The sequence below is a fragment of the Ischnura elegans genome (assembly GCF_921293095.1).
Source record: "Ischnura elegans chromosome 13 unlocalized genomic scaffold, ioIscEleg1.1 SUPER_13_unloc_1, whole genome shotgun sequence".
In the NCBI taxonomy this organism is placed as follows: domain Eukaryota; kingdom Metazoa; phylum Arthropoda; class Insecta; order Odonata; family Coenagrionidae; genus Ischnura; species Ischnura elegans.
The window spans coordinates 1,030,425-1,102,513 of NW_025791657.1; the positions used below are offsets into that span (position 1 = coordinate 1,030,425).

Here is a 72,089-nt window from a genome sequence, read left to right on the forward strand (position 1 = left end):
CACTTACACCGATGACATTCCAAAAATTGAAATTCAACACTCAGTATGAACACAGGTAATAATATATCGGAGACCAAGTGAAGACGAACAAATCCGAATTTAAAACTATTCCTTATTAAAAATACTCCTCCAAGCATTCCAAAACCGAAGATTTGACTCCATTACTTTCCTAGAGGGGAAATGACGAAACACTTCCACTATATGATTTCCATCCAAGAGAGAGGTATGAAATGGTCAGAGAATGGGAAAGAGGTTGCAACAAAACAAAGAAGGAAAGGAAGGGAAAACCTCTGGAGACTAACGTACCATTGCTGAAGGATAATCTGACAGAAGGGGGGACAACATCTGGAGAAATTGATCTAGCCTTAAATTATCGTGAGAAATCATGGAATCTTTTGAAAGAACTTTGCATAAGTACACTCATTTATATAATAATTCCATTTAAATTGACGTTCAATCGACACTGCACTCATTTTAGCCTCACGTATTCACTCTTCACTCATTATCTGGGGTTCCTCTCGCAATTTCCTCAGATTTCCTTATTCAATCGTTCAAATGGAATTATTGTTGAGTTGGTCAATAATTAGTAATCCACAATACTAACACAGACTTACGTAAAACCCCTTTTCAGGAATTTCTGAGGACCTAAATACCCCCCTTTTCTGTAATTTTGAGGGCCGTATCGAGTGGACTTAAAGTAAATGATATGGTTTTCTAAGCTTGTTGTCTGAAAACAGCTACATTATTAGCTAAAATTCTATTTTTCCCTTGATATTTCCGTACCAGAAGGTCTATGTGCCCCTGGCGAGTTTGCTTCCCGCATCACTTTTGCCTATTTTTAATTTATATTGTCATTCTAAGCAAGATTGTGGCATACATCATCCAATATAAGTTTGATTGCATCTTTACAACACACCGTTGACAAAAACCTTCCTTAATTTAATAATACTTAAGACTGCCGATTTTTGGCCAGCTTTTTTCGATTTTAGCCCACTGTGCGTCGTGTCCTCGGCTTTATAAAAACCAAGGGCTTTGAAATGCTTCTTCCTAAATGGAGTTTAATTAACTCATTTAATGCCTAATTTTGGCTAACTTTTAGAATCCTAGTTTCACAAAGTTCACTCCTATGATGACTTTAATCTATTTTAACAGTGATATTACGTTTAGTTAACGGTAGTTAATTGTTAATTGGAATTAATTCACCCATTTAATGCAATAACAGCTATATACTACAAAAATAACAGGCAAGAGCGAGGTTTCTAAGATAGACATATTTGGCAACAGCGCAGGAAGCCAAAAAGGTACCGCGGTGGTGGTAAATATACAAAATGGATTTCAAAATGATGATCAAATGTAAAAAATATACTCCGGACGCCATAATGATTGAATATGAAATGATGCCAAAATGTAACCTGTCTATATGGATTCAAGATGCACGTATATCTCCTGCAAATATATAATTTTCATAAAACAAAATAGTACACGAGGTAGGAAATCACTCGGTTGTTCAACATACGCGATAATATAGCAATATATATAACTATTTCTGGTGGACGCCAAAACGTTGCAGAGTGTAAGGAAGGCAAAATGATAGCGGGATGTATATATATATATATATATATATATATATATATATATATATATATATATATATACATCCCGCTATCATTTTGCCTTCCTTACACTCTGCAACGTTTTGGCGTCCACCAGAAATAGTTATATATATTGCTATATTATCGTGTATGTTGAACAACCGAGTGATTTCCTACCTCGTGTACTATTTTGTTTTACGAAAATTATATATTTGCAGGAGATAAACGTGCATCTTGAATCCATACGGACAGGTTACATTTTGGCATCATTTCATATCCAATCATTATGGCGTCCGGGGTATATTTTTTACATTTGATCATCATTTTGAAATCCATTTTGTATATTTACCACCACCGCGGTACCTTTTTGGCTTCCTGCGCTGTTGCCAAATATGTCTATCTTAGAAACCTCGCTCTTGCCTGTTATTTTTGTAGTATATAGCTGTTATTGCATCAAATGGGTGAATTAATTCCAATTAACAATTAACTACCGTTAACTAAACGTAATATCACTGTAAAAAAAGATTATAGTCATCATAGGAGTGAACTTTGTGAAACTAGGATTCTAAAAGTAAGCCAAAATTAGGCATTAAATGAGTTAATTAAACTCCATTTAGGAAGAAGCATTTCAAAGCCCTTGGTTTTTATAAAGCCGAGGACACGACGCACAGTGGGCTAAAATCGAAAAAAGCTGGCCAAAAATCGGCAGTCTTAAGTATTATTAAATTAAGGAAGGTTTTTGTCAACGGTGTGTTGTAAAGATGCAATCAAACTTATATTGGATGATGTATGCCACAATCTTGCTTAGGATGACAATATCAATTAAAAATAGGCAAAAGTGATGCGGGAAGCAAACTCGCCAGGGGCACATAGGCCGTTTTCCAATCCACGTAGTATGCACTCATTCCCTTGATCCCTTTCTCCCTTGCACCCTGTTCCCTTACTAATGCTCTACTGGCGCCATAAAGTGTGAACGGAAATAATGCGAACTATTGGCAGTAACGAAATGTGACGCACGGGGTAGTGTTAGAATATCTGGTGGTTGATTTAAGAATCAATTTCGCCTTTATACTTATATTTTTGCATGCGAAGAGCAAGAATTCACAATGCCGATATAATATAACGTAGAAGAGCTCACATAATAAACACAAAATTACTTAAAATTCCAGTTCAAGATTTCTGAGTTTTCCATTGCCGCCATTTTGACGTCCACTTCCTACGAGGGGAAGGGAGCGAGGGAGCATCCGCGTTCCATAGTTCACTTACCCTTCGTTCCCTTGCGCCCTCAACCGATTGGATCCACCCTTGCTGTCGTCACATCCGTAAGTTGACGATCGAAAAGTGCACGAAGGGTGAAGAATTGCGAATTGGAAAACGGCCATAGACCTTCTGGTACGGAAATATCAAGGGAAAAATAGAATTTTAGCTAATAATGTAGCTGTTTTCAGACAACAAGCTGAGAAAACCGTATCATTTACTTTAAGTCCACTCGATACGGCCCTCAAAATTACAGAAAAGGGGGGTAATTAGGTCCTCAGAAATTCCTGAAAAGGGATTTTACGTAAGTCTGTGTTAGTATTGTGGATTACTAATTATTGACCAACTCAACAATAATTCCATTTGAACGATTGAATAAGGAAATCTGAGGAAATTGCGAGAGGAACCCCAGATAATGAGTGAAGAGTGAATACGTGAGGCTAAAATGAGTGCAGTGTCGATTGAACGTCAATTTAAATGGAATTATTATATAAATGAGTGTACTTATGCAAAGTTCTTTCAAAAGATTCCATGATTTCTCACGATAATTTAAGGCTAGATCAATTTCTCCAGATGTTGTCCCCCCTTCTGTCAGATTATCCTTCAGCAATGCTACGTTAGTCTCCAGAGGTTTTCCCTTCCTTTCCTTCTTTGTTTTGTTGCAACCTCTTTCCCATTCTCTGACCATTTCATACCTCTCTCTTGGATGGAAATTATATAGTAAGGTAGTAAAGGTAGGTATTAAAGGTAGTGGAAGTGTTTCGTCATTTCCCCTCTAGGAAAGTAATGGAGTCAAATCTTCGGTTTTGGAATGCTTGGAGGAGTATTTTTAATAAGGAATAGTTTTAAATTCGGATTTGTTCGTTTTCACTTGGTCTCCGATATATTATTACATGTGTTCATACTGAGTGTTGAATATCAATTTTTGGAAAGTCATCGGTGTAAGTGGAAGCTATTACGAAAGAAAATTTTGATAGCATCCTTCTGACAGGTCGTACGATTATACCCCGAGAAAAATAATGGCTTCACCATCTTGAACGATACGTATTCGCTAGCATAGAGGCTAGAAAAAACTCCATCTCCCATTTACAAGGTTCAAGTGTATATCAAAAAAGGTATGTTGCGGCTCGTTGATGTCCCGTTCTTATATTAATCCATTGGAGTCGCGAGGAAGTACCTCCTATAAAACGGCCTTAAATATCATATTACATTTAAATGAAAGCAAATTTCACAAATCGCTCATTTTGCTGGCTGATTCCAATAATTTCATGTGCACGGATAGCTATTCCAATGGGTACGTTCGTTGGCATATCAGCGTCGACGGCATTTTACCACGTTTGCTCCTTTCGTAAAGATGGACTTTATCGTATCCTGGGCGTTGGGAAATATCCCAGACGTATCCAAAGAACGTTTTTGTGGCGACAATATTTAAAGCGATTCTATTCACGTGTAAATGATGATTCTGATTCTGTCTTATGAAAGTGCTTTCGTATTTTAGCGTGGTGCCTTTGATTTTCTTTTGCGATATTGCCTTCATGGTTATCCATTCAGTAGGACGAGTTAAAATAATTCTTTTATATGAAAAAACAACTTTTTATTTATATTCCGCTATAGATAGAGTGAATTAACGCCTTTCATAAGCTGTATTTTACTCATTTTATTTACTTTTTACTGGCTCCAGCTGTAATTTGCTACTCCTATAGGGGTCTTGCTAGTAATTATTTAATACTTTCGACAGTATCCAGCGCTTTTTAAAATTACTCTTTTATTACATTAAACGACTTTTTGACTTTACTACGTATTTTCCTAAAAATTAATTTGCCACATGTATCGTTTTATATCAATGGTTATATCAGATATAACCATTTAAGAAGGCAGGAAGCAGACGGCCTCCTATGTAAGAAAAAAAGAAAGTAACGAAACGCCAAAAATGTTATGCATTGTTCAGGATATAAGGTGCTTCGGGGTAACTGGGCATGGGTTGATTATTTGCGTAATTATGGTAATTTTAAGTTTATCAGGTTGGCTCACCTACTTGTTCTTTTGATCCTTGAAAAAAATGCCTTACCTCATTTGCAGCTATTTTGTGATTTTGGGCTGCTGTGGAATTTTAGTGTGGAGATTTTTCATGGCAACAACCTGTTGTCTCTGTTAGATTTTCTGGATTTCTTTTTAATGTTGTGTGTAATTCCAAACTATTAACAACTTTAGGATAAACGTGAAGGTTGATTCTGTTCACGAATACGTTGTTCTCACCCTTATACTTTCTGTGGGTTTTGTAATAGGGGTGTTCCAGTTACCTCAAAAGTTTTTAATTGCTGGAGTAACTGGTGCTTCATGGACCAAGTTACTTCAATAGTTAATATGAATGAAAATGACATGGAGATACTTATTATATAATTTAACCTCACTAATCAATAGCTTTAATATTCCTTCGACGTAATCTTTTTGCTCAACTGTAGATAATGGCGGTAAGTACAAGGAAAACTCAGGAGGGCGCTGAACTAACCTACTCGATTGAAGGTCTTGAAAATTCTTTAAACGATGTAAAATCGGGAACAAAACTACTCGTGGGCAGCCTTGTTTTACCGAATTCCTAGGAGTACTGTACAACGACATGTCTCTGGAACCCTGGGAAATGAGACACATCTCAACGCCCAAGTAAGGGTGATGGGTTTTGACTTCCTATTTCTCTGCTGCTGAGGAAAAGGAATTTGTCAATGCAATAAACGTTATGGAAAAAATGGCTTTGGACGTCATTAGCAAAAATATTGAACAAATCGCGTTCACCTAATATATTGGCGAAAATCGTTGAGAAAGGAGGGGGAAAAGGGGTACAGATCATCAACTGCTTGTAAGAGCATTTCTTTCGGTAAGGAAGTGGCTGAGTGATATTTTTAAAATTTGTGCAAAACAGATTATTGTGTTGCAGTGACTTTTAAACCTTACCTGCGAAGGAAACGAACATAACCTTCATTACACCCATGCCTCGTATAGCGCAAGGGATGCGTTCCTTGGGGTCTTTGCGCTGTACGAAATTGCGTTATATGAGACCGTTTTAACAATGGGAGGATGGGGATGCGTTCCTGGTGGCATACGCGTTGGGTATTGAATTTCCTCTAAACCATATATATTCCTATTAACAGACTCAGAAAACCTTTTTCATAAAAACATTTATAATTTAAAATAGCTTTTAAGATAGTAGGCATGCATTCAAAGACTTTTGTTCGGGTAAAAAAAATCCGTACGAGCTTTAGAAATTCCCTCCTGTTGTTCGGGTGGGCTAACCTCTGCTATCTCATGGGTTCATAACACATTGCCGGCAGTTGACAAATTTTCAAACCAACCTAGACACAATTAATGCCTCATCAAGGCCCCTTTTTCGCTCATCCAAATACCAGGCTATTGCTAAGTTGAATACCATTTCATTGCTCGCGGAGTTTGTGAATGTAAAATCAGAGCTGGCTTTAATTTGAAGTCCCATTAGGCATTAGCAGCAACGTGAAATTGTCTTTAAATGCCTTGAAATCTGACCCAGTTGTCCTTCCCTGAAAATGAATGAACGAGATTGCATTTTTTTCCGAAACAATATCGTCTCGTCAGCACTAAAAACTAATTGAGGAAGAAAGAAGCCACTTTCAATCACAGCTTGGAGTTAATCAGAAAATGTTGCGGCGACTCCGCAATCAACACTCGCAGATTCACGTGATATCGCCGCACTGAAAATACCTACTTGCCGCGTAAAACACTGAAACCAGCCGGAGTTTTCACTAAATGTCTCGGAGCGATTACCAACCTTGCCTTTTCGTACTAATTCAAAATGAACTTTCCATATGTACTGAGCGCTTGGTTAAAGTGGGTGGGGCTGAGGTCACTGATGTTTTAACTTCGTCTTTTTTCAGAATAAGGCATCGGGAGTTTAACCTTCCGCGCAATATCGCTTTGACGCTCTCCATTTTCAAAGCAATTTACCTCTTTCAATTTATCTTCTAGGTTTATGGTTTTCCTTGATATCTTCTTGATTTTTCTACCCGAATTCCAATTTTTTTTGCCATTGTTCTCTTCGTTTTTACTCCATATGGCTCTATCAAAATCACCTTCTACTGCTGCACTGTATTCCTGAGACGCAGAGAGCCTACGACTGCTGGAAGGGAATGAAGCCATTGTGTTTGAGACTCACTAGCGGACCCCTCTATGTTTTGATGCTATTATTACGGAACGAGGGCACCGCTCCATTTCTCCCCCGTGAATACCGATGACCTTGAAGGCTTGAGCTTAGAACCTATACCTGGAAGTCAATCGCCCGATAACCTATGACGGAAAAAATTACGTCTCAATCCGTATTTCTTTCTAAAAACTCATTTCCACTAGCTCTTCGCTTAATTGATGATCTAAGTAAATTAACTACTGTTATTCTGCTAAGGTGACGAGATAAATTAGTTCGGTAGGCCGGCTAGGATTACAAAAGATGTATTTTAAATGCCATCGAAACTTCAATCGTAGAACCTGGTCAATAAGAATTTTTGAAACTGGAACTATTAGCAGGATTAAAGTGACAATTTTACCCTATTTTCCCCCAGTTCAACCTATTGTTTAACTTATCCCTTTATCTTATTTTGTATGAATATTTCAACAATGATTGTAATTAAAATCACGAGGTGTAAAAAATACATTATTTTTAAGTTTGGTGATAATACCTGATGGTGAATAGTGAGGTCTACTTGATATTATTTGCGTATGCTTCTTATGAATGTTGCAACTGACATTCTGCGGGAAAATGAAATAAATTAATCAAATTTGCCGTACGTGCGTAATAAAATTATTCTTTCCGAATTTTTCAGGCCCATGTAGAATTATACCTTTGGAATCTTAAACCAATTAAAAACTAATTTAAGTTCCATCTTCGAGAGTACTTTCATTATTACGAGTGAAATGTTGCTAATTTGCTCTTTTTATACACGACAAATTCATTAAATTCGCCAATAAAATGAATCCGCTATAAGTGAGATTAATAGTACCTTTGGGGTACCATGTTCTAGAAAAAACCAGCTTGATTTTCCAAATAATCCATTTTCTAATAATAAAATAAGATGCATCATCAAATGCGGATGAGATCCTCAGGGAATGAGGCTCTTATTTTTCAATATATATTTCTATTTCCAGCTGAATAAATTTCGTTCTCTTATGTATATGATGCGTTAGTCTTGGCCAAAGGGTTGCGGAGCCGTGGGAAGAAATGTTTAACTATTCCAAAGAATGAGTTAGTAAAAGGACTAAGAACCAATGCCTCACGAAGAAAGCACTTCGGTTCACAGCCACCCCGGAATTACTTTGGCTTGTAGATCTACTACCATTGTAACAATGACAAAAGCGAATGTTTGTAATTCTCGCAAATTATTTTATATCGAAATACAAATGCTAACAGAGAAAATCTGACGTTAGTGACGAGATCATTATTCCTACAGAACAAGTATCCGGAGCAAAAATAACAGCGGGACAAGTTTCTATGATTAATGGATTGTAATTTCAAGTTTCGTGGGTTTTTCTACGTACGTTAAGGAACCAACAGCTCTTACAAGTGGTTACGTTGGAGCATAATTCCAGAATATTTGACAAAAATCGTCGAACACCCAAACCTGTAGAGTGGTAGATAAAACTGTAGATGCGCCATATGGAATTGCTACATAATCTGACCATGTTACTGACGCTGACATATAAATAAAATGAATCACTAATGTTTTTTAAGATCTACGTGTTAAATTTGTTCTCGTATCTCATTAATTTTTAAATTGATATTCACCCAATTTGCTTCTCACTCAAAACACATGAGTATTATGCGTAGGTACTTGTACAAAATGGACATGAATTACCCAATAAACCTCAAAACCATTGCATAAAATAAAATAAATATTTTGTACCAGTTTCGGGGAACCCCTTCCACGCACCCACATTTTCCCCTACGTCCTCCCGCTCTGCCCCCTTCCATCGAAATAAAAATAGATTTGAGATCCCGAGTCACTCCTCCTCTGCCACCTTCCCTCGCTTTTTGGCTTTATTTTTTTTCTATCGTCCTGCTTTCCTTTCGTCTGGGAAGCGCTCATATTTCACGTTCTCACGAATATAGCGTTTGTTTTTCGACGCATATGACTCACGGAAACCTCGAGCTCTCGAGTCTCTCCTCTACTGCCCCCTCCCTCTGCTCTTAGGCCTTCTTTTATTTTTCAATCGTCCTGCCTTCTCTTAGTCTGCGAACCGCTCGTATTTCACGTTCCCACGAATATAGCGTTGCTTTTTCGATGCATACGACATACGGGAACCTCAAAATCATGAGTCACTCCTCCCCTGCCCCCTTCCTTTGCTCTTTGACTTTCATTTATTTTTTCAAGCTTCCTGCCTTCCCTTCGTCTGATAATCGCTCTTATTTTGCGTTCCCAAGAATATAGCGTTAGTTCTTCGATTCATACGACATGCGATGTCCTGCAGATTGTGAGTCTCTCCTTCCCTGCCTCCTCCCTCAGCCATTAGGCCTTCTTTTTTTATTGTAATCAAGAAAATATGCGAGTGGTTATATGATTAAGAAAATAGGTATCCAATCATATTCTCAGGGTATAGTAAAATCAGTCGCGTTCGTTATTTCTCTTGATTTTCAGCGCAAAATATTAATACTGAAAAGACGGCTTTCCTCATACACTAATCTTTATTTATTTTACTTATCCCCCTAAAGAATTATTTAGGTGCCAATTAAAATACCGTGATAGCAGTAATGTTGTTATTGAAGTTACCAGAGCGCAAGTCCTTTTAACTGACTTTGGACCAAGTAAAAACTGGAGCGGTAGCGCGGGATGACGCGCACTCGGCTTACGCGCAGTCAGCCGAGGGATCAGAACTCCTCGAAGATGCTTGGGCAAGAGAAATTCATAGCAGAACCAGGCAGAGCGGTGTTGCCAAGCAGTGGACGCCACTTGCTGCTTAGACTGTACGGAGATATTCGGGGGCACGGTATTCACCGCGGTCAGCGCCGCTCGGCCCGGAATTATACCGAACTAATAATATATGAAATTTGCACATATTGCTAACAAATTGGCGTCCATACTAATTTTCGGAAATAGGGTCTACATGATGTAATTAGTCAATTCCAGCTGTTTTTCCACGTTTGTAATCCGGCGTCCGGTATACGGCCGCCAAATTACACTCGGACGCCAGATTGAATGCAACTTGCTCATTAACGGGTGCCAAAATGATAGCGGGATTTATATATATATATATATATATATATATATATATATATATATATATATATATATATAAATTCAGAGGTCAGGAAAGAAAGGGATAGGAACATGGAATAGAAAAAGGACGAGGACAACGGTGCTGTGGTAGGTGGAAAAAAGCCAGAAATCAGAGGGTAAAAATGCGGCCTGACTGGGACTCGAACCCAGAACCTCCTGGTTGCCGGCCAGGTGCTCTACCAGTTGCGCTACCAGGACGCTTAGATTTACCATGATTTCGGCGGGGGTTTATACACAGAAAACTCCCTTTGCTGTGGCCCACGAGAGTAACCAATAGATGGCACTGGGGCAGCTCACCACTCACCAAGGGAAGGAATGGACGAGGACACAAGGATGAAAGGAAAGGTACACACTCACACGATAGTAGGAAAGAGACAGGAACATGCGTTTCGGGGCACGCAGAGCCCAAGTGAAATAAGCCAATATGGCCGATACACTACTTCATTCATTCACACGGCGCCTTAAGCGCAAACATACATATAAATTCAGAGGTCAGGAAAGAAAGGGATAGGAACATGGAATAGAAAAAGGACGAGGACAACGGTGCTGTGGTAGGTGGAAAAAAGCCAGAAATCAGAGGGTAAAAATGCGGCCTGACTGGGACTCGAACCCAGAACCTCCTGGTTGCCGGCCAGGTGCTCTACCAGTTGCGCTACCAGGACGCTTAGATTTACCATGATTTCGGCGGGGGTTTATACACAGAAAACTCCCTTTGCTGTGGCCCACGAGAGTAACCAATAGATGGCACTGGGGCAGCTCACCACTCACCACCACTATATATATATATATATATATATATGAATTATCCTGTCTGAGAGCAAACATGTTGCATGCGCAAAGGTGACTTATCTGAGTGAATGTATCACAACATACACTACATGAATAGTTCCTCTAACTGTGTGTGGAAGTGGCAGTTGAGGTTATAACTAACAGAGATCTGCATAAAATCAGCATAGAAAATGTTTCGTGCACACACGTGGTAGTCAGGTAGGATTGACGGATTTGCTGCAGACTATGCATGAATAATTTTTGCTCCCATGTAAATGTTAAATTGATAAGATATCGTGTGTGTGTAGAAATGTTTCTAGGTCGCAATAATAAGTTAGAGACTTGCTGCAGACGTACCAGAAATAAGGCTCATCAAGGGTTTGTGTACTTATGTCTATACTAAGAGGCTCTTTGTCGAGAAAGAATTCCAACGTCGGCACACTAGTAAAGTTTTTTTCCACTGTGCATATGCATGTGTGTCACTAAGATGCCCTTTGTCCAGAAAGACTTCCTACACTTGTAGCACGAATAACGTTTTTCTCCACTGTGCGTACGCAAATGTGTAACTAAGATGCCCTTCGTCGAGAACGACCTTTTGCATTTCTTGCACGAATGACGTTTTTCTCCTGTGTGCGTACGCAAATGTGTAACTAAGATGCCCTTCGTCGAGAACGACCTTTTGCATTTCTTGCACGAATGACGTTTTTCTCCTGTGTGCGTACGCAAATGTGTCACTAAGATGCCCTTCGTCGAGAACGACCTTTTGCATTTCTTGCACGAATGACGTTTTTCTCCTGTGTGCGTACGCAAATGTGTCACTAAGATGCCCTTTGTCGAGAAAGACTTCCCACACTCAAAGCATGAAAAAGGCTTTTCTCCCGTGTGCTTACGTAGATGACTAACTAAGTGGCTCTTATACGAGAAAGACTTTTCACATTCGTTACATGAATGACGTTTTTCTCCTGTGTGCGTATGCATATGTGTCCCTAAGATGCCCTTTGTCGAGAAGACCTTCCACACTCGAAGCATAAAAAAGGCTTTTCTCCCGTGTGCTTACGTAGATGACTAACTAAGTGGCTCTTATACAAGAAAGTCTTTTCACACTCATTACATGAATATGGATTTTCTTTTGCATGTGTACGCAAATGTGTCACTAAGATGCCCTTTGCCTAAAACGACCTTTCACACTCGTTGCATGAATAAAGTTTTTCTCCCGCCTCTGTTCGCATGTCTGTCGAGATTACCTCTCTGAGTGAAAGACTTGCTACCACATGAATAAGTTTTAATTCCTGCGTGTGTAAGACTGTGTAAGGTGAGGTAACTTTTCTGAGTGAAGCACTTGGTACACTCACTGCATGAAAATGGTCTCTCTTTCTCCCTCGCGCCCATATGATCGTGTAGGTTTCTATTGCATGATGATTTTGAAGATGAACTTTGAGAAGTCGATTTCTCTTCAACATCGACGCTTCTCGTCACTCGTCTCATAATTTTCTCATCGCCTTTCCCCCCACTCGTTTTCCTTAGAAGCCCACTTTCCTTTTGCCTCGGCTCTAGTCTTTTTCTCACCACTCCACTTATGGCCTTGGAGGTGATAGGCTCACAAGAACTGCCATTTCCGCTTGAAAATACATCTTGGTTTGATGATTTTGCTACAGCAATAAAATTATGAGCAACAAAATGAGTTTTCCTGTGATCGATTAGCTCATTCTTTTTGTTTAATCCATCTCTGCATTTGAAGGAATGAAATGAATTTTCATTTGATCTGTAACTGTTCCCAGGATTTTTGTTTGAGCAATCAAGTACCTCTTCATTGTCTCCCATGACTGCCTCACAGCCACTCCTGTCATTTCCACAGATTCCGATACACCTAAGGCTATCCGTAGTATTTGGTGCAACAAAACCAGCTTCATCCACAGCAACAGTCATTGTGGCTCTGCCTCCGCTGCTTTTAAGTGATTCAATTTCTTTTGTATTACATAATCTATCGTCAGGAATTGAGCAACATGATATCTTATCAGTATCAAGAGCGCCAAATTTCTCCAAGTCTTTATCCCTAACGTTTCTTCCAATCCTTACTTGGGATGCTCCAGGCTTGGAATCAATTTGTGCCACCAAAGATTTGGGACCAATGCATTCATCATGGAGATACGAAGCTGATGATATTTGCGACAGCATTTCTTCAGGAGCTGGGAGCCCTGGAAAATAATTTCAAATTACAACTATCACAGTCAAACACAAAAAACACTCATAGGAAAAAAATCGGAGCTTTCGAAGTGGTTACCTTTCTTCTTAACCAAAGAAACATTCTTCTGTTAAGAAAGCTTCACATTTTTTGGTTGAGAAAGAAGGTTACCACTTTAAAAGCTCCAAGTTTTATTCTTTTTGTGACTGTTCCTTTTTGTGTGTCTATGTCTTATATTTGTGGCATGAACATTGAATATATATAGGTAACATAAAAACATCCCAGGTTGAGCACATACAAAAGAAACTATGAAGATAAAAGCATTCACAGAACTAAATTTTTGGTAGGACACATCCACCTTCCTCAGAGATAGGTAGAAGACTAGGTTAAGGATGAGAGAGCTGAGGGAGAGGGAAGGGGGAATGGAGGGTAGGTAGGGTGCAAGGGGGAAATAGTGTGCTGAGGCAATTAAAGGGATTATCTGATAATATTTAAGCCGGGAGAAAGTAATGCTTAGAAAAAGCCATATGTAAGTTAATTTGGTGGAACGAAATTTAAGTGGGTGGTCTATGGGGGAAGGGAGGCCAAAACTTAAACATTGTAACAATCATTGAATTGACATTAATGGGTGGCAGTATGTTTTGCCACATGGAGGAATACAAAGTGGGAGAGAGTGCATGATGCCCTGAGGTTGTTGATCCTTAGGTTAGGTTGAGGATTTACCTATGTGAAAGGAGGGAGCTTGTTGACATTGAATAAGATAAATTACATTTTTGGAAATACAATAGGCCGTAGGGGGATCTTGGACAAGGGGCGAGATGACTGGGGACAGAAGGAGGGGTGAAAACTGGATAGGTTCTACTTCTAGGATGACCACAAGGCGAAGGTATACCATTGGCAGTAGTGGGTGACTTTTGTAAGGCTTTTGTCGAGTGAAATAAACCAGAAAGGTTTGACAAAAACATTGGCTGTAGAAATATTATTTTTTAAGATTGGAGAATGATCCTTAAGATGACTACAAGGATTCTATTCCAGGGGAGTTAGTCCAGTAAAAGATTAAGAACAGCAGTAATTCCACTCTTTTTCATTATTTCAGATTAACCATTTTCCAAGCTATCTTCAGCAAAAATATCATTTCTTATAACTAGAGAAGTTATTCAATCAACCATGAAAACACAGATATAATAGCAGATATTTTAAATAAATTATAAAAAATCACTACTGGCCACCATCTTGTATTCCATGCCACATAATATAATTTGCACAGAGTTGATCCAGTAGATAGTTGACCATTTTAGCTATTTTGTAGAATATAACTATATTTCAGCATCAATGGCAGATTCGTGATGCATTGGGGAAAGAGCAATAACTGATTTATCGTTTTGGGGCAGCATAAAATGAGCATACATTTCTTCTGGAAATCAAAAAGGAATGAATTCACTGCTCTGCTCTTGCTGGGTAAAAATTCTTTCTCAATTTACCGACTATTTTTTATCAAACTAACGAATGTAAGCTTATTTCCACCAGCAAAGTTTTTAGCCAGGTCACAATGAACCAGTTTCACCAATAATACTCCTGTTAGCACCCACAACTGCTTCAACTAATCAAATAGCAGTATCCTCCGCTGAATTACTACTCCAGTGCGGTCCTTTGGGCCGTAAAAATATGTAAAATAAGTTCTATCAAAAGGTTAACTACCATGAAAAACTGCCACACAAACAGGACCGCTTATTCCCATTTTATCATAGAAAATGAACATGGAACGCTTCCAATTCCAATGACTATTTTGCAATTCTTCTAAGAGGACCATTTGCATGCATCGAAACTCTACAGGTGAGCAACAAACACTGTAAATACTCATGCATTGGCTGATCTAAGAGAAAAGGAATCCAGAAGAAGGATAATTTCAATATGCTGTACTAATGGGAATCATTGCTCCTGCATTGTAGGAGTGCAGCTCTTTGTTACTCACAGTGGGGAATAGGGTTGAGCTTCATTACTCGTAAAACTAGAGATTTAGGTTGCTTGCAGCCCCACACAATCCCCTACGGAGGATGCAAGAAAGCAGGGCACTTGGACAACGACATACCCATAATAGTAAGATAAATGTGTCAAACATTGTTTCCCCATCAAAGTAGAAAAACATACAAAATTTTCTGCATAGCTATGAGTGATGGTGGCAGAAAAATGTTACACAGGGGTGAGGGCCACACATGTGGCCCAGTCTTGCCCGCTTCCTTTCGTGGTCTATCTAACGCTAACCTTGGGCTATTTACTAACATACAACTATGAGAGGCTCGAGAGGACTTAATTATGCACAGCTCCTACAAATCACATGTGTAATATGCCATCATGTGATAAACAGGAATGAAACACTATCGCCCACAAATGCGGCCCACATCCCCGCTGAAGGGTTATGGGTTGGGCTGCAAAATTATGGGCAGCCACCTTAACTGCCTCCTGCCGGAAAATAGGAAAACATTTTCGTGCTATGAGTAGCATAAGAATATTTGAAACCTTTCCGTGTGGAGCTCTTTCTTGGAGGTGGAATTACCCTGTATCGTCCCTCAGATTTGGGACCCAACTTAAGTGTGGGCTCCTCCTTTATGCCAGCTACTGGACTTGACCCTCTAACTCTTTCTTAGCACGAGTCCATTGACAACTTATTGTGTTACCAGTATTTTTTTAAACCAAATGTTGCATTTGATTTTCAATAATTTACTCCTCTAAAAGAATAATGAATATTTTTAAGCATTGTAGAATATAAATCGATTTCTGCCATTGAAACAACAAGGTACAAAGACTATACCTTCAGAAATTCGTTATTTCTAACACTAAAATTTTCCTTTAAAAATTGCTTATGCATAGAGAAAAAAATGAAGCATTCATTTCAAGGCATAATACATTGTAGTATGCAACAAAATATATCATTACCAAATTCATTGACAATATAACCACTTTGCGACGGAGTACTCGGGTGGGATATATATGAGTGCGTGGGTTGGGCTTAACCCTTTCGTGCCGGGCATTGGGTGGAGGTGACGGACATTTTCATATGTAGAAGACCTGACAAAGAGGTATATCTGTGACGGATTTTTCAAGGCACACGACCGGGCGTCGGCTCTTACCGACACGAGGGAAGGGGCAGTGACAGCTGAGGCAGCAATTGTCTGATGCATTCAGGCCCAGCCAGAGACCCAGCTAAGTCAGTCCTCAGGGCTACCCCTCGCCAATTAAGCCCAACCCTCCCACTCAATTATGAGCCATCCTCACTGAAGGTATTATTTTAAAAGAATAAACTATTCAAAATCAAATACAATGTTTGGTTGAAAGAACAATGGTAATGCTATGAGTTGACTATGGATGAATTTTACGACAGGATCAGTGGCCTGGGTAAGGGACAGATGCTAGTTTAACTAGGTCCCAGATCTGAGGGACGAAAATACCTTCGCAACTCGCCCCATTATGAGAGATTAAAATATTCTCATGGTTCTCATAGAAAGAAAGCGTTTTCCAATTGTAGATGTCGGCAGGAAAGAATAAATTGCCTGAGAGTGGCCCCAAGGGCGAGAGCCAACGTCCGGTCATTTGCCTTGAAAAATCCACAACAGCTATAATCAACGTTACTTGTTCTACACATGAAAATGCCCCTCGGCTCCATGTAATGTTGGCGCGAACGGTTGAACGGTTGAATATGTACGGCACGAAAGGGAAAATATGACTGCCCCAGAATTCAGCTCCTGCGGCAATACGGATAAAACAAATAGGTAGAAACATTATCTAACTCAGAGAAATTAGCATGAGACCAACTATCATTTCTATGCAGAACTAACATACCAAACTCCTCCAATTATGGGGTGCAAATCAAGTTCGGTTGTATATTAGCCACACTGATTTCATTTCCGGGTCACTTATTTAAAATATATGTATTCACTAATTTTCTCACTAATATAAAATGGACGAAAAGCAAATATAATTTTTGCATTCATTTGAACAAGTTCCATGTTCACATTTCCTATCAACACCGAAATTTACTTATAGATACTCCATTTTCACACCAAGTGCTAAATTCTGGTGATTTGTCACTATAAGATTCACTGGATATCAGACAATTACTTATACCACTTCAGACGCAGATTATGAAGATGATGATAATTCATTGAAACCCAGGTCGTCCTCAGATAGAAAATAAGTGGTATAAGTAATTGTCTGATATCCAGGAAAACTTATAAAAGAACACCACAAAGTAAATCAAGAATTAGTGAATTCTTGACTCGTTTGAAGCCATCAATAGAGACATATGATCATAGAAAGCGGGGTACCGTGCAATCTGATGGTAGCCAAAGCTGTATATAGCCATTCGTAGCCATTGAGATCACTTCGTGTCCACTGTGGATACATGGGCCACTGTCAAATTCTCAATCATTTCTGAAGTCACATGAAAAGTTGGCTAAATTAAAGGATTAACAAATACATTGTCCATTATTATTTACATCAATTCCTCCATGTATGGAGTTATTTGTTTGCAATCCATAATAGTACTCACCAGATGCCTCTGTATTGGACTCAATGTGTAGGGAAAAAGTGGAGCTCTCAATTGGGTCCCCATCCTCACCTGAAGAAGGCTGGAAGTAATCATCAAGATACAAATCATGCATTAACAGCGGATTCAGGATATCTTTTAAATGATTGACTAAAACTAATTTATAAACCATGTAACATAAAAATTTGGTATTCCCAATAAATATTTTCTGTGCAAAATAAATGTTTATTCAACACTCAGAAAATTAAATACGTCACGCATTTCTTTCACCATGAAAGTGGTCTATAATACATGTTACGCCTGCACTGCAATATTATCTTCATAAGATACCTCTGGAATTTATGTTTTTCTATTAAAACGATGACGTAAAAGAATTAAGTTTTCTTTGATAATGAAAGAACCTAAATAACATAATTGAAACTAGGCATCTGTGCGAAAAAATGAGAAAAAATTTGATGCCGCCACATTGCAGAAAAAGATGTCCACACAGAAAACTAAATTTTTCAGCGAAAATCGCTGAGATAATGATGAACAGCTGAAATTTGTAAAGTGAAAAGTAGAAATGATTATGATTAAAGTGCTCAATGCGAAAATTGAAGCTAGGACATCCCGATAGTAGCCACGCACCATGACCATTCTCAGGCAAAAAAATCTGTACTCTAAATAAGCTAAAGCTATACTCTAACTGCACTTAATATCTGGACTGGGAATGCACTTAATTGAAACAATACAGCACAGTTGCCATAGTACAGTAAAGTACTATGTGGCCATAGCACGGTCAGAGTGCAGTGGCCACAGCACAGTCAGAGTGCAGTGGCCATAGCACGGTCAGAGTGCAGTCGCCTCAGCACAGTCAGAGTGCAGTCACCACAGTACAGTCTAAGTGATTTATTTGGGTCTTCTTCCGTTTTATCCATGGCTCTATGAAAACTCACCAACATTCCAGCTGGCTTCATCAGATCCACTGAAGTAGCGATGCAGATTTGGCCAGACTGATATTTATGTCCAACGGAATCCTCTTTGACACTTCAATGAACACAAAGAAGCTGACTGGAAGTTTGACTAAATTTCATCCAAAGCCATGGATAAACTCTGAAGATGACCCAAAAAACTAGCTGGAAAAGGGAATGATCTAAACCCTGTTTTGATATTGGATACAAATGACATGAAAGCCAATTCAGATATAAAATCATTTAATATAAAATGTAATATCTTACAATGAAATTCAATAATACATGGTGAATTCTACATGGTGTTTCATTTTACATAAATTCATGGTGTTACATTTCGCGGAGGTTTTCCGTAAAGTGGCCGAGTGGGACTTTAACGTATCATCCTCTGTTGGCTTAAGGGCCTGCAGTGTCTCTCACCTGCCTACACCGTCTTTAGCTCACCGGTGCACTGTCGTGCGTGGAGTGAGGTAGTGTCCTTCAATCTGGTACGCTATGGTGAGCAAAAACAAGTCACCAGCAACGGGGTCGGACGGGATCGATTCGCGGGTTCTGAGTAGTGAGGACGGAGGTCCACCGTAGCAAGTTCAACTCAAAAATCACTAAAATTTGAAAAATGATTTGTCGGCCTCCTAATAAACACAGAACGCTCGGAATAACACCAGGACCTTGACAATCCGATCCGGAACACAATTTTTGGGTTCTAAAGGGAGGTTATTAGGAGACACCAGTCGACAAAAACAAAGGACGATCGCCTTCACTACGAAAAACATCAAAAAATAACCCCAGATTTTCACTTTTCGAGATAAAAGGCACACAGAATAGTATAATTAGATAATATTGATATTCTACACTGGATATAAATACTTGGAAATGCACTGATAAGAAATAATAACGTATTATTGGAACACGATCGACAACTCGTCACATATGTTCAAGCGTGAAACACAAAACTTCAAAAATAACCAAAAATAAGGCATAGAATGTCACTGAAGGGGTGAAATATAAAGGAAAAGTAACTCCGAAACACTGATTAACCTCAATCAGGACGGATTTTCAATAACACAGGGAATTATAACACAAAAACCAACTCGGTATAACTGAAAACTTAAGACACTTGTAATTGAAAGAAAAATGCACGTAGGGAAACGAAACTTTCACAGGAGCAGTAGAATAAATGGAGCTAGAAGCACATAGAATCACAAGGTGGGCAAAGCCACCCCCTAAGATTGGTGGGACTTTGAAATTTCTCGGCAGCGGCTAGATTGAGGCAAACACTAAAAACGCCACAAAAAAAGCCAAAATTGGTTGGATCTTGAATATTTTCACAGTAGGCGGCAGCGGGAACATTCACAGACGTTACTGACATAATCAGCGTCAGTTAATCAATGATTTAGCCACTAAAACTGAGGTTATACGGGAGCGACACATAGACACGTGTCCTGCTGTGGACCCCCGTCCTCCATAGTAAAGATAGGAAATACTTTCTCCCGCCAATGACTAGTTTAAGTCCAGCCCTGTCAGAGTGCAGTTTGAGCCATAGTACAGTTCCTGTCCAGTTACCCAGCCCAGTAACAGTCCACTTTTAGCCACAGTACACTTCCAGTCATGTTTTCTAGCCCTGTCACAGTCCAGTTTGAGCTATAGTACAGTTCCAGTCCAGTTACCCAGCCCAGTCACAGTCCACTTTTTGCCACAGTACACTTCCAGTCATGTTTTCTAGCCCTGTCACAGTCCAGTTTGAGCTATAGTACAGTTCCAGTCATGTTACCCAGCCCAGTCACAGTGCAGTCTGAGCTCTAGCACAGTTCAAGCACAGTGATCCAGCACTGTTACAGTACAGTTCTTCTCAAATTCTAGCTGCCATAGTACAGTCTAGTACAGAAGAGTGTACTGTGACTGTGCTAAACGCATAGTTTAGTCCAGTTACAGTGCAGATTTAGTGCAGTCACAGCACAGATTTTTTTGCCTGAGTTGGGCTAGTACTCCTACTTGAAGGGAGACCATTTCTACAGGAAAAAAATAGATCTGTGAATGTTTAACTGCGTTTTTAGTTGAAACCATTGCTTATAAACCCCATATGGTGGGTGATTCGTGGACAGCCCCTGATGGACTACACCACTAAAAAGTTTGATTACAATCTGAGACCTTGTTTTCTTAAAGAGCTATGATTTATCAGTCCTAGGATGTTATATCATAAGTAAACATCTTCATGAGATATGATTTATTGGTTCCAGGATTTTCCATAGTAAAATAGTGATCGTATTGAGATGTAATTTATCAACAGCAGAATTTAACAAGCTAAAATTGAAAGCAAGTACACTGCAACAATTGCAGACAACATAAAAAGGAAAAAACGGCTTCTTTTGAGATAAGAATGCATGTTTTCAGTTCTTAGAAACTTGGAACTAAATGGGTTACACTACCTGTAAATACTCCTGCATCATCGTATTTAAGAGAAAAGGAATCTTGAAGAAAGGTCACTGTACTTTCAACGAACAGTACCTACCCCTGGGGATCCACACTCCTTCCTTGCAGGAGAACAGCCTTTTGTTACTCACTGCAGGGAAAGAGGTGAGATTCTTCACTAATATAGAGCTTTAATTCACTTGCATCCTCACCCTGCTCCCTAGCAGTGGAGGCAAGAAGGCCACTTGCCGAAGTGCCAATAAAAGTATGTTGGAATAATAACATTTATGACAGACACACCCTCTTTCTTCATACAACCTTTTTACAACTGAAGGTGGTTCAACTCACGGTTCACTGCATATGGTAATAAAACTTACCAGCATATTGTTTCAGGGCACCAGGCAGTCTTGCACAGGAATGTATATTTCATTCCCCCATTATTGTAGCTGAAAAATAAGTAGGCTCAATTTACAATTGATCGTTAATCGAAGTGCTTATATAGTTAAAATGGGATTCAACGGCATCAAGCAATTACACAATATTTTTCCTCCACTTGAGCCACCAAGCGATTAATCTATCACCATATTCAGTTAATCCTTACAAATGTAGGTATACCATAACTATTGCAGTCCGCAAAAAATCATGTCCCTACAGTTCTTTCTGCTGTCACACAACGCAAGTGTGTCACTTTACACTCACCGAAACTTATGATGTACCAGGATTCTAATAAAAATACAAAAAAAACGAAAAGTACTCACCGAGCAGTAATTTCTCGGCAAAAGTTTTCTCAGAACGGCGTTTGATTCCAAACAAGTGTTTTTGAAAACAATGAATTCCGTGAGTTTCTTCAAACACAGTGGGCGCATGGTAGTGGGCAGGCCATCTCCCACAGCAACCTGAGATAGCAAAAAAACAAGTATTCGTCAACATTATTCGAAATTATCTGGGCAAACGCGAGATGAAGTAACACCATTGTAAAAAAATTGATAAGGAATAATATGCCACTTACTTGTAAACCGACTAAATCATGCAGGGCATCCTTAACAGTTGTTTTGCATTCTACTTTCGAAGTGAATATGTTGTAATAATAACCATGATTCCTCCTGCAAAGTCTACAAAGGTCATTCCCTGAATTCCTTTCCGACGAATCCGTGAAAATTCCAGTGGTACGACTCATTTTTTCACTTCAAAATCTCATGCAATCTTTAAATCAGATCAATCTTCAAAGAAATCATCCACACAGCACTGACAAAGATCACAAAATCCCAGGAGAAAACTACTTTCACTTGGATGATACGTGAAAACAATTAGGAATGCTCAAGGAAAAGTCCATATAAGTCAACTATTAATAAATCATCTCAAATATATATATATCGATGCAACAGCATGGATAGAGAATATTATCAACAATTTTCATGATCATATGACACGGTCATTTTACCTGTGAAATAAGTATGTTATCACAAGATCGTGTATACAAGATTGGTTTAGAATCGCGGTTTTATAGTTGCTTTTTCTTCCGCTAAGAGCATACCTATATATTAGGCCAAATATCTGTGTTTGAGGACTACTTGCTTTCCATTTGATGCATCCATTGGTCATTTCATTTGTAATTCATCTATATTCCTTTTATTTACGGTAGATTATCAACTTGTTAATTACAACAATTAACAACAATTTGTTAAGATTACGTAAATATAAGACCAGAAAGGAATTTAAGCCCAATTTCAGCTCCCTTACGGTTACAGTGCAACTCCCTTTTGTCAGCAAAAGGATTCCAGAATTTCTTTATTTTAAAGTTCAAAAATGTTTTTTCGAAATAGCCATGTCAGGATTAATGCAATAAACCTCAATAATATATTAGTTTAAATTAATGCAAATGGAAGAATTCTTCATTTTTCGATGGTAGGCCTATTGTATACGTGGTCTTCTCGTGGTAAGATACGCAATTAAAGCCCTAGGTCTGAACTACTCTTTGCTTGACTGGGCTATTTTAAACTAGGGTTTCAATGAGTATTTGTATTTTATGTCTATATGTTGCAATGTGATTTTTAGGTGATATTTAAATGTGAGCTTTTTATAGTCCCTTTTTATGGTATATGTTCCCCTATTTTATATCGGACAAGGTAAGAAAATATTGGTTTAGAGTCCAGGTTTGTAGCTGCAATTCTTGCCGCTAGGGAACCTTGTAGCCATCGAAAATTGATTAATTCTTGTATTCTGAACGTAAACTGATATATATTGAATTTATTTGCATGAACTCCTAAGTGCTTTTTTTAGATAACCTTTTTTGAATTGCATGTAAAAGAAATTTGGGAATTATGTTTGTCTCTGAGGCTGCCGATATGGCGCTTTAATTCCACTTCTGACCCAAAAGTTATGCCCCGTTTTTATTTACACAACGTTTAAAATTATTTACACAACGATCGTCGCGACGTCGTTCGCGACGAACTGCACGTTTACACATGTAAAGTTACCATCGTAACTCAGTGCTGCCTCGTTGTGGAATTGTGTCAACCGACGACGATACTGCGTGAGGACATTGAAATCTTGGAAATTAAGAAGCAAAGGAATATTATGTTTTCATGTGCAATAACTAAAGGTAGACCGAATTGTTGGTAAAACTTTAAAGACTGTGGTATTCATTATGGGAATTGGTCCAAATATAAACAATATTCATGTGGTAGAGATAGTAGATATGTCGCTTTGCTACGTTCCAAATTGGAATATATTGTTAACTGGTCACTTTATTATAATATCGACTCAATCCGGCTTGAACGTGTCCAAAATAAATTACTCAAATTAAATAATTACGGTTTAGGAATCTCACTGTCTGATTAAAACACTTCATATATTCTTTCCCTAGTCAATTTGAAAACTCTTGCACGACAAAGGATCCACCAGGAAAGGCCTATTCCTCTATAAAATTATCAATTAACATTTAGATTGTTCCTATCTCCTTTATTAGTAAATTTTAAAGGACCCCGTCATAGCGTCAAATCGTCACCAGGCCTCTGAACGTTTTTGTTATAGCGCCAGGCGTCTCTGAGTGTACCACGAACGAAGCGCTCCTAGCGGTCAAAGTAGACCCAAGATCAGTTTCCTTCTGGGTGCCGCGGCGACGTGGTGTTGAGCCTAGCGACGCTATCGATGGTCGATTTCTTCCTGAGCGGGCGCTTGCAGGAACATTGTTATCCAGGAGAATAATAATTCTCTGTTTTGTGTGCTTTGTGAGATATTGTCTCATAATTAAACATTCATATTGATGCCGGACATTCTATTACTCGAGGTTAGTTTTTGTTTGTAAGAAAGTTAGTGGTTACGCTAATTGTTAACATGTTTTTGTTGGCCTTTAACGAAAGACTTCCGTTTATTTACTTATTTGCTATATAAGTTTTGAGTTGGTGCTGGATCCACTGATGCCTGTCATAATTTGAGGAAATTAAACGTAATCTTGTATTCTAATGCCGTAGCACGGAATTAGTATTGGTGTATATAATCCATATTTTTACGGTGAGTAATGAGCATTTGCTATATTGTCTTTGTGATGATAGGTCTTTTAAAATACACAATTTCATATTAGAACCTCATAGTAACATCATGCGTATAGTTTCTCTTTAACTAAGATTATTTTCTTGGTGTGAATAGCTAGTCTACATGTTTGAGTATTCTGTATACATTTCTGTGTTGTTCTCTTGATATTTTGATTATGTTTTCTAAATGTTCGCTGGTATTTAAATCATGCTACCAACCATGAATCTTTTGTGTTTTTATTGAACGTATATGCACTGAAGCTGCATGATTACTTAGTGCTCTTGAAAATCCTCTTCAAGTGTTGATAAATGCTCTCTTTCATTGCCATCATGAAGCACCTATTTCAATTTTTTCTTGAAGCTAATTTTAGCACTGAGTTTTGGGGGATTATCATGACATATCCTTCGAAGATTCTTTATTGTGTTGTTCTTCTGAATTTACTTTTTGAGTGTTGATAAAGTTGTAATTTGCATTTCTTCAGAAAGTTTTTAGTGGTGACCATTGAGGAATGTTCATATTTTTTAAATTGCCTAATGGTTTTGTGCTTGTGAAAATACTTTTCAATTGTCATATATACTATAGTTGTTCCCTTTTATGGTCACCATGAAGAGCTTATTCCCATTTGTTGATAATTTTTTGTAAGTGCTCACCATTGAGTGATGCTCATGGCATTTCCTTTGAAGCCCCCTGATTAATTTGTACTTTGAACATTTTTTTCGAGTGATGTCAGGCCCTTTTTTATATGCAATTTGCCTATATCCATCTGTTTATAATGCTTCTTCTAGTGCTGAGTATTGGTGAATGCTCTTAACATTCTGTTAAAGCTGTCTGATCAATTTGTGCCTGTGAGATTGCTTAAGCCATGCTTATTTCACTGTCTCTTGAATGGCAATCAAGTACTACCTATTTCCAATTAATAATAATGCTAAGTTCCAAAAACTGTGCTGTTCTAAAGACATTTCATTTTAGGCCCTCTGTTTGTTTTGTGCTTCTCACCATGTTTTTCTAGTGCTGATAGATGTTCTCTTTTATTGAAATCATGTACTATTTATTTCCATTACTTCATAACACTTCTTTCAACGTTGAGTTTTGGGGGATTATCGTGACAATCTCTTTGAAGCTCCCTGATTATTTTGTGCACGTGATTATCCTTATGACTTCAAATATACTCTCTCTATTTGCCCTAATGAATTGATTATATTCATTTGATCTGATTGTTACTTTTAGTGCTGTCGTTGGGGGATGTTCATGGCATATGTTTTGTCTTAAAATTGTTAAAATATCTGTCTCACTATATTCTGTAATATGGCTCCTCCGACAACAATTAAATCATCATTATAAAAAATAAACAAGCAACAACCAATGCCCTGCACACACATTTTAAATTTAGCTTCTAACACTTCCCCTTGACAAGCAATGGTTTATCATCAGTCTAAACACTTTTTTCTCTTTTTAAACATACAATATTACACTTAACATTTTTTGATTATGGCAATCCAAGGTTTTGTTTAATTCCAATGTCTTTGGTCCTGAGAGAGATTTAGTTGACATTTCTGCTACATTTCCACTTGATATCACATATTTTTAATCAATGACACCACCATTTACCTTCTATCTAATTGCACGAAACCTAACGTCTTTATGTTTAGTTTGCTAAGATAAAATTTTGTTTTTGGACACACACATTGTGCCTTGGTTGTCAACCAAAATATTGATTGGTAATGTCCCAATTTTTTCTTGATTAAGTTCCAAATAAAAATTGTTTCAACCACAACACCTCCTTAACTGCTTCATATAGTGCTCTATACTCAGCGTCAACTGTGGAACTTGCCATCACTCACTGCTTTTTGCTTTGCCCAACAATTGGTTTACCTGCAAGAAGAATCACAAAGCCACTTAGGCCTCTTCTGTCTCTTGCATCGTTCGCCCAGTCAGCATCCGAATAAACCACAAAAGGCTCCTGTTTTCTGAAATATATCGAAGTTAAATTTGCTGTTCCAACAAGATATCTAAGTACATGTTTTACATTCGTCCAATAACTTTTCAAAGGAGAAATACATTTTTGACCTAATTTACATACTGTCAATGCTAGGTCTGGTCTGGTACAATTTGATAGGTATAGTAGGCTCCCAATTGCTCTTTGATATAAATGCTTATCAAAAGCCTCATCATTTTGTATATTTTTTAGCTCACCTCCCACTAGCAATGGAGCAGAACAGCTCTTGGAATTGTCCATTGGAAACCCTTTCAAAATTTTCTCCATATAATTCATTTGACCGATTTGGACAACATTTTTCCTTTCCTTGGAAATACTCATTGATAAAATACCATTGGGATGACCTAAATCCTTAAAATGTAGCAACTTACCCAATGATTTCTTGAACCCTTTAATCTTATTTTCTTCCCCAATTACCAATAAATCCTCTACATGCATACCAATTATGAGGTTTTCAGATGAATAGCACATGGTTCAGTCATACATTCTTTCAATGACATGCCCTTTAACAATCCATCGATATATGTATTCCATTCCCTTTCTGACTGATATAGTTCATATAAGCTTTTTTTCAATTTGTACACAAAATGTTTTGAACACTTCCCCCATCCAGGAATCCCTCAGTCTGTTCGACATAAACTTCATCGCAGATGGGGTTTTTAAGGTAAGCACTATTGACGTCTGGATGATTTATATGTCATTTGTTTTCCACAGCTAATACAATTAGTATCCTTTCTGATTTCTTCTTTAAAACAGAACTAGTTATCTCATCAAAATCCACACCAGGTATCTGAGAAAAACCTTGGGCAACATTTCTGGCTTTAAATTTTACTACTTTACCATTTCCTTCGTATTTTAGCTGAATCTCTGAAGCAGGGCTAAGGTATGCCAAAATTGGTTTTAATGTTTCTATGAAGAAGTGAGATAGTCCTAGTGGGTTAACCAAGCCTCGAATAGCTATAGGTCTAATAAAATGCCCCATTGTTAGGTCAGGTACTTACGTGAAGTACCTAGGTTTTATTTTTGCTTCCATGAAGGAGATATATGCCTAGAATGTTATATTAGCCTCCATCATTAACACGTTGGGGACTGGGTATTTAATTCCAATCTCATCGGGTAGGTCCGGGCATTTAAATGAGCTTTAACCTAAATGACACTTACATGAAAACCCTCATAAAAATGTTTACTTTTCAACGTATGTTAATAAAATTTGAAGCGTTTTTCTTACCAGAGGTGTTTGTATTTACAACTAGTTTTTGTATGATATTAGGTGAAACATGCTCCTTTTGTGCAGGGGAACCTTGCAGAATCCACAGATGTACCGAGTTTCCTTCCTAAGTTTATTAGCAGAACATACTCGACATATACGCGATGGATATGTCTTCTCTCCGTGCCCCACTATCATCTCTAGAGTGTGTTTCACCATTCCCTCTGCTATCCTTGCCGGGCTATCCACGATGCGCTCGCTGAGTTGGCCTTTCTATCTCGCCCTCTTTGTCATCATCGTGGGAAGACGCACTTCTTCCCTCCTCACATTTAGCCCAGCCCTAGGCTACTTCCAAAACAACTTTTTTGAAGGTCAAACGGGTAGAAGTGCTCAATGTTTTGTAAACTACAAAAGAATTAAATAGGGCACAGTTGATCAACCACAACACCATTTTTTGTCCACTTCATAGTTTTTCTTAGTACTGAAAAGTAAGCCAAGTTCATATAAGCTTTATCAACTCCTCCCATGCGCTTATTGTACTCCAAAATACAAATCTGTTTTTTGTGTATCTGTCCCGTCCATCTGTTTTGCTTTCCTTCGCCCATATTCGAGTTTCGGAGTGTGGAAATCATCCTCACCACCCTCTTGTCCTTCCACGCAAGCAGCAGAACTTCCCCCGTGTACAGAATGTGTAGTCACCTTTCTTCATATTTTTTATTTCATGCCTAAATTCAGCGGGAAGTTTCTGTTTGCACGGATGGTTCCACAAGCTCGAGTTCTTTTCGCTAGAAGATTTTCAGCTATTTGTACGCTATTGTAATAATTATCTTGGAACACATGATGCCAACCTTTTCCCTACCGTACACGTATATATACGTGTGGACGTTTCCTGACCCGGGAGACCACGGGCGTATATGTACGTGTGAGATTTTCCCGGTCAAGAAAAAAAAACCGTATATATACGTTTTCTAGCTCTCCCCCTTTCAGGACGGTCGGGGGTTTAGGTCGCCATTGTCTCGGGACCCAACGCTTTGGGGTTTAGGATTAACCCTCCGAATCCGGGAGCAGGTACCCGGGCCCTTCGTCTTTTATAACCCCTCTCTGCGGTAAGGGACAGCGGTCATACAATTGTTTATAGAGTCAAATTTCGAAATAAATATTTGTTCATTTCTCAAGAAATATAAACTAAGAATTGAATTGTTTGTCTTTTGAGCAGTGTTTACAATTTTTAAACGAAATTCTACGACAAATATTAACTTATATCTCGAGTTATGTATAAACATCAACATGGAAATTGTTGCTGCGTTAAATGCTTTGATAATGGCCTTAGAACTTCGTTTAAAATTTGACAATGCTCAGATAAAAATGAGGAATTATATTCTATGTCTGTAATTTACGTGCAAGCAACAATTATCCATTTGCTAAATACATATAAGCAATACATAAGTTGACCGCGAACCAATGCCGCGGGTATGGTCGTAAACCCGGAAAGGAGGGAGCACAACTACTCTCGGAGTCCGCGATAATGCGGAGTCCCACCGTGGAGGGGTCGAAAAAGGTTCAGCGAGACCCTTCTTAACGAATGCACTCCAAAAATGCTCCGTACCATGAGAAAGAAGAGTCTCTTGGGGCTCGGTACAGCAGTCAAGCTAAGACGAAAACTCCGCGGTCTCGAAAGGGTTAACTCTCACACACCATTCTCACCAGTACATAATCACTTCACCGATTTCCCTGGATTGCATGTTCTAAATCTCAATCTTCCCCTCCAAGGTATTACTCATTTGTCCAGGGAGAGATCACATTTAGGCATACAGACAGTTTTTAAAATTTCTAAGAAATATGATAGTATTGGTCTAATTTTATGTAGCCTATTGGATGATTTTGAATTTGATTTGTTTTCACTGAAATGCCTAGAATTCCAAATTTGTTCAAATCTGTTCCTGCTGAGAAAAATACTAAAAATGGGTGTATTGATAAATTCATCAGTGCTCCAATATTCCTTGAATTGAATATTTCCTGACTTTCCCCATCAAAATTATAATTGCTAAGAAAACTTTCATCTCTCTCACCATTATATTTTTCCACTTGCCAGTTTTCTGTGAAGACTTGTATCTGCCTTTGTTCTGTATTCGATACAAATTGGTCTCTTTACACATAATTTCAAGAAGATCATCCCACAAAAAACATTTTTGCCACTTTTAACTCACATTCACAATTATCAGGATTATTATTGACGATTCCTGCCACTCCCTGAAAATCTTCCAAACTTCTTGGAAGGTCAATTTTATTCCATGTTACGGAGGTGTCTTTCACTAAGCTACCATTGCTATCACTTGCATCCCAGTCACTATCATCAGTGTAAGCTAACTGTGCAGCTTTTCTTTTAGGTCGTCTTCCACCAATATCAAAACCAATGTCACTATTTGAGCTCTCACACTCGTCTACACTATCATCTGGCATGTCTGATTATGCATCAACACAAAGTTCTTCGTATGTATCCTTCTCCATCAATCCGCAAGCACCACCACTAGTTAACGCCATTACTAAAGACGGGGTCTTATTGTTTTTGGAGTAATTTTTCAGTTGGTAAGGTACACAGGAATTATTGCTAAAAATTAATTAAATATACGTAGGCTACATATGCATGCACTTTCATAGGGTAAACGTACACCAATTTTCATCCAAGGAATTGATTCCTCACTAACGTGACTTCAGATCTCTAACGAAGAGAGTAAACCACACGAGAACGTCCCAAAGGAGACTAATATGCATTATTAGCAAAGGGAAACATTAGAGACTAACAAATATAAGCGTTGTGGCCATCTGGTCCTTTTCTATCAAGGACCAAAAGATAGGGTCCCACTGAAATGACCCTCATTGTCCTTACCCTTCAAGACTCGTTGATGTGTTTACATGGAGTGCTGAAGATAGGATGTCTTGTGAGAATCCAGACCATGGCGCGTGAGAAGGAAAGCTGAATTCACTCTCAGGTGAAATATACATTATTCACTTGGCTGCATACATTATAATGTATGGCACAAAGTAGGCGATGAAAGAATTACCGACAATAGATTTTGTTAGAGCCATATGAAAGGATCTAAGAAATCCAACCAAAATTATTCCTGATAATCTAAAATACAATAATTCGTAATTTCAGAATATTGTAGAATTTAGAGAGTTGCTGTTACAGAAAAATGAATGTTTATTCAAGTTTTTTTCACACGTTACGGCTAAGTGACATTTTGTTCCTATACATTAGTAATCTCTAAAAGTGGATTACGTTCATTGAAATAATATTGATAAATTTATAATTTGAATGGTATAAGCCTAATCTATGTCAATAAAAACACATTCTGAAATTCAACTGAAGCAAATGCTAGTATAAGTAACTAATGTTAAAAGAAGGAGAATAAGTTTTATTATCATATGTGAAGACACGGAAATCTCCGTGGCCGGTCTTCAGCATTCAGCGCGCAAAACATGGAGATCTCAGTGACCGGTCCGCAAAATGTTAAGAGTTTTGGCTTAATTTAGCATTCTAAGGTTAGGTCTCTGAAATGGGTTTTAATATTTACATGGAGGACTAAGGTATGCATGGTAGATTTTCCATGCGTTGGGTAACAATAAGTGTGACTTTTTCATGTGAAATATATACATTAATTAGAGTATTTGTTTACATGAAGGGCTGAGATATGCCTGACAGTTATCTCTGCCTCGATTATGATGTATTCAACGGTGTTCGGCGAGATGTTGTGGAACATAATGATACAATGGTAAATGAAGAGCAAACTTAGTGCATGTCCACAGTAATTACTGTGGACATGCACTAAGTTTGCTCTTCATTTGCTCGATTATGATGATTTTTGACCACAGCTTGCATTATAACATTAGGTACTTCTGTCAATTTGGTATTTATATTCATATGATATACTGAGGTATGCCTGAACGTTACCCCTGCCAACAATATGATGCTTTCTGTTTTAATATTGCATCGTGTAATGTAAACATGTTAATTATGTTTTCATGCTTATGAGCATGACTGTGTAATGTCTAAAGGTTATCCCTTCTTTCAATATCATTTGATTTTTACTACATTTGGCATTTTTAGTGTAGGTATATCAAGTAGTACAAGGTTTCATCATAGGTGTCAGGTAGTTTTTAATGTTCACATGGATTACTGATGTAGACCTGTGGGCTATCTCTGCTTCCAATGTTATGAATGTTGACTTCGTTCTACATTCTAATATTATGTACTAACTTATGCTTGCTTTTTAGTTAAACATAACGACTTGTAATTTTGAATTTAATTATATACCTACACCCAGAACCTGGCATGTTAGAACACTGTCTGACATTACCTTCGAAATGGACAATGCTTGTCGTCAAGTGAAAATTTAGCTGTGACTGTTTATAAATAAAAATGTATTGATTTGTATAAACTAGATATCTTCTAAGAAAGAGAGACTTATGGAGCCAAGAGCCACAGTTAGTCATGTGCCTCACTCTTCTGGAGTATGGTGGTTATAGTTCCTTCTCTGCTCACTAGGTAGAATCTTTGCCACAGTAGTTTAAATGTTATTTTCTTTAAGTCACCATAATGATTCCCAAGTTCCTATTCTGTGGTAGTACCGTGTGCAGAGTAAACCAGAGTAAATTATTAATGGGAGGACTGGGTGATCACCACTGACGAAAATAATCCCAGATAAAATAGCCTTGTGTATCTAGAAAAGGATAGTTTCATTGAGAATGTTAGGATATCATATTCCTGCAACAGGAATCATATACTGCTTGCTGAGTTGAGTATTTCAGAATCCTTTCTACAGTTTCCAAAACAATTCACTTGTCTAAAAGACTTGCTAGCCCCTGCATTGGCTCAGAAGGAACTTCAGAATAATGACAGCATGGTTTATTTTGTTGTAGTCTCTACAATTGATTATTTTATTGTCACCTTTTGAAATGACAAGTGACTTTTTTTTAATCCTGTACTCTTTCAAATCTGTAATAAACATCCACGTAATACAGCAAAAGAAAAGTGTATTTGCTCACCTTTATCTCACAAGAATGATAGAAACTCAAAACTTCATAGGTCCCACAGGTTATGGTTTGTTTCCCTTTAAGTAGCTTAATTTTAAGTGCTAGATTGTATGTCCATCCTATGACTCACTCCTTTTATTCAATCCAGATCTTTATTTCTTGAATAGTTGATAGTGTGTGCTCCTTTTCCTCATCCATTACCCCTTTCCTCTTTTGTACTTACACCATTTATTAATTCCTATTCCTGATCTTATTTCTAATTCTGGTTACCTAACTTGATACAGGTTACGCTTTATGGTATCTTGTTACATTAGATTAGCATTTAACTCACAATTTACTTCTAAACGAGCATATATTAAAAGGGGCGGACCATCTTGAATCTTTGAAGCAAGTTTTTGCTTTCTATAAAATTGCTTTGGTTATCAACCAAAGTGCTTTAAGAAGTTAGATCACCATTACTTTCTGTTGTGGTTAAAATATTAAATTTTTTTCTAGGGCTCCCAGCTGGTGGAAGGAAGATTAGGGAACCATCTAAGTGGTGACTGTATTCTTTCCTCAGCCTCACTGACATTCGTTGAATCTGAGAGTGGACCATCCGATACAGGGGAATGATGGAAAATGATGAATGAAGACTTGGAAAAATGTGGAACTGTTCTTGCTGATAAGTTAACATCTTGCTCAATTCCTGGCGATGGACAAACAAGCATCCATCATCAGTGGAGGCAGAGACACAAGGTCTGTTGGGAGGGGTGGAAGTGGTTGTGACGCACCAATTATCCCTAATGTCCTTAGGATGATTAGAATAAGTAAAAAGAGGTGTTGCACAGAGGCAGTCACGGGGGACACAGATGAGTTTAGCAATTGCAAGGCTAAAAATCCTCTTAGTGGTCAACGATCAAACACAAATTCATATAATTGCTACCACTGTAACGGTGGATACAGCAGCAAAAGGGAGCTCATCAAACACCTTGACACTCATTTTGGTGCCAGCAATTTGGACGTTGATGCTGAGTCATCCAATGTGCTAGATATAAAAGATGCAGATAGTAAAAGACAAGAGCTGAGGCGAAAAGGAAATGGGCCTATAAAGGAAATATCCGGAGGGACTCAGGAGAAAGGAAAGGGTAGAAAAGGGAGAAAATTTGCAGTGGGAACTGACCCATGTGTAGAAAGTGTCTCCTCAAATTCCTCCCCTTGGGTTAGAGACATCAAAAAGGGAAAGTGTTCAAGTGCAAGAGAGAGGCCTTTTACATGTAGTGTGTGTAATAAGTGTTTCACTAAATCTTCTACTCTCAACAATCACATGCGTGTACACACAGGGGAGAAGAATTATTCCTGTGGTGTCTGCAATAAGTCATTCTCTCTGAGGGGCACCCTCACCAGACACAAGCGTACACACACATGAGAGAAACCTTATACATGCAGCACCTGCAATAAGTCTTTCTCTCTGAGTTCTGACCTCACCAGACACATGTGTACCCACACAGGAGAGAGGTCTTATTCATGTAAAATATGCTGTAAATCATTCAGTCGCAGTGATTCCCTTACCGAGCATATCCGTATTCACACTGGGGATAAGCCTTATACATGTAGTGTATGCAATAGGTCTTTCTCTTACAGGAGCAACCTCAAAGAGCATATGGCTACACACACTGGGGATAAGCCGTATTCCTGTAGTGTGTGCTATAAGTGTTTCACTAAATCTTCTACTCTCAACGATCACATGAGTGTACACACAGGGGAGAAGAATTATTCCTGTAGTGTCTGCAATAAGTCATTCTCTCAGAGTAGCAACCTCACCAAACACAAGCGTACACACACAGGAGAGAAACCTTATACATGCAGCACCTGCAATAAGTCTTTCTCTCTGAGTTCTGACCTCACCAGACACATGTGTACCCACACAGGAGAGAGGTCTTATTCATGTAAAATATGCTGTAAATCATTCAGTCGCAGTGATGTCCTTACCAAGCACATGCATATACACACGGGGGATAAGCCATATTCCTGTAGTGTCTGCAGTAAGTCTTTCTCTCATAGGAGCAACCTCAACAGGCATATGGGTACACACAAGAGAGAGGCCTGATTCATGTAAAAATGCTGTAAATCATTCAGTCGTAGTGATCACCTTACCGAGCATATGCGTATACACCCAGGAGATAAACCTTATTCCTGCAGTGTCTTTGCAGGCAATCCTTCACTCAGGGAAGCACCTTCTACAACCATATGTTTACGCACACAGGAGAAAAAACTTTTTCATGTAGAATACACTGTAAATCATTCGGTCATAATTATAACCTTACCAAGCACATGCGTATACACACACACACACGGAAGAAACACTATTTCTGCAGTGTCTGCAGGAAGTCCTTCACGCATACTAGTGTCCTTAAAAGCCATATGCACATGCACACAGGAGACTGACATTATTCATGTAACATTTCCTGCAAATCTTTCTATCACAGTAGCCAGCTAACCACATACAAACATACGCACGCAGGAGACAAACCTTATGCACGTAGCATTTGCTTGAAATCCTTCTCTCTTTGAATCTCCATGCACCGTACATAAGCTCATGCGCACAGGAGTTAGACCTTGTTCATGCAATGCCTGCAGCAAGTCTTTTGCTCACAAGTCCACCCTCGACCATCACCCATATAGGAGGGAGACCCTATTCTTGCAGGGAATGTGGGAAAACTTTCTCTGAGAAGAGCGACTTCGTGAGGCATTTCCGTCTCCACATCTAAGAGACATTATAGTTCTAGTTGACGGTATGAAGGGTTTACTCAAATTGGTTACTGAAATGCACCTGGCATGCATACTCGTTGGAATGATACACCATTTAGATATTGCATTTGTTGACATTTTTCCTTAAGCAAAAAGTTCAGGAGACACGTAATTCATTATTGTTTACACGAGTAGTGTTTTATAATGATGAGCAAATACCCAATAGGGATGGTGAGACGTAGTAGTGAATGTATGAAGAAGTCATGGATTGTTTATTTGTATTTTGAAGGAGCTGGGTAGCAAAATAGCGCAAGGCCACCCACTTAGCTCACTCTGCATTAAGACAATATGCCACTAACTTTCACTCGAACTTGTCTGCTCAAGGTCTGATATCTTTTTTTATGTTCCTCTCATTCCTTGGTATGTCTCAATGTGTATTATTAATGAAATCAATGATGTTTTCTGGGTTGAAATCGTACACATTTTGCCAATAGCCTAAAAATATTGTTACACTTGTATCACGATTGTTCTCATTTTACCGTTAACTAATCTATTCATAGGCGCATAATTTATTGTCGTTCACACAAGTATTGTTAAAAATGATGAGGAAATACCCAGTTGGGAATGGTAATAATGATTATTTTTCATTGGTTAATTATTGTCTTTTTATATTGTAAAATATTGTCGTACAACTGTCACAACTCTTTTTTACTGAAAAATTTTCCTTTCGCATATCGTAGTTATTTTAATTTAATCAATCCTTTGTTAGTCTATTATTTGATTTTTGTGGACTGTATCTTAAGAATACATTTCTCTTTATAGATAAACTAGATGGTAAAGTAGGATGGACATGGGAAGTGTCTAACCTAAGGCATCTGACTTAGGAGTCTGTGTTATGGTTGCTGCTACCATGTGCTTCCCAATATCCTTGTGATTGTTGTGTTTTAGGGTAACCTGTTTCTTGCTGTAATTATGTACCTATATGTGTTAAACAAATGACAATAAACTGCATCTGTATACAAAACATTTCCGGCTAGTATTAGTACTTAATAGTGAATCCACTAATAAATGTAGGGAATTATATTTCCATTAGAATTACCAACAATTCCATGGTATCTATGTCTCATTGGTCCCTGTGGTATTTAAAAATTTGTTACTGCAAATTTTTGCTTATGTATGGCTAGGACTATATCCAGAGATAATATTTTCTAGAGTATAATACTTTCAATATAATACGGCATTTATATACACTCAATTGCAAATTATTAAAAGGCCCAGTTTCCATAAGTAATGATGGTATGGCTGATGCATAGGGTTTTTACAGATTTTTAGGAATGGACTTTAGAAAAGTCTTTTAATAACCACTGTAGGTGTATGACATAAGTAAAGAATTTTAGGATATCCAATTTCACCCTTTTTAACCCAGAGCTTCTTCAGGGAATAATAAAATTTTAGACTTCTCAATTAAAAACTTTTCTAATCATTCATAATCATTGTGGCAGATATATGTTTTACCCTTAACCGTTTCGCGCCGAATGCCTCACCTTTGCGGCGAGGATTTTCTTCCCTAAATAACGAATGCCACACCAGTGCGTCCTGAATGTTCTTACTCTAAACAACGAATGCCGCGCCTGTGCGGCACAGGTCGAAAAAAGTGACCGTCGCGGACACAATAGACCCACGGACGCGGTCGCCCCTCACGATCCGCCTTAGCGCAAGCCCAGTCCCATCATCGGCCGCTCAGGTCGACCCTTTCCTATCCTCTACACGCCGTCAACTACTGTTATTTGCAGTGTGTTTTCCAAAAAAATATTTGTTGCTTACTTTTGAAATTAAATGCTAGAAATGAATTCATCTTTTTTTGCTGACCACATGGAAAGTTCAAACAAAATTCTAACGTTAATCGCAACGGAGTTATAGAACAACTAGTACATATACTAAATCCGTCAAGATCAACATCAGAACTTCGTTTAAAATATCTGCATGCTCAGAAAAAAACACAAAATTCATTTTGAATGTAAAAAAATCGGTGCGAGCCACAAATATTTTAATATATTTTGCATTACCATTTTAGCCAGTTGACCGCCGACTCGTGCTAGTAAGGGGCTTTTAATCCTTCTAGGGTGTGGGACAGAGGCCGAGAAAAGGGATCGGCGCCCTCTGAGTTGGATCCAAAAATGGTTAGGGAGGGAACCACTGCCTTCAGTTGACGCGAAAAAGCTTCGTACAAGGGAGTAAAGAAAACTTTCAAGACACTCGTATTGAGGAAGAATTTCCCTGAACCAAGGTCCGGCGTGAAAGGGTTAAAGTTAGCAAAACAAAATTAAGGGTAGTTTAAATCTTTTCTGAACTGAGCTGAAAATGTGTGTTTTTGATGTGATTTTTGAAGTTGTAATTCTATATTTGTATCCCCATGTGAAGCAACATTGGGTTACAGTGGGTTAAGATTGGAACCATAGCTTATCTTTTGGCATATTCACTACAATTTTTATGTCATCGTTGGCATAGGATCTTAAAATCCCAAATACCAATGGCTGAAGTAAAGGATGCTAGTGAGTCAACTATTGAGATAAAGTTTTGATTTGCCCATTATTCTTTCATAGTGAAATGTTCACCTTCTTCACACTTATCGAATTAATACAAATCAAAGACACGATTGATTGGTAATCAGGACGAAAAACTAGGAAGGATAACACGTTCGACCAAACACCACTATTTCCATTTAATGATACTCTTTTTCCTTATTTTAGCTGTAAAAATAAAAATTATTATCCATTATTATATAATTCATATGTTTGTTCTCATATTGTCTCGGAAAAATGTTGAATTGGTTGTGAATTTCTATATTTTAAAGAAACTATTTATGTGCCTAACCATTTTCTTGAAAAAGACATCGAAATTTTGATAATGCAACCAAACAATATGGTTGTTTTCTTTGATTTTTTTATTGCCTAAATGGAAAGGCTCCTGGAGTACGTATTTCACACATTTTTTAGATTTTTAAATGGCAATTTCTATTTTTCGCGATTAAATGAAGGGTGAAAAATTTCAAGTGCGGGAAAACGCGACGGCAAAATATCAATGCTGGGAAAACTCCACGTGACGTCATTCTGGTTCCCGCTGTTGCCGTGTGAGGTGACCTTGGGGTGAGAATATGTGCGCCGCTGAGATGCAGGTTGCTAGCAGGTAGCGCTCGGCTTAAATAAGGATTATTAATACCCTATCAAACGAAGGAAACTTTCCGACCGTAGGCAGTTTAGTAGATGGTTATTGAGACATGGTTCCCTGAGCTCTGTGCTTCATGCATGCATTCGTAATCTCAGACGATGTAAAACTCCTATCTACTCGTATGGAAACAAGGGCCCTGTGACGTCACTTGGGGTGCAGTCCGTTGAACGCTACTACTTCTTCGCAGCGCCACAGACGAGCTCCCAAGCGGTCCGTCATTCACTACGGAGCGCTTCAGGTTAAGGTTTGACGTCGGGAAACGTAATACACCCATTTCTCGCTCCGCTCCAGACACTCCCGTAAAAACTAGGGTCTGCGAACGAGCGAGTCATATTTTGGCGGATATTCGAAGGGAATTCACCGAGGCTATGGAGAGTGTACTAACGTTGCCGTTATTGGACGCCTTTTTTCTGTAAAGGTGACTACGAAGTAGGCTCACATAGTAGATAGATGTAAATTTAATAGTGATTAAAATAAATATGTAGCAAGCACTATATCTCCGTAGACATTCTCGTATCTCCCCCAAAATGAAGTCAAATGACTCTGGAAGCAACCGTAACATTCAAAAGACAACAAAACATTATTAAAAGGGACATGTACTATAAGAAAGGATTGTATGAACATATATCGACACATCAACTCATGCCATAAATAAAAATCTGAAGAAAAATTGGGTAAACATGGAATGGATTAATGTTTTATAATAGTTGTCAGCCATAATAAGTTAATATGTTTCAAGTGAGAAAACGGTAGAGTACCTACTTTTTCCTGTACTAGGGTAATGATTTTATATTTGAAGGGGTAAGCGAGGGTAGGTGTGAGAAATATGGTCCAAAGTTTCTTGCTTTACTTTGTGGAACCTCGCTATTGGAAGATAAAATTCATTAAAATGATATTGGAAAATATTTATCAATATTCAATGACCATAATCGCCTCAATTTTAATTTAAAACCATTTCTTTGATTTCATAATACCAGTTTTCCCGCCCTCGTTCATTTCCGCCATTTTGACTGTGCTCCTGATTGGTCTGAAAAGAAATTCTCGTAGCAAACGTAGCGCCTATGGACCGGTGCTCCGGAGCACTTTCGTCTGTAGCGTCTGGTGGCAAAAATAGCATTTATTGGACCGCACCCTTGGAGTGGCATCGCATGGGCGCCAACCTGGCCTTTTTCAAATGCAGTTAAAATTGACCATTGCCATCGTCTGAACTGGGATTTTTACAACCAAATAATTTGTATATTATGAATACAATAATGGTGGGCAACGAATCACAATCAATTCCTTTCGTTTTCTTTGATGAAGGAAACTACCCTATTGTGTAACCATACTCTTTCTTATTTTCTACAATCGAAGCCCCAACACCTTCGAGTGTAACCTTCTGTCATTTTCGGCCGAATAAATGAACAGGATAGTTTCCTTCATCAGAGAAAACGAATGGCATTGATTGCTATTCGTTTCCCACCATTTTTTGTATTCATAATATACAAATTATTTGGTTTTAGAAATCTCAGTTTAGACGAATGGCAATGGTCAATTTTATCCTCATTTAAAAAAGGCCAGATTGGTGCCCATACCATGCCACTCCACGTGACATCACAGAGACTTAGTTTCTATACGAATAGATAGGAGTTTTACATCGTCTGAGATAACCAATGCATGCATGAGGCACTAGAACTCAGGGAAACATGTCTTCATAATCCCCTAATGAAATTGCCTGTGGTCAGAAAGTTTCCTTCGTTTGATAAAATATAATAATCCTTATTTAAGCCAACCGCTACCAGCTAGCATGGTACTCCGCTACCTGCTAGCAGCCTGCATCTCAGCGGTGCACATATTCTCACCCCAAGGTCACCTCACTCGCCTACACCGGGAACCAAAATGACGTCACTTGTGCTTTTCCCATCATTCATACTTAACCGTCGCGTTTTCGCGAGCTTGAAATTTTTCACTTTTGATTTAATTGCGAAAAATAGATATCGTCATTTAAAAATCTAAAAGCGTGAAATGCGCACTCCAGGAGTAATAATCTTTCGGTGTAGGCAATAAAAAATGATAAGAAACCCCCATATTTTCATATTATTATTCATCGCATCAATTCTCATTCCTGTTCATTTTTTTAACCCTTTCACTGCTGTGAACGTACCAGGTGCATTCGCACGGCAGACTGCTGTGAACGTAGTTTTTCTTCGTCCCTGCCATGCGGTCAGCACTTTCGCCGAAGCGCTCCGAAGGGTCGCTAATCCGGGACCCTTTCCTCGACCAGCTCACCTTCGCTGGCTTCTCTCATCGACCCTCCGTGCGAGGGGGCCTCCCTCCCGGAAAGTGACCGCTCTTACTGCAATTTTAAATTCTATATCAATCACTGCGTTCATCAAAAAATATTTGTTTGCATCGCGCTCCTGCTAAAATGGCCATTTTCCGCTGGTCCGCAGCCACGTTTTTATCACAGTTAACAGAATCGTTACTTTACATCGCAGTAACACGGTTCAAAGGCGTATTTGATTGCTTGATTGGCAGGAGTGCGATGAAAATGATCATTTTTTGATGATCGGATTGATTGATAAAGATTTTCAAAATGCAGTCACAGCGGTCCCTTTTGGGGAGGGAGGCCCCTCGCTTGGAGGGTCGAAGAGAGGGACCAGCGAGGGTGAGCTCGGAGAATCCATCCTGGTAGTTCCTTCTCCATGGATCTACGAAACGCATGTTAACCTTTTCGCCACATGAGAGGAGAAAGTTTTTGGATATTGAACAACGGTGAAAGGGTTAACCAGCACTGTGAATATGTCAAATTACACATTCATACTGCTCCAATGCAAAAATTATTGTGTTTTCAACTTCAGCAGATTCCCGATTATCCGGCTGCAACGTATCCGTGTTGCGGATTATCTGTGCTGTGGATTATCCGTGCATGATATTCACTCTCGCTCAACATTTTCCGCGCTATTAAAAAAAATAATATCGTACGCAAATTCATCGGAATTACTTCATTAATGCTAGGATACATCGCGCTTATTATTTCTGTTAGAATCCCCTTTGTAAAACAGAAGCGATTGCACGTTAGCTGCGTTAACGCAAGATCCGTGATCCTGTTTTTCAAGCCTCGCAGTGTACGACCATGCTCTGTGATCACTGATCCCGCAGCAATTGCAACCCGGGCAACTAGTGCGAGACGTGACTACATAGCGTGGTGCCTGACTGTGCAGTTTCCGACGTCGAGCAGTGGTTTTGAAGCATTCGTGCAAACCAATTTTCTGAATCCGCGAACACAGCCACGGATGTGTGGTTTTCGAAACAAGGCCTTACATGGAGCATTGATAATACGAGTACGAGCATGTTGTCGTCGCTTAAAAGATCGCGAACTGGTGAAGAAAGATGTCAATGAGTCCGGGAAGCACTCTAAAATAAAAATAACGGCATTAATAGGAACAACATATTGTCCGTTTTAGGTAAATTATGAGCATTAAAAGGCTCGGGTTCAAATCCCGTCGGTGGCAGAGATTTTTCAGAGACTGCCCGATCCCTGCTTGAGTGTTCTGTGGAGGACATTTCAAGCGCAACACTCCGTCCGTCGGATTGGACGTTAAGCCGTGGTCCCCTTAGCGCCTTTCGTTAAGAGCAGGCTAATGCCGACGCCGGGTTTCTCTCCACCCTTCCTTACCTACCCCTTCCCTCATGGCGCAAATGACCTAAGCTGTCGATCGCCTCCTCCAAATACCATACCATTAGCATTAAAAGACATTACAGTGAAACTTTGGGTTATCCGTGTTTTCTCTCCCCCATCATTAGCCCAAATAATCGAGAGTGTCCTAAAGTTCCATATCTGTTCCTTCTTGGCCATCTCTTTACTACAAACAAATGTAAATACATTGAATATACATAGAGTCATAATACTTTTTACCCACAACAGTTATTTACCCTCTCTTTACTCTTCAAAATATTTGTTTTTGCATTTAGTTTTGCTATCTACCATAAACCGCTTACGTCAGCGATCACCTGTCTCATCTGATAACATATTTGCGTATGTTCCTCTATTATCCGATTAACGAAAGTGCCCAGGATATAAACTAGGGAAGGGGTAAGCCATGGTTTTTCAAGTAGTAAAATTTAAGCTTGAAACCAACATTTTAACAAAATATAATAGTGGCTAAATAGTTTTGAAAAAGGAGGGGGCAGCTGTCACCTCCTGCTCCTTGCTGGGTACACCCATGTGTGTCGGATCTCCCACTTTTTGCCTTCTAGTGCATTCCCAGGCCATCTAGTACATCCTTTAAACTCTCTTATATCTCCCCTAATGTCCCATCTCTCTGTGCTTGTTCTTCTCTCAGCTGCCTATCTCACCTCTCCTGTTCATCTGTGAATGTTTCAGTAGTACCTGAATTTCAATTTCTCTCTGTTCATTCTAAATCATAAATCCATCCATTTTTATATTAAGGCCTTCTTTCACCAGTTTCAATTAATTTGAAATTTGCCCCCTGAATCACTGATCCTCGTTCTCTCAGCATCTTTTTCAAGTCTAATCATTTGTTTTTCCCGTAAAAATCTCTAGTCACACCTGCTATTATGAAAGTTCCACGATCTACGCAACTATAATTCAGCTTTCCAATGGTATGTGTCTGAAGGAGTAGTCGTATCCTACATGTTGTGGTGTCAATAGTAAACGTTTTAATTAATTACACAAATCAAATAAACAGAATGGATAAGTTTTCAGGACGAATTATCTGGAGCGACAATGCATTTGGCCTAACGCCACAATTTCCGTTCCTTGACTCCATTTTTGTTAATTTTTAAGTACACAACAAGAATGATATTTGACTCTTGTTTTTTCTTCCATTTGACAAGGAGAACTTTTACAATGTTCAATTCTTTTTGTCCTAAAACATGGACATGCACCCCATCATAAGCCACCCATCACAAAAAACCTTCCATTCTTCCAGAAAAAATTAAATATATGGAGGAGTATACATAGAAAGCCAAAAGAAACTAATGTCTCAAGGGAGTCAATATTGAGCACTTCATTTTATCTACGGGGACACCTCAGTGAAGAAATGCCAGTGCATTACTCAAGCTATAAGACTGTGGCTTGCTGTTCAGCTGTCTAAGCTGTAGTGGTTTATCATATGTACACCTCGTTCTGTGTGGTGAAACCAGAATCATCAAACAAACTTGAACAAACAAGAAGAAGTTTGAACTCCCTAGAAGTTTGTTTACTATGAGGTTATAATGTATTTAAATGCTAATATAGGGCATGTATCTTCCCACACAGCACACGGACGCCTTTAGGACATCCGGTGACTGTCCGTCAAATGGCCTACGGACGTCCGAATTCATTCCAAACGATGTCCGCTGCAAGTCCGCATGTCAGTAAAAAAGGTGGCCCTTGGACGTCCTGAAAGTGTCCGCTCCGGACACCTTCAGGACACGTTTAGATTAGGATTGCATTTTGTTCGATACTAATAAATAATAGGTCCAGACAAGAATTTAAATAAATAAGGCATTAATTTCATGCACAATATTTATTTGGCTTCTTAAAATAATACAATTCCAGAAACTACATACGAATTATTTAACTTTCTTCTTCCCCTGTAACCTCTCCTTGGCGTGCCTTAGCCAGCTTTGGATTGCAACCTCCACATCATTTTCAGGGGCTGTCATGGTCTCCTGTATTGCTCATGTAATAATGAAGTATATAAACATTTCATTGTAGCAAGAAATCGTCTCTTGTAGGTAACAAGCAGATTAGATAAGACAGGACGCTACAGTCTTATTAGTCTCGTGTTTAACATTCTTAAGGTTTCAAAATTAGGAAAACTGTCCATTTTAGGTTGCATACATTTTACGAACTTTTCTTTGAATTTTTCTTCTTCTTAAAAAAGAAAAGGTTTTGAGAAAAAATAAAAATATTAATATGTTAGTAATTTATATATTGTAATAAAGAACATTTTTCACAGAGCAATTGTTGCACTAGATTTAAATCCAAAATATGAGAAGACTGTTTGCCTGTTAGACCCTGGTGCACAATCTAGAAAAAATCTTTGATCCATCCTTGCCAGACAGCTAAGTAGAGGTCTCGAAAAAGAGATTGGAAAAAGCATTCAAATGGAGGATAATATTTCTTAACAATTGGTCTCTGCTTGAAGATTATGACTACACTAGAGTGAATTCTGGAGGTAAAGAAAAGTGTTACGTAAGCTAGGTATAAAGGAAGACTAATGCAGGAGAGCTGAATATGGTATAGGAGGAAAAGAAATTAGAAAATTTAAAGGTGGAAGTTTAAGTGGACTAGATCTCTTGGGATTAGTGTGAAAGCAGCCACACTGATTTGGCACACAAACCACTTAGCTTCATTGGCCGAGATGCAACTTAAAAAATAGAAACTTTGAAAAACTAGGAAAACTTGCTGTAGTTTAGGCCATTCCATGATTTAGATCTCCGAATTCTTCCAATCTGAAAAATTAAAATAGATCTTTTTATGTAGTCTGGTATCGAGGCATAAGTGACAACCAAGCTCACTGGCAATATTCACATTTCGACAGGGACATAACAGGGGAATAGCAGCTAAGACCTGCTGTGTGCTACTGAAATTTCTATAGCTCCTACCATATCAGCTGCTTCAAAACATCTTAGTTAGCTACAGCTACTAGAAAATAGTAGCTTCTGTAGTACTGTGCAACTACCATCCCTGTTGAATAAGTTATCCCATTCTTAAGTTCTACAGGTGTTATACATCGAAATTTTATGGAGAATGAGATCCTTTTCAACCATTTTTTTTGAAATTATACCTCCAATGTGCAGAACAAAAATTGTTTTCAAATGTTTGACTTACTTGGTAGTGGGATCTGCATCTGAAAATAATACATAACAATACTATTTTCTCTACCTTTAGCATGGAAGGGTGAACCTTGTATTACAAGATGTTTAATAATTATTTAAATTTACTTTATATGAGCTCCCTTAACAGGAGCAACTTGCCAAAAAAGTATCCAGACCAAAATCATTCCTCCTTGCCCAAACCTATATATTAATCAAACGAATACTTACACCTCTCTCTCATGCCTTGCTTTAGCATGTTTCAGCCAACTCTTCACTGTAACTTCCACACTACAATTGGTGGCTGTAGCGTCCTGGTTCAGTGCAACATCTGTAAAGGATGAATACAAATATACAGTATACAGACACTTATAAGAAGACAGACATACAAACTTATAAATAGAGATAGGAACTAAATAAAAATACAGATAAGCTATTTTTATTCAACTCCACTAAATGAAAGCTATAGTCAGTAGATGCCTCCAGGTAAATATGCCAGGTTCAAGATACTCTACATCAAAATGTGTACCGATTGCTGTACGAAAAGATGCACAAGTTCTATTTTCTGGGTGTGAGATTTCATGCAGCAGTTTGAGCAAATAAATGAACCATGAAACATAGCCATAAGGTTTGTTTACACAATATATCACTTACAATTAGACCTTTTTTAGATTCATTCCGAGTTTCTTACAGTCGTCCTATAGTTTCCGCTAAATTAAATGCATGGATGACTAATAGCACAGTTATTTAGTTAGTAGTTAAATTAGTTTATAGTTTAGTAGGTTAGCAAAGTTGGAAAGAGAAAATATATTAATTTGATATAGTATCTTCGCTGTATTTACTTGAATAGAGTATGGGCACGTTATATGGGAAGTGATCTAAAAAAATTAAACCTCAATTGGGCTAAATTCCGATCATGAGAATAGAGAGGTACTTTTTAAGTGAGATAATAATCATTAAAACTTGCAAAATTAAACGTGTGTACAGTAAACTCCAAAAGTAAATGTGGGAAGAGCAGCCGCGCCACTCCTAGGACCCAGCTCGAACCACGTCAAATTCGCATGACAAACTTTCGGATGTTGGCACTGCATTTGAAAAAAGAGGCGGTAAGAGGAGTTTGGGGTGGTTGGGGTGGAAGAGAAGTGGGATGAGGAAGCTACGAACTGCGAGAAGTTCTTTGGTTTGCGCCGTATAGTGTGAGTTGAATGGACACTACCTTTCGAGCTATTTTATCGGCGACAAAAAATCTTTCGTGGACTAAAAACATATGAGCGGGATCCCAGGCAGTACAATCTTAGCCGGCATGAGTGACGAAGAAAGGCCTTAGAGAGCCCCTCGATTTTCCGATGCGTTGTGTTCCGGGGCAACATCGCAACACTCGAATTTCAGTCCACTAATTCTATTTAAGCTCAAACATTTTTAGAAAGGCGTCACTTATCCCTGCATCGAGCTCCAGATAATTTCTCAAAACATTTCTGATAGGGTGCTATTAAAATACTGCATAAAACGATTTTGGACGCCTCATGACCTCTCGCCTCCCCTATGAGAGACAACGTGAAATTCTAATTAGGGATCTCACCCCTCCAATCTTACACAAACAATTGTCTAGTTTTCTTAGTTATACACATAGCAAAAATTCACTTTTGAATTTCGTTTTCAATAAGAAATGTTTTGAGTAGGGTTTGATTGTCATGGAAATGGTGAGAGAATTTTAAGGATTTTTTGCTGCAACTAAAAGTTCCTGACTGCTAAGAAGAAATAACTCGATGGGCGGGGGCGTGAAACAAAAAATCTTTTGGCTGGGGTGGTTTGGATTCGCAATCAAGAGTGATAGGTCTTAACTAATTCTTTGGATGTGAGAACTGAACGCAAGGAATTTTACAGCCAGCACAGCATTTCACCGTCCTTTAGGTGGGAGACTCAAACTTTTAAGTGCATTACTCTTACCTATTCGGATGCGATATCTAGCTGTTAGGTTGCATGCAGCCACAAATAGTAGTTTTAGGCCACAAATTCGCTTCTGGACATTTAAATTTGTTTTTGCATTAAATAATGACAGGTGTTTTTACGTTGATAGATAAGTATTGTGGTGGAAATCATCGGTTAAATAATTCGACAAAACAAACGGAAAACTCTCAACTCACAACTTCTAATAACCATTTATTTTCTATTCTGGCGAACTATAATTATTCATGTTTTCATGCAAATGATTACTACAGTGCTTGACGTGCAAGAAGCGCAATGGTTTCGAATAATAAGATTGATAATAAAAAGACGCTCAGGAATTTTATTCAGCTTGATGTGCGCCATAAATATATTTAATCGGAATCGATGCTCTATCACTCTGTCAGTGGGATGGGAATTGGAAGCGAGTTTTTACTGGCCAAGATGTTATGCGCCAAGTCAGCACCGGTAAGTGTGCTAGTATCTTAGTGACCAGACACCAAGTATATTGGAGTGATTGGGGAGATCCTTATGGCATAATCCTCTGGGAGAATTAACTTGACACCTTAAGCGTTTACAGATGTGGGATCCTCCATAAGTCATATAGGGACATAGTCCGAGAAAAACCCTATGATGAAAGAGAGTAAAGCGGCCTTGCTTGGGCTTGGAAGGCGTTTTATTTCACTTGCCAACCCTTCTTCCGCGAACCGGCAATCTAGCGCCGCGGCGCTACATTATGATCATAACATCCTGTCAGTGTTTGGTCAGGTTAGGGAACTTGGATCCTAAAAAAGAATTTAATTGCTAAACGTTTCTTGAAGTTGGAATTATTCATAATTATGGCGGATCATGTTGGGAATATTATTATTGCTTTCCAAGCAATCTATGCATTGAAAGCTTGATTATTTTTTGAAAGATATTAATTAATAAAAATACTATCGGCAGTTCAGTTTTAATATCTCAACCCTGAGAAATCAGTTGTCGGTTTTACTTTACTATGGAGTAGTTTGACTGATATTATGTGCTGTCACAAACATATCTGCCGGTAGAAATGCACAATTTGCAGTTATTTATTAAAAGATACTCTTGATTAACCAACAGCTATTGAGAAATTTGTTGTGAATACAATTTTATGCAAGATTATTTCCGAGTCCCACACGCCTCTACGGAAAAAATGCAATGGTGCCGACACCAGGTTCATGTCGTTGGATACACTGTTCTCCTGATAACTTTCTCCTTTCCTGCCTCGGTACTCTCCTCCTGGCTCTCTACCTCGCTCTAAGCTTCGTCACTCGTGCTAGCTGCGATCGTACTGCCTGGGATCTCGCTCGTATGTTTTTAGTCCACGAAAGAATTTTTGTCGCCGATAAAATAGCTCGAAAGGTGGTGTTCATTCAACTCGCACTATACGGCGCAAACCAAAGGACTTCTCGCAGTTCGTAGCTTCCTCATCCCACTTCTCTTCCACCCCAACCACCCCCAACTCCTCTAACTGCGTCTTTTTTCAAATGCAGTGCCAACATCCGAAAGTTTGTCATGCGAGTCTGACGTGGTTCGAGCTGGGTCCTAGGAGTGGCGCGGCTGAGCTTCCCACATTTACTTTTGGAGTTGACTGTACATGCCATTATCTACATTTTATTAATTCATTTATTTCTCGGTTACGCTGACGACAAGACTCTCGTCAACTTTTCTACCTTGAACTGCCTCATCGTATTTCTCGCTCCTCGTTTCTCGCTTTTGCGTTCGTTTGCAAATTGATATTGACATTAAAATTAATAGACGCACTTAAACAGTGATGATCCTTGTAAATAGTACGACATTATTCGTGAAAACCAAGTCACTAAATTAACAAAAAAACGGAAAATTAATATTCGATAACAAGTGATAGTTTGGATATTCAAAATGTTTGTTATTTAATTCTAAATACAGTGATGCTAATTTTCCAATTCGGATGTGAAATAACCTCATCATTACGTCTCAGGCAAAAAAATCTGTACTCTAAATAAGCTAAAGCTATGCTCTAACTGCACTTAATATCTGGACTGGGAATGCACTTAAGACTGCACTTAATTTAAACAATACAGCACAGTTGCCATAGTACAGTAAAGTACAGTTACCACAGCACAGTCAGAGTGCAGTGGCCACAGCACAGTCAGAGTGCAGTCACCACAGTACAATCTAAGTGATTTCTTTGGGTCTTCTTCCGTTTTATCCATGTCTCTATGAAAAATCACTAATATTCCAGCTGGCTTCATCAGATCCACTGAAGCAGCGATGCAGATTTGGCCAGACTGATATTTATGTCCAACCGAATCCTCTTTGACACTTCAATGAACCCAAAGAAGCTGACTGGAAGTTTGACTAAATTTCATCCAAAGCCATGGATAAACTCTGAAGAAGACCCAAAAAACTAACTGGAAAAGGGAATTATCTAAACTCTGTTTTGATATTAGATACAAATGACATGAAAGCCAATTCAGATATAAAATCATTTATTATAAAATGTAATATCTTACAATGAACTTGGTGAATTTTACATGGTGTTTCATTTTACATAAATTCATGGTGTTACATTTCGCGGAGGTTTTCCGTAAAGTGGCACCCTCCCCTACCACTTTGCCAAACCGCCGTCAACGGTTCGCCCGCCTTGTGCCTCCACTGTGGCTCTCATCACACCCTTCCAATACAGGCTTCCTGAAATGACAAACACGAGATATAGTTAGTCAGCAGTGCATTGGAAATTCAATTGACACAGAAAATATGTCATGTTCCATTCAAGGGGATACAAACTGATAAACACTTCTTAAAAGAAGAGTTCACTGAATGAAAATTTATTTTAGTAAATTCACACTTTCAGTAATACATATCAAATAATTGATACAAGCTTTACCTTTTCTGTGAGGTGTATCGGTATTTTCCCGCCTGGTAACCACTGCTCACCCTCAGATTTTTTTCCAAATTGTTAAATGTCTTTGACAGCCTGGGCACCACCTCCCCTTTCAGTTTCGTCTTCAGATAAGCTGTAACGAAATATCAAAATTCCAAATTAGTATAATCTTGCTATGCTCCATGGTAAATTGTGCTGAGTCAAGTTATGTAGGTACTAATAGTGAGCACAGAAACAATGTTGTAGTACACTTTTAGAGGTATAAATATAAAGAGAACATTTTACATCATTGAATTAAAAGTATTTGACAAATTACTTATTATGCTCCACTTTCATATCGCTATACAGCTAAAGAAACAAAGAATACTGTTGAGGCCACAGGAACATTCACAAAGGGTCATTCCATGTCAGTTCATCCAGGTTCGATGAGGTTAACTTGTATTGACATGCATCCTGTATTTTGATATGTTTTATATAGCAAAAATCAAGTTTTCCCCCGCAATGATGGGTAAGTGCTATGAATTCCTTAAAATATTCTATTTTTAAAATATATTTTTGTTATCGGGAGAAAAACAACCTGCACATAAAAAATATTTTAATTTTTGAACGTATTATGTACTATATTCACGTTGTAAATATTTGCTTGTATATAGAAAACAGTTAACAAACGCATTTCATCACACTTGAAGGACTCAACACTGACTACCAGAGTCGTGAAGAGGGAGTTTTTTTTTGCATATTGTTTTAACAACAAAGCGAGCAAAAAGCCATGAATTTCATTTTAACAGGTGGTGGGTCATACCTTAAGGGATATTAGAAAAATTAATTTAACTTGATTAAGATATTGACTCAGGTCAAAATTTGATGTTTTATAGAACCATGCTTTTGATGCAAAATTTTTAAAACCTTACGAAACATATGAGTTTAGAGAATTTCCAATATTCCTTGGTACATTTTTCAATTAGATTTTGGAATGCTCATGATCTCTATGGTAAACCTGCAAATTTTCATAAGAATCGGATGAAAACTATGGCTGAGACAAATTTTTTACCTGTGGAGGTGCAAGTATCTCTGGAGACCGCTATTATTGAAAAACTGCAGTTTCACCCAAACTTCAAATGGTCGTGAAAAAAAACTATTGGAGATAGCCAAGAAATATTTTACACTTTCATTCCTGCATGGAAGGTTGAAAATTGGCCAGTTTAATCAAAATCCGAGTCGGTGGGTATCATGCCTGGATGAACTGACATGGAATGACCCAAAGCATAAGAAAGCATTGTTAATCTATGTAAGTATAACACTCTCAAAGTTACCACCATAGTAATTACCATCAATAGCGTCCATTGTGGCTCTGCATGCTGCAGGATTCCCTCCTTTGGATACTCTCTGGCCCTTAGCAGAGTGGGATCTAATATACTCCCTCCCAAATAGCCTCATCAGCAACTCCTCCTGTAACCTTTTCGGGGTCGTCCCATTGCTGAGCGCCCCAATTTTATCACCTTTTTTAGTGTATATATGGAAGCCAGGGTGCAGCAAAACCTGAAATAATGAAAGAGGCATTAAGTGTTGAACTTTGTAACGTTTGAAAATCTCGAGATAAATACTACGCTGAAAGGTGGCTTACCGAGTGATCCGAAGGGGTATTTTTCAAATATTTTCTTGCATGTCTTAGCAAAATGTCCCTCCTTTCCATGTCGTCAACTGGAAATGAACGGATGCTTATTCTTAGCGATGCATGGATCAAATAACGAGATTCTACCCGTTATACGTTTAAGGTATTCCAGATTTTTTTTCCTAAACACAACGACATACCTGCATTCGCCAACTCCGAGTCAATTGAAACCCTAGAGGGTAGGCCATCCAACTCAATCAGGATATTCCCGTCATTTATCACGCCACTTTCCAAAGGCACTGGCACAGGAGCTGCGCCTGCAGGAGTCGGGAAGTGGAAGTCTTGGGGATCTTCCTCTCCGAGGGCAATGCCAATGGCATTGGAAATGGAGTCCCTGTTCTCAGGAAAATTTACGGCGGGCGCAGAATTCTTACATTTCATCGCCCTCCTCTTCCCGCCTTTCGCCCCTTCCTCCGCCTTGCCCACAAGCTTCTCGACCGCCTCTTTCGGGGACGAATTACTTTTATTGAGAGGCTTCTCAAATTCTTCCTGGGATTCTTTTATCTCCAAAAGTTTTCCTGAAACAGGTTAATAACAGTTCGTACATAAACACGGCATATCTCGCTGTTACACGAGGGTATCGTGAAAACAAACTACTGATAGGTATATTGGGCATTAAAAATTTTCAGAGAATTGTAGCTTACCACCAACTGCTATGGTTAACACTTTCTCAGGCACTCCATCCCACAGCACCTGGTACTCCCCTCCAACTATTGCCTCCGTTTTAATAAGGGATCCTACATCCGTTGTAATCCCTGTACTCTCGTCGGAGTAAAAGTAGAAGCAGGCCCTCTGCTTCAACTCTCGTACGCTCCGGGAAGAGACGCTGCACATGGAGTCGTCGGAATCCTCTGGCATCAGATTCATCTTGCACTGAGAAAAATAACGATGATATGAATTGGAAGCCACTCGAATTGACTCAAACCGTCAAACAGTAACTGATTAGGTTTAACTTACCCAAGTACTCCCTTAAGTCACACCGAAAATGCTGAACTACTTCGTTCTATGGCAGCTACCGTACTATTCCCGACTATGCCGTGATCAGGAATTGGCGTGGTCTATGACGTCAGTAACGGAAGCACATGGAGCGAAATCAACGGAAGTCTTTGTTGATCAAGTTGTATTATAAGTAATGTTATAAAATGGAAAAATGAGTGAATAAATAACTTAAGTTGTCACTGTATGCTTAATTTTAATTAATTTGAATGATATTTAACCATCATGTATTGTTAATATTATAAAAAATTTATGTTCGTATGACTCATTTTACGCAGTTGGGTAGTTTGGTTGTGGTGGGAATTATAATACCCGTGGTGGTAGGTATCTACGTAGCACAGACTCCAAAGGTCGTAAAAATTCCTTTTCAGTGCGTATTTGCGTTTAGTACTAACGATTAAAAAATGCCGAAAGGGCCGTACTCCAAAATTTCTAGGACAACGAAATGGAGACGTAGGAAGACAATTGATGGCGCACTTGGAAATTACCTAAGTAATGCGCCCATAGAAAATGATACTCATGAAAGGCGCAAAAAGGAAGTTGGAAGCCCTGCAACTGAGAAGGCTCCTTTAGAACCGGATTACTTTAATTTAAACAACAATGGAATGTAATAATATGAATACATTATGATTTATATGTGCCTCGGGTTTAAGGAATGGTTTTTCTCAGAGCTAGGAATTCTTGTCAATGTTTGGATTATGGTCGTAACTTGATTAAATTTTTTTTCGACCCCTAATGATTTACTCATTTCGACATCTTCGCAACTTAATCTTCCATATTGTCTCTATTATTCTTAGGTTGTGATTCAGATGAGATGGCATCCAGCACATCAGAATGCAGTGCACATCAAACTCCAGGTGGGTAAAATAAAATTCTCGAAAAGTATAAATCTCATATAGAATTTAAATTTCATCAGTCATGTTGTCTTATTTGCTCCATTTGATGAACTTATTTGTGTGCACTGGAGTAACTTCCATTGATGTATTTGTTTCCATTTAAAGGTATACCCTTGGAGAGAAAAGAGTCGAGTAAAATTTCTGGTGACGATGAGGACTCTAGCTCTGAAGGCTCTAACAATTTCTCGGACAGTTATAGCTTTTCAGAAAGCTTTTCTGAAAGTGAAAATGAACCAAGTATCGAAAGCTTTCAGTACTTAGGTGGTGAAAAATTTACTATGGGGCAAGTATAAAAGTTCTTGAGAGTGCTATTATGATGACGTCCCTTTTTCTCCATTTTAAAATATCATATGAATGAATGTCCAAAATCATTGACTTATTGATTTTCCATCTTCCATAGGAGAACAAGGTTGTTAAGTGTATGCACTCACTGAAAATGTTTTTCAACTTGGGTAGTTTCGATCCAAAGAGGTTTTGTAATAATTGTGGTAAAGAAGTTCTGCCAGATGGTAATTGTTGTAATTATCCTAATACAAAATTTTCTAATTTGCCCAGTTGAAATGCAAATAAGGACCTTGTTTAAAAGAAACGATTTTTTTATGGTATATCACAGAATTATCATAGTAACAAGAAAACCTCACCTACATGATTTGACAAGTTTGTAGCAGCTGTGATGCGACAAGTTTGCAGCAAGTTAGAAAAAGCGTAACTAGGAGGTGATTCAAGCTTGCAGCAAATGCGCAGGCTTGTCATGACAAGCTTGCTGAAAACTTGCAACTTTGCCCTGACAAGTTTGTGGCAAGCCAGTAGCAAGTTTAGTATGCTATCTGGGACACTTCCTCAACACTACCTGACTGTCGACCCTTCGCTTACCGAAGGCTTCCTCACCACTTCGTGGTTGAAACACTTCCTGGACGCTTTCTGAGCAGTCCCCGTCTCTCGACTCTTCGGCTTCGCTATTTTGGTCATAGGACTTCGCTCAAAGGATTGCTTATTTGTAATTAATAAAGTAAGATGGAAAGGGTAAACAACACCGTTGAAGTTGTACTTGAGAGAATTCACAAACAACCCACGAGAAACGGGAGCGTCGATGAAGTATTGCGGGAGTGGAAGTAGCGGTTGAGTGTTGTGGGAGCATTTTAATTGTTATCATGGGAGTGCACAAAAACAGCTGCGGCTTTACACAGTGCAGTTTATGGTAGTGAAGAGGATGGACGTGCCGCCGTAGATTTCCCGAGCCCCACCGCCGCCAGCGAGGGTCGCAGCTGGTATAATACCTTAGGAGAACCACATCACTACCTAAGAGCGGTAGACAGGTTACCGAATCCGACTCGAACCCGGACCTAGGGTCTAAGGTTCGATTCTTGGACACAGGTTTTTTTCATAAATAGTTTCTACCTTTCATTTTACAAAAACCTACTGTTTATTATTATTTCCATGATTTACAATTCAAATTTTATTTTTCTATGCGGAAATCTTTTTCTGCAATGTGGCAGCGTCAGGTGTCGAACGGACACTTCCTAAGCGCTTCCGGAGGCGTTCCAAGTGGGCCATAATCTGCTTCCCTTCCGCACTTCCGCAACACTTGCCCGCTGCTTCCAGAACACTCCGTCCGACGCTTCCGCAGCACTTCCTTAACGTTGCCATTTCGCCTGGGATTGTTCTTAAGCTCAAGTACGAGGTAACCGCTTACCTGTCAGACCCTTGTCACTCCCCCCATAGAAATAAATTCTGGATACGCGATTGATCAACCATCTCTTCAGCTTCATAACGATTACTCACCTGAATACGAGCCATCTGAAACAAGAGACACTTGAGAGGCGTATTGTAGGTAAATTTTGATTTAATTAACGTCACCAAAGAAATCGTAAATTCTTACTGGTAAGGAATGTAGAGTAAATTAGTGGAGTGAAATAGTTTACGGAACTGTTATTTTTCCGCTATGCAGAGCTGAAATTTAAACTATCAATGCACTACGATCCGAAATAGGCTTGAATTGAAAGAATGAACGTAAAATATCGTATACCGTGCAAATAAAATAAGAATAAATGGATCGCTCCATCCCAGAGATGAGTGTGGATCTACACTCGTCGCTGGGATAAAAACCCACGCAATTACTCTTAACAGAACAATAAAAATTAAACAATAATAATTCGCGGCTTAGGGATACATATGTACTAGGGTCTCCTCAAATTCACACTAATAATGAAACATTCGCGATTGATTCATACAAAGTGAATAAAAGACACGATTACTTAGTGATTCAAGTAACCCATTATTCATTACGAAAACACAGTGGGTCAACAATCACTCAGGCTCACAGTTTAATCATATCAATATTAGATCAAATGGTTATGCAATTCTGGGAAACTCCTGCGCTTGCTGATAAATTAAAATATATTAGTATCAAAAAGCGGTGGAATATGTTTGGGGAAATATGCTTTGGAAACGGGTATTTAAGGAAAAAATTAAAACAAAATAACATGCCTGAAAATGCATTTTACATGATTGTTGCCCTTGAAATATAAACTTGAAGCAGACGCAGTCAGTATGCATCAAATCCAGATAAGAAATTTAAATTAATTTTTGAATTCGCTGAGGCTTTTGGCAGGATATATCCCCTCACTCTCCCCCCCACCCCCCACAGTAACGCCACTGCCAAAAATATTTAAGTTGAAAATATATTAATTGACTTGGAAGTTAAGAAGCAGCACTGACATAAAATACTTGAAAATTATAAAAAATGAATGATTCTTTAATGATACGGTTTCGGGCAACCGTACTGTTAAGAAATTCGTCCATGAACTAGGAAATGCGACTCTTTTCCATTCTATGCTTAAAGATGCTACAGAAAAGTGTTTTGGAAAACATTTACAGGTGAACTGCTTTTTCTGATGTCACAACTTCACCATTTAACTAGTAATTGATACAGAGTACGAGGTAGAAATATATTGTAATAAGAGCTCCAAAAAAATAAAAATTAGATGGCCAGTTGAAAAATGAGCGCGTGACGTAAAGGTGAAAGTGAATTTCGATTAGGATTAAAAAGCGATTCCTTACGCTCGATAAGGGGGCTGTGCCAACATTTTCATTATTTTACAACAAAACACGCAATCGCGTGTCTTGAATTTTGAAATTTTCATAGAAAAAAAATCAGGATTTATAATAAAATTTCCTTTGAAATGACATTTTATTCAATGCTACAGGATGCACTAGGGTCCAGATATGAATTTGAAAATTACAGCGGCACATCATTTTGACGTCGACAGTAAGGTATTTGCAAAGAAGTGCATACAGAAAACCACTTGATTGTAACATAATAATCAATATAGCGCATACAAACTTGAGGAAGAAATAAAATACATCCAATAAACATGGGGTCGAAACTCCTTAGTTACCAAGCAATGGAAACGCAAAAATGTTGTTGGACACACTTTGCAGTTGGTTTTTAGTTATGGTGTCAATTTAGTGCCGTCACAGCACAGTTTTTTTGTATGGGAAGCATCATAGCCGGCCAATCCGCGGTTCACCAAATAACCCCGCCCATGGAACAAACGCAGCAGGTCTTCAATATCAGAAAATAGTTGACTGGGGTGTTTCTGGATCAATCCAAATGATGTGACATGAGTCTGCTAAAAGGGATTCTTTTGTGAACGCCTCTCATATCCCGATTAATTTCATCAGAATCGCCCAATGTTAACTTTCAGATAGAACGCCATTCTTCCCAGTAAACCATTTACGTTTTTACATACACCCTATAACATGCAAGGCTCACCAACGAAAAATCCAGTCCCCAATCTTAATCTACGAAAATGTAATCCAAACGTCTTCATTTACGACCTATTAACTCGAATTAACATTTATCCTCCATACTGAATACTTCTCCATTTTCGCACGTCCTTCAACCAAACCTCGGATGTGGACTGCATCCCAGAACACCAGGACTACGTCGAAGACTGGATTACCACCAAGCTTCAACTTAACCCTAAAAAACTCAGGTGATACAGTTAACAAGGAAGAACGAGCCTTTTACATGAATCGTGATTTACTATGGCACCTATAGAATCAGGTGAGGCAAAACATAATAAAATTTCTAGGAGGTACTGTGGGTGAAAACATGACTCGGCGCGCAAACGGCCAGACAAGATGGCGGCGAGGCAAGCCAGGCGTGTATGTCTCTCCACAGTATTATTTTATTTCTGTGGTTAAAACGTGTGCGTTTATGTTTTGTGTGTGTTTTTCCGATGCAGATAGTGCTTTACTTCGTTGGGACGAGTTACTGAAATGCTGCTCATGCAACTTTTGGATTATTGTGCTTTATACTAGTTCTGGTGTTGTTTTACCCACCCTTCCGATTCGGGCCTATGACTCTCGGTCAACGTGACTCGTCGCTCCCGGGATTTGGCCTGCCTCCTCCACGGCAACCGTTTTTCGTCCCTTCCGGTGTTCTCCCTTTGTCCCTTCAAGTCCCTCCCAAAAATTTAGTGCTTGATGTCTAATTGTGTGTTATATAATTATTGAAGTGTTAGTTTCTTAGCGCCCTTTCTCGACTTAAAATGTGTGCAACGAAGTTGAGTGTATATTACCAAAATGTTCGTAGTTTGAGAAACAAGCTTGGGGCAATGGACTCCTTTCTTCATGAACTACGAAATCACCAAGTGATATCCCTCACGGAGACGTGGCTTTGCGACAATGTTTCTGATGGCGAATTATCTATATCCACTTCTCATCAAATTTTCAGATGTGATCGAGTCGGTAAGCGTGGCGGTGGTGTCCTTCTTGGTGTTGACAATGGTTTCTTGGCGCTACGTCGCCCTGATTTGGAGTTAGGCCCCGAGATTTTATGGGTCGAAGTAACTTTTCCCTTTAATGCAACGTCTTCTGCAGGGAGAAGGCTATTAATTGGTACATTTTATCGACCACCTTCTGGTGATATTACAACTTTGGAAAAGTGTTTCAACTCTGTGTCACTAGCCCGCAGTGTGGGTGAAGTTATGCTCTTAGGTGACTTTAATTTAGGCATTGACTGGTCCTACCCTGTGAATGTTAAGAGTTTATCTGGCCTTGAGGAGTTTTTTGTTGATCATTTCATTAATGGCCTGGGCCTTAGGCAATGCAATATGTTTCCTACGAGGGGGTTGGCAGTCCTGGATCTTGTCTTATCCTCGCTCGAGTTGAAAGTTTGCCCTGCTGGCGACTATTTCTGCTCCGACCACGGGTCCCTAGAAATTTCGCTTGAACCCAGCGGGTGGCCACCCCCTACACCAAGGTCTACTCCGCCCCCTTCTCTACGTCCTCCCACCCCCATCTGGAAAAGAACGGATTGGGCCCATGTTAATGACACCCTCAACTGCCTCCCATGGTGCCTCTTGGAAGAAGGCTCTGTGGACGAAGCCCTTGATATGTTTTATGACTGGTTGGCAGGTGTCCTGAAGGACTGCATTCCGCATCGGAAACCCCGTTCTAGAAAGTTCCCACTTTGGATGACCAGTGAGACAGTCTTTGTTTTAAAAAATAAGCTAAGTGCTTGGCGCCTGTACAAACTTTTTCCTAACCCCAACACATTAAAAACTTTCATGAACCTTCGGCGTCATGCCAATTATCTGACTAAGTTAGACTTTACCAACTATATAGCCTCAATTTCCTCCGAATGTGTTTCCAACCCAAAACGGTTCTGGTCTATGATCAACTCCAGGCGTAACTCTGCTTCCACGCCTATGGAAATGTCTTTTGGTGATGTAACTGCTGTTGGTCCTGGGCGTGCTGACCTTTTTTCCAAGTTCTTTTCATCCACCTTCACCTCTAATCAACTTTTGGATACCTCTGTTCTTGATATTAAATGTGTTAGTTCCCACTCTCTCTCCTCACTTTCCACTTCTCCCGATGAATGTCTAAAATTGTTGTCATCCCTTAAAACTAACCGTGCAACTGGTTCAGATCAGCTGGCCGCAATGTTCCTAAAAAATGCAGCCCCTTCCTTGGCTTTACCCCTATCCATCATTTTTAATAGATGTTTTTCAACGGCATATTTTCCGTCAGTGTGGAAAATTGGCAGCATTTTCCCACTCTTCAAATCCGGAAAGAAATCTTCTGTAGAATCATACCGTCCTATCTCAATTTTGCCAATTATATCGACTATTTTTGAGCGCATCATTCATCAACGTCTGTTGTCTTTCTCTCTTCCCTTAATATCTGACGAACAGCATGGTTTCCTTCCCGGATCATCTACAGTAACAAATCTGTCCATTTTGCACAAATATTGCATTGACGCTTTCGAGACTTCATCACAGCTGGATGTATGCTACATTGATTTTGCCAAAGCTTTTGACAAAATTAACCATCAATTACTGCTCTTCAAATTAGAGAATCGGTATAATGTCCATGGTAATTTCCTTTCTATCTTATCTTCTTTCCTTCAGAACCGGCAACAATACACAATAGTAAATGGGTCGCGTTCTTTGATGGCACCGGTTACATCTGGAGTTCCACAAGGGAGTGTCCTCGGGCCTTTACTGTTTGCATTATACATAGATGATCTAGTTAACATTATCTCCTCCACCAATTGCAAAATATTATTATATGCAGATGACTGCAAAATTTTTAAACAGATTGATTCCCCGAATGACTGCCTTGCTCTGCAGAAGGCTCTTGATGCCATAGACCAATGGTCTGAGATTTGGAGTCTGAAAATTAATCCAGCCAAGTCTACCATTCTACCATTCACCCTACGCAAGTCTATCCTGAGTATAAATTACCGATTATCTGGACATCATATTCCTTCGGTCACCTCTCAGAAGGATTTAGGGGTTATTTTTGACTCTAAGCTGCTCTTTCGTGAGCACATTAAATCCATTTCCACCCGCGCTATGTCTTTGGTGGGTATGATGTATCGCCATAGTGAGGTGTTGGATTTAATTGCTCTACGCACCTTCTTCCTTTCCTGTGTCTCTCCGGTCCTAGAATACTGCAGCCAAATCTGGTCTTCGGCCCCACCTTCTTCATTAAAGCTCCTGGAACGTCCATTGAATTTTTTCCTTTCTGTTGTCCGCTACCGCCACTTGCCTTTTCGTAACTTCTCCCTCAATAAGATTAGATCCTCTCTTGGCATTTCTACTTTAGCTGATCGCCGTATCCTCAATGACCGGAGACTCTTTTTAAATATCATTAACGGCAAATACAGGTCATCAGACCTTCTTTCTTTTTTTCCGCTTCGTGTTCCTTCGCGCACGACGAGGTCGAGTGACCTATTTCATTGTTTCACCCCCCGCCTTTCTGTTTCTAAACGTTCTTTTCTATTCAGACTTCCTTCTTCCATTAACTCATATGCCAAATATGTTCCAAATTTTGATCCTTTTTTTCATCCCACACCCAACTTGCACCATCACTATCGTAATTTTCCCCCTATTCCTCGCACCACCTGATGACTATTCTTTGTTATTATTTGTAATTACTGTTGAATTTTTTTGTTTTTGTTGGTTACGTTGCTTAATGTTATGTAATTATTTCTCCTGTTATTGTAGTCCTCTGTAATTGGCCTCGTGCTGTTTTTGGACTAAATAAATAAATAAATAAATAAATAAATAAATAAACAACACAGCACCAATCAAAAAGCTACTCAAGTGCTCCCGGCTAATATAAGGACTGGAAAGGAAAAGGTTATCTGCCCAAGGCTGTTGCTAAGTCGTATATATAACCATCGTTTTGCTGTTTGTCAGGACACTTTTTAAAAAAATTAGTGTCTACAGAAGCTGAAGATCCGAACTATATTTCCGTGTCGTAACTTTCTTTCAATTCTTCATTCACATGGCAAAAATTCACTAAAAATCGAGTCAACATGAAATCTCATCATTTATCACGCAAAAGTATATTTAATTTTTATCATTTATTGAGGCATCGCGATAGGAGCCCGACGACGCCTCCAAGGAAAGGACGGGGAAGGAAGGGACGAGGAGTCCTGCACCGTCACAAAGGCGGGCAGGTCCTACTACTAACGAAGCCACATTGTGGATTGTTACTAATATGCCAAGTCTAATTTAATGTAAAACTTTATATTGCCAAATAAAAGAAGTGTTAATAAAAATTGCCGGCCTCGGTGGCGGCGGGGTAACGTTCTCGCTTGCCAAACAAGAGGTCGCGGGTTCGAGTGCCGCCTGGGTAGGTTTCCCCGATCCAGGGCATGGTCGTTTGTGTACGTTTACTTGTTACATTTGTTGAACACCACGGTGTAAAATGACCAATAAGAGCTGTATCTGGTGGTTTGAGAATAAAATAAAAATAAATAAATAAAATCCACAGCAACCTAATTTCTTTCATGCACTGCATGGGCATATACTAACTGCCCTTAAAGTGCATAGAATCATTACCGCAGCGTTGATTTAATAATTTACCTAAATAATTCACTCAAAAATTATAAATACTATAAAACTGAAGTATGATGGAAATTATGAGATATTAACTACAGTTACTAAAATTAGCAATGTGAAGAGAGCTCTGAAATTTTAAATTGTAAAACACAAAAGTAAATGCCGAAGAAATTCCTTCCACTTCAATCTTTTTGTTGATAAATTTGACATAAATTATTGAAAAGGTAACACCAGAATGTCAGTCAGACATGTTTTATGATTAAATTTTTATGACTTCGCTCCCAAAATATCTAAATGATAGCAACGCCTTTGCGGACTAAGAAAACCGGGGCTTTCCATTCCCTGCAGTAAAAATATGCGTACTCACCACTATTTTTGCGTGAAATATCTTGTACTTGATAAAATAATCTCAGTGGATATATCTCCACACGCAAAACCACGAGTCTAATACGACCAATTTCATTTTTTTTAACTATTTATACACAGAAGGGAAGTTGTTTCGTGCCAATCAACAGAACACAGTTACCAAGAAATATACGGCCATTCGCCTGGCGAAGAAATTCCTTGATTGATCGTTTAAGGCTTAACCATGGCTAGCAATGTTTTCAAGAGGAAATATTATTGTCATTTGTACAAAGAATTGAACAGTGATTGTGGTGCAGGCACTCAAACTACAACACAATACTGATATAATCATCGAAAGGCATGCGGGTAAATCAACAATATAAACAGACCAGTCACTCAGCTTAGTTCTCTCTCCATCAATCGTATATTATTATTAAGTTGATATTTGCATATAAATTAAATAGAAGCACTTAATCAACTAACATCGATCAGACAATAAAACATTGATCAATCACACAATTGACATTGACATAACATTGAAAATTATTCTTGGAACAAAGTTCCTGCAGTTTTTAGAGAAAGTGCTGCAATGCATGGCTTAGATTCAAATTTAAATAATTTTCTACCAGCAAAAAATAGCAGTTATACATAAAGGAATAAATTATTTAGTTGAAAATATAGCACACCAAAATTACATGAACATTTATTAAATTAGGTCACAGACCTAATTGAATTTTATTATATCATTTTCCACATTATGGGATTATTTTTTATTTCATAGAAGCAGTTCTTGTAAAAAAAAGATATATTTACCTTGATTGCTAACAATTAACAATAACTAGTCAACTAAAACTTAACTCTGTGTGCTTGCAAATGAAAGTAAAGGTGCATCTATTAAGAGAAAGTCTCACCACATTCATTTCAAGAATAAGGTTTCTTTCCGATGCACCTGCGTGAGTAGGACAAGGTTTTGTTTGGTGGTGTAAGACTTTCCACATTCACTGCACGAACATGGTTTCTCCTTCGTATGAGTCGGAATGTGACGAACAGGGTGACTATTTTGACAGAAGTACTATTCAAATTAATTGCAAGAAGAAGGTTTCTCCTTCGTAAGTGTCCGAGGGTGATTGACATGGGTATTCTTAAGAGAGAAAGACTTATCATATTCACCGCAAGAATGAGGTCTCTCTTTCGTATGAGTCCGCATGTGACGGACAAGTGCGACCTTTTGAGAGAAAGACTTATCACATTCACCGCAAGAATAAGGTTTCTCCTTCGTATGAGTCCGCATGTGACGGACAAGGGTGATCTTTTGAGAGAAAGACTTATCACATTCATTGCATGAATAAGGTTTCTGCTTCGTATGAGTCCGAATGTGAATGTCAAGGTTGATCTTTTGAGAGAAAGACTTTTCACATTCATTGCATTTATAAGGTTTCTCCTTCGTATGTGTCCGAAGGTGATTGACTAGGGTAATCTTAAGAGAGAAAGACATATCACATTCACCGCATGAAAAAGGTTTCTCCTTCGTATGAGTCCGCATGTGACGGACAAGGTTCATCTTTTGAGAGAAAGACTTATCACATTCATTGCAAGAATAAGGTCTCTCTTTCGTATGAGTCCGAATGTGACTGTCAAGGTGACTCTTTCGAGAGAAAAACTTATCACATTCATTGCACGAATAAGTTTTTATCTTCGTATGAGTAAGATTGTAACGGACAACGCTGCTTTTTTCAGAGAAAGACTTTTCACATTCACTGTAGGAATGAGACGTCTTTGCTGTGCGTGGAACATCTGAGCATGATTTCCCATCTACAATATAGCTTCTCCCCACTTGCCCAACATTTTTATTCTCCCTTGTTCCTCCGAAGTTATCCTCAAGAAGCCCATTTCCTTTTTGTCTCACCCTTTGGCTTTTACACATCAGATGTTTTAAACTCTCGGAGGAGATGGGCTGAAAAGAAGTATTAGTTTCTCCTCTAGAAACAAAGGTTTTGAGGGACGAATCTTTTCCAATTGACAAATTTGAATCAATATCCAAATTGCCACAACGGCAATGAATCTCAAGGTGCTTAATGAGATCATATTTTGCATTGAATGCATCTCTGCAGTTGAAGCAATGATATGATTTTTTCGTCGAACTGGCACGCTTCCCAGGATTTTTGACCATGCAAGTACTTTTCACTTTGTTTTCCCGCATGGCTGTCTTGGGGCCACTCTTCCCATTCTCAGTGCTCCTGAAAAACGTTATGGTTTCTGCATTATCACAACCACCTCTCTTCCCTGCAATAGTCATTGTTGCTCTATACCCTCTGATTTTAGATGCATATCCAGATTTCGAATGTAACCGTCCATCATTAGGATTTGAGCACAACGTTATTTTATCAGCAAGCAAGGTGTCACATTTTTGAATGTCTTTATCAATCATTTTCTTTCCCTTCCTTGAACGTGATGCTCTAATCTTTGGTTCAAGGACTGCAAACAAGGCTGAGGCTTGTTCAGAAGCTGGGGACTCTAGAAAAGAATTTCACATTAAAATAAGTGAAGACAGGCATAAAATTTACGATTCGTTGAACTATTTTATAACAGCAAATATACAGATATCAAGGTAGCTACGTAAACCGATTCTTCGGTTAGACGCTATACACATAACGAGGTGTCAGTTAATTTTTTACGGTAGTTTCCATAAATTTATTCACAAATTCAATGACACAGCTCCTCAGAGAAATTGAGCAAAATATTGCTTACTAACCTCAAGTACCTACTCCAGAAAACATCTCAATGCACTTTTTCATGCACAGAAGTAATCATACACTGAATTTAAAAATGCCATGCACACACGTAATGTTGAACTGAAACCATTATCACCATTAATAAACGCAAATACTTTCTTGCAATGCAAGGCTAAAAATATGCAAAATATAAATGGGCAGGAACTACACGTGTCAAAAGGTAATTGAAGCTCACTAAAAATCATTGCCATCTTAATAAATCATTGAGAGAAAGATAAATGGGTAATTATATGGCATATTATAAGAACTTACCTTCAAGGACAACATGTATTAAAAAAGAAATATTTGCAGTGCGTAAACAAGAACACTAACAGCAGTAAATGAACATCATATTGTCTAAGGGGCACACCTCTATTCTAAAGAAACTTAAATAACCATTACACCTTGCATTATTTATAAAATTATTTCAAGTATAAAGGCATAGGGGTATTAATGATCACATACCTTATGTCATTATACATTATATAAGAATGATCAGATGGGATGCCTCATATCCAAGTATCCGCGGTTATTGCCTTTCATTGGATAGATCGGATCCAAAGTTGCGGAAAGCATCACATAATGATCCGAAGTTTTATATTATGGATTCAGTGCATGCACACCCCAAATGAGAAGAGTGGAAAGGATTCTAACTCTCTCTTTGAAAGTGTCCTCACATTGCCGCTAATATCTCTTTCTGCCAGTTATAGATTGAGTGCCTGGATGGTTCAGGATGGATTGGTATCAATAACCATCAGAAGAGACCAGTTATGCAGAATGTTAAAATGAGAAAGGGCTTGTCATGTTTTCAAAATGCATCCCACATTTTGATAAAAGGCCTTGCATGCAAAGACGAACTGAAACGGCAGACAGTACATTTTGTAACATATCAGTAGCCTTCCCCCACACTACTTCCCAACTCCGTCTTAGGGTCATCAGTAATCGTCTGATTTCAGTGGCTGACCCTGCATTCTAGGTGGAATTCACCATGGATTAAGTCTATCAAGCAATCACCAAAAAGCTTGATTTATGAGTAAGTCTGTAAGAATATCTATATCATTTCTCACTTTGATGATTCACACTTTATACGAAAAAGCTGAAAATTGGCAAAAGATACCTGATTTCCAGGTTGTCCACATGCATCCATTTTCTAATTCCCTAACTCTTCCCTTATAATTTATCTATTTTCAGAGGCAATCAACACAATAATATTTTAATTTTGAATGCATCCAGATTGAATTTTCATAAAACTCTAAGTACCTAAAATATGAAGTGATCCACAAAATACCACTAGAACATCCTAATAAAAAATAAACTTAGCAGTAATAAGTTATGAGCAGCATCCAATTAATTCAAACTTGTCATATCCATCCTGAAAGAGGGTGATGCCTTGTACTTTGCTTTACCACCTTTGACAATTTGGATGAAGCTATAACCTTGAAGTCTTAGCAAACGAGAATAAGTAAGCGTGGCCTAGTCACCCACTGTCATTACCCTACAGAATTATAACTGCTGCATACTAGGCATTGAAATTGAATTTAGCCTATTTTCAGCCAAATCCGTTTTTTTTCCTTATCTCACTTTTTATATGAACAACTGTTAGACCTATTAAAGCACAGTTGCCTAGAACACAAAACAGTGAATTGGTTGGGGTGCCTTTCGAAGCAAAATTTTACCATCATTTCAAATCTGAAAAAACCACTTGATCTCATTTCAACAAGTTACAAGTTCATTTTGTCCATGGACGCCACAGTGTACATGGCTCATAAATAGATTCTTATGCCCATTATTCTTCTCAAGTGATTTATTGGGATTTTTTCTATTACCCAGTATTAAAGACAAAACTGTTAGGTGAAGTAGACTGGAATTCCCATATGAATGCACAAGACAGCATATATTGGTTAATGTTATTGAAGCATTGTGAAAATTTTACTATACACATGCTGACCTGATTATATTCTCAAGCAGAACTATACATCATGAACTAAAGAATTTTTAAATAGACGAAATAAACATATGCTACGTCCTTCACAAGGGAAGTGTCCAAAAACCCGGTTCAGAATTCAATCAAATTTTCTTGTGTTAAACATAGTCCATTGGAAGCTGTCCTTGAATTAGCCTGCATATGGGGTTAAATAACCAAATAGTTTAAGCTGAAATACAGTTCAAAATTTACAGGTCAAATACATTTATGTATAAGAGCCACTCGGCAAAGGATGAACATTAGTCCAGTGGTTAAAGAGCCCAGTTGTCATGCCAAGGACCCGGAGACAAGCCACATGTTAAAATAAAATTTTCAGTGAACTTAATGGAAATATTGACAAAAAACAAGCTTTTCTAACATAAAAGTGCATTAAGAATGTAGGAAAAAAATCAAATTTAAAATTTTGTTGAATTCTGAGATACAGCTTTTGGACATTTGCCTTGTCAGAATTAGTTAAAAATCTTTTCTCTGAAGAGTTATTTTCTAAGCACTGAAGAGCACTCACCCACATCCTCCGTCATAGACTCCATGGCCATTGTTCGATTTTGAATCAGCTCCCCATTCTCTGTAACAGTAGGCTAAAAGTAAGCAGACTTCAGATTTACAAATGACAACTTTAGGATAATAAAAAAATGAAACAAAAATATTAAATTCTTGGGAATCTCTTGCGTGAATACAAAACCAAATGAAGTGACAACACCAACACTAATCCTAAACACTCTCCAATAATACACTGTCCTAAATACTAAAATATAAACTTCTTTCCAAGGAAAAAGGGCGGGCCAAAAGAATAAACAAAATGCAAAGTAAAATGTTGCTCGGCAACAGGTCTTCTTCAGAGTTTGTTCTTCCATTCTTAATTATATATGGTTTTTCTTTGTGAATCTTCTTAACTGAAGAGGGGGAGTCATGTGGGATAACAGTTTTACTTATCCACTCTGTTATGGATGGCGATGACTTCCTTGGCTGGCTCCTGCTGCGTCTTCATTCACCATGGGCTGAGAGAATATTTAATTCAAGGCATCATGGGTTGACCTTATTCCTCTCAGCACAAATAATCACATAGGATATTGAATCAGTTCTCCTTACCTTGTATATCCTGATTTAAAGTTACCCATGAACCATGGCAAGCGGCATTGGTTACAATACATTGTGCCAATTTTTGAAAATAATGATAAAGGTTTCAAAATCTTGGTTCAAGTGCCCAAGTTCACAGTATTTGAAATTGGGGATTTCTACCAAACATCACTTTCATCCATTAATTTTATTGAATGTGAATTTCATGCATACCTCAGTGGCATTATTCTCCTTGGTGGATAGTTCGTTCTTGGCCAAAACCAGCAGAGTGTCAAGGTCTATCACAATGGCTCTTGTGCTTTCAGCATCCACCTCTTTGCCTTGGTAAGATGTTGAGGCTTGTGCCTGCATATGAGTCCAAAATCAACATCATTTAAGACAGAGATACAGAAATATTGAAAGAGCTTTGTGAGTTCATAAAAAAATAATGATTCCTATTTATAGCATTGATAAATATCTACACACTACCTCAAAACATACACTTCTGTAACATTCACATCTTAAACACTTGTGTTATACATTTACATACAATAAATTGTACATTAATCTATCATAGTACTCAAAAAAGAAAAAAAAACTCTTATGTTACCAAGAAAATGTAGGATTAGCCACAGTTAAAAGATCTTTACTACTGTGTGAAAGAATATTTATTTAACGCCTCAACGTGACTGAGATTTAGGTGTAATTTGTATTGCTTCAAGATATTGAAGCCCTTAATATTTTTTTCCTTTGACAAATATTCTTTGCAAGCAAAAAGCGTTTGTATTCTGTGGATTTTATCTACAAGATAGTTTTACCACTCAAAATTCTCTTTAGTCTTTAAAAATATAGACGTAACATTCAATTTCAGGAAAATCACACACAAGAGTACAAAAAAATACAAAGCATGCTTTGCTAAGACAAGAATGAGATGTAGTTACTCAATTGACTAAAGTGCATCATATTGTTACCTAATCCTACTGCAATGCCTGGACTTACTACCAACCTTGGCTTCCCATGGTAGCCCTTTCAAATTCTTCAGCATTTTGCAGATGATAATCATAGTCCCAGCTTCTTTTGACATTTACCCTACCATTTCTTCGTTTACCAAGGTTACTACGCTGATCCAAGGGGTTGTAATTCCATATCTCAATATAGCAGTTTTTTTATTCCGTAGTAAGCCAGGCAATAAATAGATAAGGAGTATAAAGGAGCATTCGTTGCAGGCAAACAATAACTGCTAGTTTTACTCATTCCACTGTCTTTCTAACCTAAAGTAGGGAGGATATACAACCCCACTTTACGTACAAGAAGTAAGCCTAAAACGATCCTGCACATACTATTATTATAACATTTTAATTTTTGGTGCTTTTTAGGGGTGCATCGTGGGTAGTGACTGTATTAAATGTGTATTACTTTAAGCACGCAAATATAACTTTTTAAGGCAATAATCTTAATAATTAAACAAAATTTTGAGGTTCAAAAATTCATGTGACTCAATGGTGAATGCAACCAGCTTTACACAACCAGATCTCTGTAAAAACTGATGTAAAATCCACAAAATCTCAGTTATCCTTATCTGGGTGTAAAACATGATAATCAAGTCTCCTAGGAGCAACAAAATCAGAAGCTACCCAGAAAATGACATCTACCTCTTTTATTATTCTATCAGAGAAACTAGTTATTTAGTATCCTCATCTGGGGCCCTAGAACCAATAATTTAAAAAAATTCAAAATTCATACAAGGATACTGTACCTCATTGTTAAAATGTCTACTTCAACAGCATGACTCACTCTACTTCAAAAATTGTGTGCACATAATACCTCATACTTGTGTGTTCATGTATGCTGCAAGTTTTTGTGCAAAAAATTATATTTATAATTATGATGAATTTCTTCCCATACCTTTTGTTTCTTTTTCAGTTTGTACTGATTTAGTATCTTACACACTGAGTGACATTTCCTATATTTTTCCAAACAAATCACTGGACCAATTTAAATATTACTATTATGATGACGATTACCTGAACAGAGGCTTCTGCCACAAGGTCATTTGTGCCCCCATCAGTGCTTTCATTGTGCACAGATCCTTCTCCATCATCACTGATCTGATCTGCTTTTACACAAGGGGACCCACATGTTGCCATGCCACTCTGATAGAAACAGAATTAACACTTCATTGATATGGGTTTTCTCCAATTTGTACGAGAAGCAAAAGATCACAACCAAAACATCAAATTTATGCACAAATGAAAAATTCCCTGAAATGGTATTCTGACCTCAGAGAGGAAGGAAGGATAAATTCATTGATCAACAAAAAAAGGTCCATTAAGTTACTCTGCCTTTCCAATTAGCCATACGAAAACCTTCCAAAGAATGAAGAGCAAATTTATCAGCAATATTTTGAGATATGATGGTCTCAAGACATTGTTCATCGGCAACAAAGAATTTTTGTCTACATGTCCACACAAATATGTTGATTTCATTTATTAAAGATAATCATTACATTTCATTTCAATGAAAGTTGACATGCTATGACCATCATAAGGACATGACATGCTCCATCAAAATCAGCTCACAGAAAATAATTGATGCCCGTCAACAAACAAACTGGTTTGCCAACATCCAATACCCTCTCCAAAGATGGTATCACTTGCTCAGTCAGCAAAGGTGTGTGATCAGAGCAGCTGTATGCCCCCATTCTGTTCAGTGCAATAACCCATCCATTTTGCATGATTTCGTCAAGAATGATACATCTCTTTGTTACTTAAGAAAAAGCTTTTGGGCCTATGAGCCAAAACTAACTGCAACTGTGATTCCCTTAATCTTCCTTGAAAAAGCAACCAAAATAGATCAGGAGACGTTGATTGTAGACAAAAATTAGCACGTAAACATAGCGGAGATGTTTTTCTTTGACCAACATGATGAGTAACAGTGAAAGTTCTAATAAAGACTTATGACACATGTAACATTTACTTATTCAGATATGATAAAGGAAGTTAAAAAGTATTATTACTATGGTAAATGATATTGGATTATCGCATGGAGGACTACATTTTTGTAGTAAAAAAACTTTGCTTAACAAAGCAAACGTTAACTTACCAAGTCATCAGTTGCCAATGGGTCCAAAGCATTGCTTGAAATTCCATCTGGATCCGGTGTGTTAATCACAGGATAATTACCTTCACTGAGAGGGTCTTTGTTCTCCTCCTTCACAGTTTCCTAGAAGATAATGCTGGGTGCCAATCAATGGGGGCAAAATAAAAATGTAAATAATTATAAATAATAACAATAAAACATCCTCTTTCACCTGAGACCACTCAAGATGGCTGAAATCATATTTGCACAAGATTTTAGAGACAACCTAAAATGAAATGGCTGACATGACCAGTTTACTCTGCACACCTTGGTGTGGAACGCTTCTCAATGTGCTTGCCACAATAGAAGTGGGTAAATCCTACACCTTCCAACTCAGAGGTTACAGGTTCGAATGCCAAATGGGTGGCCTTCAAGCATCCAGGCCTCGGAATATTTGTGTATCCTCAGCTTGAATGTAAAACAGGACTTCCAAGTCCTGAATTCTATCAATCAATAAAGATGAAGCTATTATCATTATTTCTTCATATTTATGTAGAATAAGGGCCATTTATTT

General features: G+C 38.4%; 3 protein-coding genes across 3 annotated transcripts; 1 reads left to right on the plus strand and 2 right to left on the minus strand.

The window, feature by feature from the left end:
- Positions 1-1,426: 1,426 nt before the first annotated feature.
- Positions 1,427-21,418, minus strand: LOC124172475. Its single transcript, XM_046551915.1, has 4 exons — positions 21,368-21,418; positions 17,635-17,713; positions 12,259-13,101; positions 1,427-1,446 (listed from the first exon to the last, which is right to left on the minus strand). The coding sequence occupies exons 1-4, from the start codon at positions 21,371-21,373 to the stop codon at positions 1,427-1,429; spliced, it is 948 nt and encodes a 315-aa protein (XP_046407871.1). The 5' UTR covers positions 21,374-21,418.
- A 2,972-nt stretch (positions 21,419-24,390) lies between these two features.
- On the plus strand, positions 24,391-34,208 carry LOC124172281 (zinc finger protein 599-like). Its single transcript, XM_046551698.1, has 2 exons — positions 24,391-24,503; positions 33,257-34,208. Exon 2 carries the CDS (start codon positions 33,453-33,455, stop codon positions 34,164-34,166), a length of 714 nt encoding a protein of 237 aa, XP_046407654.1. The 5' UTR covers positions 24,391-24,503; positions 33,257-33,452; the 3' UTR covers positions 34,167-34,208.
- A 15,780-nt stretch (positions 34,209-49,988) lies between these two features.
- On the minus strand, positions 49,989-51,914 carry LOC124172476. The gene is made up of 3 exons (XM_046551916.1): positions 51,683-51,914; positions 50,358-50,487; positions 49,989-50,161 (listed from the first exon to the last, which is right to left on the minus strand). The coding sequence occupies exons 1-3, from the start codon at positions 51,912-51,914 to the stop codon at positions 50,098-50,100; spliced, it is 426 nt and encodes a 141-aa protein (XP_046407872.1). The 3' UTR covers positions 49,989-50,097.
- Between the last annotated feature and the right edge of the window lie 20,175 nt (positions 51,915-72,089).

Excerpts from the sequence above, each read along its gene's own strand:
- LOC124172281 (XM_046551698.1), top strand. The coding sequence starts at position 33,453 with ATGGACAAACAAGCATCCATCATCAGTGGAGGCAGAGACACAAGGTCT.
- LOC124172476 (XM_046551916.1), bottom strand. The coding sequence starts at position 51,914 with ATGCCTCTTTCATTATTTCAGGTTTTGCTGCACCCTGGCTTCCATATA. Across the intron at positions 50,488-51,682 it reads CACAATGGACGCTATTGATG|CTTATCTGAAGACGAAACTG; the intron begins GTAATTACTATG and ends ATTTCGTTACAG. Across the intron at positions 50,162-50,357 it reads CGATACACCTCACAGAAAAG|GAAGCCTGTATTGGAAGGGT; the intron begins GTAAAGCTTGTA and ends TTGTCATTTCAG.
- LOC124172475 (XM_046551915.1), bottom strand. Across the intron at positions 13,102-17,634 it reads GTCCAATACAGAGGCATCTG|GGCTCCCAGCTCCTGAAGAA; the intron begins GTGAGTACTATT and ends ATTATTTTCCAG. Across the intron at positions 1,447-12,258 it reads AGAGAGACCATTTTCATGCA|GAGATATACGTGCATCTTGA; the intron begins GTGAGTGTACCA and ends ATATATTTGCAG.